Below are 69,331 nucleotides of genomic sequence, written 5' to 3' on the forward strand. Positions count from 1 at the left end.
TAAGAAGCAGCAGCACAAGAGATAAGAACAGACAGCCCTTGGTTTGCATTCTAGCTCTGCCATTCTCTGGCTATGTAACATCTCTTTGAACCTCAGTTTTCTCTTCTGCAAATTGGGAATACACATACCTTACTAGGGTTAGTGCAAGGATTATAAATACCCAAGTGGGCCGGGCACGGTGGCTCATGCCTGTAATCCCAGCACTTTGAGAGGCCAAGGTGGGCAGATCACCTGAGGTCAGGAGTTCGAAACCAGCCTGGCCAACAAGATGAAACCCCGTCTCTACTAAAAATACAAAAATTAGCCAGGCACGGTGGTGGGCGCCTGTAATCCCAGCTACTTGGGAGGCTGAGGCAGGAGAATGGCTTGAACCCAGGAGGCGGAGGTTGCAGTGAGCCGAGATAGCGCCATTGCACTCCAGCCTGGGTGACAGAGTGAGATTGCGTCTCAAAAAAAGAAATACCCAAGTGGCCTACCCTAAAATCACATAAGCCAATTCTTGGCAATAAATCACTTAATATAGATCTCCTACTGGCTCTGTATCTTTGGTGGAACCCTGATTAATAGTGCAGGGTTAGACCCACAAATAGTTATTTATTGATACCAAATTATCATCATTATTAATTAAATGCATAATATATGTACTCAGCTGAGCTTTTGTGCCTGGCTTTGTGCTCGCTTCCAGGGAAACAGTGAGGAACAAGACAGGCAGATTCCTTCCCTAGTGCGTTGATAGCCTGACTGAGACGTTAGGACTTGGCCTGCAGGAAGGACACGGGGTGATAATGGCCAGAGGGACTGAGGTGGTGACTGCTGCTGCAGCAGCAGCGGAGGCTGACGCTGGTTCTCTCTGGGCTGGTGGCTGGGTTTCTGAGGCTCTCCCCGAGGGCTGAGTGTGACTGGAAGCTGAGACACTGTGACCGGGATAGAGACTGGCTGACAAAGACAGTGACCGAGCGCCTGACTGGCTACTACTGAATAGTAGCCACTGGTACAAGCCTTGGCTGTGCTTTAGTGACCATGACTGCTTGAGCCCAAAGTAAGGTGGCTGGTGGCTGTGTTTCTGGACGGGGATATAAAATGCATAGGTTAATGAAAGTTGTTCACAATTCAGAAGCTAAAACGAGAAACTAAGAATAACAAAAGGCAACCTTGCATCCGGCGGAACCTGCAGGCACGGGCCATTCTTCCCGCGACCCAGGGCTCTGCCGGACCGCTTCCCCAGTCGCTCCAGTCAGACGCCAAAGCTGGAGAACTTCCGGTGCGTTTCCGCTGTACCGGAACGTGGGGCGAGGCGGTGAGTGTGGCCTCCTGGCCTCTTTTTCCTTTCCTGATTCCTTGTGTATGTGTGGCTGGGCCGCCCCTCTTCTCGGCTCAGAGTCACGGAGTGCCTTGAACTAGGCCCACCTCGCCGGGGCGGCTGGTTCTCTGTTTGTGGGACGCTGGTGTCTCTGGAGGCCCTTCCTGAGAAGCCGTCGCCAGAGTTACGTCGCGGTTTTCTTAACTTTAGAGCCTGGGGGCCGGAGACCCTGATTGCACTCGACCTGGCTCTGCCCTACTCTCTGCGTGACTTCCAGTAAGGTCTTTCCCCGAACTGAGGCTTTGTTTCTCGTTTACAAAATGGATATCATACTTGTGTTAAATAAATGTTTACTAAGCGTTGAATCTGTGCTAGGGATACAGCAGGACTTAAGTCTCGTGGCGATGACAGCCCTCAATCAAACATCCAAAACTGCAGTTGTGATCATTGAAACGGAAAGGTACAAGGCACCCCAGATTATATCACAGGAGACCTGACCTAGCCCCAGGTCAAGGAACCTTTACTGAGGAGGTGAATATTGAGCTGAGATCAGAAAAAAGGATTTGACAAAGTGGGGAGGGAAGAGTTTTCTATATGGAGACAGCCTCCAACTTCAGGTTCTGAAAGAGGCCGTTGTGGCTGGAACAGAGAGCTTGTGGGGGACCATTGTGTGACACAAGCTAAAGGGGTTGCCAGGAGTCAGACCGTGCAGGCTTTGTAGGTAATAGGAAGAATTTTGGTTTTTCAAGAACCATATGGGAAACCACTCAGAACATGGGTGGTGTTGTGATTAGATTGGCATTTTGAAAAGGTTACTGCTGTTGAATGGAGAATGGGTTGAGGAGCAAGCACTCTGAGTGAGGGACGATGGTAGCTTGGATTAGGGAGGTGGTGGAGAGAAGTGGATGGATGTGACTTTAGGTGTTCCAGGACTGTGAGGAACTCACAGAGCTGTCAGTGACAGGGGCTGGTAGACTGCAGAGTTCTATGCATATTTAATAAACGTTTTCCTAGCATCTCCTCTGTGCTAGGCCCTGTGCCAGCTGCTGGAGATATAGTGAATAGAATTACAGACTGGTGGAATTAGCATGAAAGAAATGTCATTATCAAGGAGGAGCACACAGATGTCACAAGGGAAAATGGCTAATTGATGAGCTGTTATTCTAAATGGAATATCTGTTCATTCAGCAAATATTAAATACTTTCTGAATTCAGGATTACAAATAGGAAGATGATACGTATTATTATTATTATTATTATTATTATTATTATTTTGAGACGGAATTCGCTCAGACCCCCAGGCTGGAGTGCAGTGGTGTGATCTCAGCTCACTGCAACCTCTGCCTCCCAGGTTCAAGCAATTCTTCTGCCTCAGCTTCTCAAGTAGCTGGGACTACCGGCGCACACCACCATGCGCGGCTAATTTTTTTTGTATTTTTAGTAGAGATGGGGTTTCACAGTATTGGCCAGGCTGGTCTCAAACTCCTGACCTCGTTATCCATCCGCCTCGGCCTCCCAAAGTGCTGGGATTACAGGCATGAGCCACCACGCCCGGCCTATTGATACGAATTATTTAGAGCAGAGTCTTTCAAACTTTTATGACTGTGACCTACAGTAACGAATACATTTTATGGCACAACCAAGTATACACACAAACACACAAAGCTCCAGAAAACAGTACTTAGCTTTACTACTCATGATGTATTGTGATATTTCAAAAATTCTGTTATTTTCGTTTAAAAAATAATGCTGGTTGAGACCTTCACATTGATTTCCTAATCCACTAACGGATTGTGACTTGCAGTTTGGTGAAACACAAAGTGCTGATTCAGGGTAAGAGTCATTTGTGGTGGTTTTGAGGTAACAATGATAAAATGTGCTCTTATTTTTGGAAAAGGATTGGTCTTCCTTTCTGCACTGCTTTATTTAAAGTAAAAAGGGTAAACAGGGCCAGGCATGGTGGCTCACACCTGTTATCTCAGCACTTTGGGAGGCCGAGGCGGGCAGATCACTGAGGTCAGGAGTTCCAGACTAGCCTAGGCCACATGGTGAAACCCTCTCTGTACTAAAAATTCAAAACTTAGCCAGGTGTGGTGGCACACACCGGTAGTCTCAGCTGCTTGGGAGGCTGAGGCACAAGAATTGCTTGAACCCGGGAGGTGGACGATGTAGTGAGCCAAGATCACGCCACTGCACTCCAGCTGGGGTGACAGAGCGAGACCCTGTCTCAAAAAAAAAAAAAAAAAAAAAAAGTAAACAATTAAACAGGCAGCTCGTTTTTCTGTGTGTGAAATTTTGACGTCTTGGCTAGATTGGAATTGCCTAGAGGGCAGTGACTGTCTTAATCTGTGATATTTTTTGGGGGCCTGGCAAAGATCCTGGCACAATGCAGGCACTCAGTGAGTATTTGTTAAATTAGTCAGGTAGGTATCTTAGGACTAGAAGGTTGCATAATGGTTTGTTTACATTTGTTCATGTTGGTACCATTCTTGCCTATATCCCAGAGGCAATGTCTGGGATATTCAGAAGTAGGTAAAATAAGTGTACTAAGCTCTTTCTCTTCTGGCCAGCTTTCTCTTCCTAGGCTAGCTTTACCACCTGAATTCATTCTGGATGAATGGTCCAGAGCCACCACTGATTGTGGGCTCTTTGGGAAGTTGTTTCACTCCCTGGAGTTTAGGTTTTTTATGAGTGAAAGAAGAGGGGAGATTTGTGGTAGGAAAGCTCTCTAGACCCTGAACAAACTTTAGATGCTGAGCCTCCACTTGCTACCGTCTGTCCATTTCTGGGCCTTCCCTGAGGCTTATGGGAAACTGGATATGTACTTGATTTAATCTTTCCAAATCTTTTGGGATAGTTTTTTTGGCAGAATTGTAGTTTTAAATGATGTAGGCATATAGTTTAGAGTGACCTGTCCAGGCATTTTCCACCCTCACCCTCTGTTGTGAGAAAGAGATCTGAGAAGATATTAAGAATGGACGGTGGACAGAACACTGGCCTGCAGGCAGGGTATCCAGATTCTAATTTGGGTCCTGGTATGACCATGAGCATGTCACTTTTCTTTCACTGGTATCTTATAGCTGTGAAGTGAGTGTCCTTGCATGTTAAGCCAAAACACAAAAATCCTTTCCTTTAATCCTCATTTTTCTCATCTGTAAACTCAATGCAGGGTTGTCATGAGGATTAAGGGAAATAATTATGTCAGGGGTCTAACTCAATATCTGGCACATACAGAATGCTTAGCAAATGAAGCATCTTTCCCCCACGTTCTGATTAACTCTGGTTTCTTTCTTTCTCAGCTGTTCATCAAAGAAAAAGGGTTCTTTTGGTCACCCACCACTGGCCCCATGGCTGCCGTGCAGATGGATCCTGAGCTAGCCAAGCGCCTCTTCTTTGAAGGGGCCACTGTGGTCATCCTGAACATGCCCAAGGGAACAGAGTTTGGGATTGACTATAACTCCTGGGAGGTCGGGCCCAAGTTCCGGGGCGTGAAGATGATCCCTCCAGGCATCCACTTCCTCCACTACAGCTCTGTGGACAAGGCTAATCCGAAGGAAGTAGGCCCTCGTATGGGTTTCTTCCTTAGCCTGCACCAGCGGGGGTTGACAGTGCTGCGCTGGAGCACACTCAGGGAAGAGGTAGACCTGTCCCCAGCCCCAGAGTCTGAGGTGGAGGCCATGAGGGCCAACCTCCAGGAGCTGGACCAGTTCCTGGGGCCTTACCCATATGCCACCCTGAAGAAGTGGATCTCACTCACCAACTTCATCAGCGAAGCCACAGTGGAGAAGCTACAGCCCGAGAATCGACAGATCTGTGCCTTTTCCGATGTGCTACCTGTGCTCTCCATGAAGCACACCAAGGACCGCGTGGGGCAGAATCTACCCCGCTGTGGCACTGAGTGCAAAAGCTACCAAGAGGGCCTGGCCCGGCTACCAGAGATGAAGCCCAGAGCCGGGACAGAGATCCGCTTCTCAGAGCTGCCCACACAGATGTTCCCAGAGGGTGCCACGCCAGCCGAGATAACCAAGCACAGCATGGACCTGAGCTATGCCCTGGAGACTGTGCTCAACAAGCAGTTCCCCAGCAGCCCCCAGGATGTGCTTGGTGAGAAGGAACAAGGCTCTTTGGGAGTGGGCCAAGGGGAGGATATTAGCAGAGGTGTTTTAGAATAGGGAGTACATCTTGTGTTAGTCCAGCAGCAACTAAACCTGGCTAGGAGGCTGAAGATACAGGTGTGTCTTTACCCTTAGCCCTGGAGATTTCGATTTGAGAGATCTGGAGTGGGGCTTCCGCAGTTTCTATCTGTCTAATAAACAAACATCCTAGGTGAACCTGGTGCAGATAATCTTCTGTTTGGGAACCACTGATAGAGCCCAGTCCTACAGAAGGAAAAGATTTGGCCCACTGAGTGGCTGAACTGAGACGAGAACCCAGGACTCTTGGTTTCTGGGCCAGACCTGTGTTCGTTGTAGCCTCTCACCTGCCTGCTCAGTTTGCTCCTGACCCTCAAGATGTTGGTCTCTCAACTGGCTTAGAACAGGACAGTGATTTTTTTTTTTAATCATTACAGTTTTTATTGTTACCTTCCCTTTTATTACAAAAATGATAGATAATAATCATAAAAGAAAAACAAAATTTACTTCAAATCTCACTACTTAGAAATAACCATTTAAACAGTTTGGTATATTTACTTTCCTTTTTTTCTGTGTATTTCTATGTATTTCATTTCAATGTCTTCTCTGTTTATTTCTATGTACTTCCTCTCAGTCTTAAAAATTCAGTATATGTGTCTATATATATGAGTTTTTATAAAAACAGGATTGAAGTATATTATTACTTTGTAATCTGCCTTAATATAAACGTTTTTTCATGTCACTAACAGTCACTTTTTTAGTGGCTGTTTCATGTTCCATAGTTATTGGACCAGTTCTCTGTTATGGACCATTGAGATGCTCCCTGTTTTCCCTATTGTATCATCAAGTGGCCGGGTGTGGTGACTCACACCTGTAATCCCAGCACTTTGGGAGGCTGAGGCCGGTGGGGATCACCTGAGGTTAGGAGTTCGAGACCAGCCTGGCCAACATGGTGAAACCCCATCTGTACTAAAAATACAAAATTAGCTGGGTGGTGTGCACCTGTAGTCCTAGCTACTCTGGAGGCTGAGGCAGGAGAATCACTTGAACCCAGGAGGCAGAGGTCGCAGTGAACCAAGACCTCGCCATTGCACTCCAGCCTGGGCAACAAGAGCCGTCTCAAAAATATATATACATATATCATCTAGTGAACATTCTCGTGTGTACTTACACATACATTTAGGGATAGAATTGCTGAGTCAGACTGTGCATGTTGCCAGGAGAAGGTTTTTGCATCTTTGCTGGCTGGTAGGAACCTATTGCCCATCACCTTTGACAGCATTGGGCATGGCAGTTTAACAAAGGCCTCTTCCAATTGGATAGCTGAAAAATGGCACCTTGTTTATATTTCTTTATTTCTTCAATACTAGTGACAGCAAATATGTGTCACATTTTGAACAGCTATTTTTATATATATTTACAAATTTTCCAGGTAATTTGCATATTTTCTTGTTGGAAGTTCAGTGAGAAATTTGAATGTAGGACTTCTTTTTTTTTTTTTTTTTTTTTTTTGAGACAGGGTTTTGCTGTGTCGCCCAGGGTGGAGTACAGTCAGTCACACAGTCATGTCTTACTGCCACCTCAACCTCTCGGGCCCAAGTGATCCTTCTGCCTCGGCTTCCCAAAGTGCTGGGATTACTGTGCCTAGACAGGACTTTTTATATCATTGGCTCAGCTAATGATATAACCTATATTTTAACAGGTACATCTTTTGTTGTTGTTGTTGTTGAGACGGAGTCTTGCTCTGTCGCCCAGGCTGGAGTGCAGTGGTGTGAGTTCGGCTCACTGCAAGCTCCGCCTCCCGGGTTCACGCCATTCTCCTGCGTCAGCCTCCTGAGTAGCTGGGACTACAGGCGCCCGCCACCACGCCCGGCTAATTTTGTTTTGTATTTTTAGTAGAGACGGGGTTTCACCATGTTGGCCAGGATGGTCTCGATCTCCTGACCTCATGATCCACCTGCCTCAGCCTCCCAAAGTGCTGGGATTACAGGCGTGAGCCACCGCACCCAGCCTTTAACAGGTACATCTTAATGCATTAGTATTTTCATGTAATAAGTAACTTTTAAAAGTCTGGCTTAAAAATGAATAGAAATCCTGTCTTTCTACCTCTTAAACATTTCAATTCTTCAAAATATATCTTGCGAAAAGGTCTGTTACAGGAATAACTTTGTTGGTTTTTTTTTTTTTTTTTTTTTGAGACAAGGTCTCACTCTGTGACATGGGCTGGAGTACAGTGGCATGATCACAACTCACTGCAGCCTCAACCTCCTGGGCTCAAGTGAGCCTCCCACCTCAGCCTCCCAAGTAGGTGGGACTACAGGTGTGTGCCACCACGCCCAGCTAATTATTTTTGGTTGAGATAGGGTCTCCCTGTGTTGCCCAAGCTTGTCTCAAACTCCTGAACTCAAGCGATCCTCCTCCATTGACCTCTCAAAGGGCTAGGACTATCCCTGCCACCGCACCTGTCCAGGGATAATTTTGAATCTACATCACAGCTCTTTGAAAAATATAATTTAATTTTAGATAAAGTCAGAAATGCACAAATTTAATAAATGTCCTAAACGCAAATAATAGGCTAATATTTAGTTTCACAAACCAAGTAAAGCCAGCTGAAGAAGCAAATCATTAACCTATATTATACAAAGAAAATTTGACTATATTTGAAAATATTGGTCAGAAATCCAAAATATCTAAACCAGGTAGCTATTCACACAAATCAAACTTAGTTCCGTATGCTTAGGAACAGGGAGCTAGTTTTTCCAGGTCTCTGGAGGTGGCACAGATCAGACACCATGCATTTAAAGAGGTATTTGGTGTTGAGTACATCTCTTCTTTTTATGGCCCACATGTATGTATACCTCATTAAATTTCCAGCCACCTTTGAAGTAGAGAGAATGCCTGTGATGAGGAGCAGTATTCTGTGGTAACCAGAGACCCAGTTACTTGCCCAGAGACAGTGGTGTCTGGATCATCAGGTCTCTGTTTGAGATGGGCATCTGATAGAAATTGGGAACATAATATTTTTTGAGTGCTACTTTGTGCCAGGTCTTATTCTAAATGCTATACGTGTACTATATCCATTCATGTAATCTTTGCTGCAACCCTCAAATAAGGAAATTGAGGCCTTAATAGATTGAGTAACTTGCCCAAGGTCACACAGCTGCTAAGTGGCAGAGCTAAGATTTGAATCTAGGCAGTTTGGCTCCAGAGCCCATGCTGTTAGCCACCAAGCTGCTCATAGAGATTAAATCACAGAGCCCTGTGGTTAAGCAAACAAAAATAATCTGCCTGGCAGGCTGACCCTGGAATAAGTACTCATGAATTTTTCTTTTGTGGGAGGTTCCAGAACTGTTCCCACCCAGTGGAGAATCTGTTTTATCTTTCCGTCGCCCACATTGTGAAGCATTAGATGTGTGGCCTTGGGCAAGCCCTTGACCTTATCTATGAAATGAGGCAAATACCATCTTCCTGATCGCCTTGTGGAGTTGGGCTGAGGGTTACATGGTATAGTGCAGTATTTCCTGACCCTGGAGCAGACCATCCACATCAGAATCACCTGGGGAGCTTGTTAGAGCTACAGATACGAAGGCCCCATCATCTCTCCTCCACCAGAACCTCTGAGGGTGAAGCTTGGGTAGCTTTACTTTTAACAGACTCTCAGTGATTCTGATGGGCAGCCAGGTTTGAAATCCACTTGGCATAATATCCATGAACACATTTTGTAAACTTAAAATGCCAGGCAAATACTGGGAATACCTCTTCTCTAGCAGTCTGATTTTATAGAAATCCAAAGCCACAGGTTGGTTTCCCATGGCTTGAATTCATAGCGGTTCAGCAGACATTTATTGAGTACCTGTTAGGTGCAAAATCTCCTGCCAGGCTCTGCAGGAGTGACAAGGATAAAAGGTCATCTGTTGCTGAGGTCCAGTGGAATTCATGGCCTTGTGAATAGTGATGGAGAGTGTCAGCTGGTCCTCCTCTCCCTCAGAATCACTTCTCCTCTCTGCACCTTTCAGGTGAACTCCAGTTTGCTTTTGTGTGCTTCCTGCTGGGGAATGTGTACGAGGCATTTGAGCATTGGAAGCGGCTCCTGAACCTCCTGTGCCGGTCAGAAGCAGCCATGATGAAGCACCACACCCTCTACATCAACCTCATCTCCATCCTGTACCACCAGCTTGGTGAGATCCCCGCTGACTTCTTCGTAGACATTGTCTCCCAAGACAACTTCCTCACCAGCACCTTACAGGTGAGCAGTCTTTCTGACTGAGGTGATGCACATGTGGGTCAGAATTGAGGCAACAGTATGTGTTTTGTTTCTCGCTATTCTTCCATGACCCCAAAATTTTTAAATTTCAGTTTCCTAGTCTTGGGATATTTCCTGCTTTTCTCTCTCTTACTCAATTGTAAGTGCCTCTATGCCAGAAATTTTCTCTCTGTACCACCCTCTCCCTACACCTCGTCCCCAGAGTGCCTAACACTGGGGTACTTGGATTTGAATTCCTTCCACTGCTGTGGTTTACTCAGCTTAAAACAGCTTTTCTTTCTCCCTGTAGCCATGAATTGCTACAACCCAGTAAAGCAGAATTTTGAAGTTTTTTATTCCCAGTGAAACATCTGCAGCTCCTTAGATCTCATTTAAGCATTAAAATAACTTTGATTTCCTGTTCAAACAAAATGTGCCAGTTTCTGCAGAGATTCTATGACAGAAAAAGTGAAATTTGCTTTTAACTTGGCAATTAAATTTTCATTATGAGTGGTAATTAGGAAAGAAGCTTCAAACAACTTACAATCTTCATCCTATGCTATTTCCTCCCTTTGCAAACAGATTAGTCCTTTATGTACTTGGGACAGCCTCTGTCACTCACATTGTGTAACTTTCTCAAGAATAGAAGAGGCAGAAGCTGCCAACTGTCAGTTTCCATACTTTCCCTCCCATGAGCTTCTTTCTTCTCCCTGTGTTGTAATACCCCCATGAGGCCTGCTCCATATAAGGCAGCCTTTCACCAACCTTCCAATCCCACTCGGGGTAACAGAAGGGACGAGCATTCATTAAATATTGGGGCTGGGCGTGGTGGTTCATGACTGTAATCCCAACACTTTGGGAGGTGAAGGCAGGAGGATCACTTGAGCCCAGGAATTAAAGACCAGCTTGGGCAATATAGTGAGACCCCGTCTCTCCAAAAATTAAAAAATTGGCCAGATATGGTCATGTGCATCTGTAGTCCTAGCCACTTGGGAGGCTGAGACAGGAGGATCACTTAGCCCAGGAGTTTGAGGCTATAGTGAGCAATGATTATGATCGTGCCACTGCGCTCCAGCCTGGGCAACAGAGTGAGACCCTGTTCACTCATTGAATCCCTTTGGAGCCTTGTAAGATGGGGGTATTATTCCCATTTTACAAATGGGAGCACTTGAGAATGGTTAAATCACTTACTTGAAGTCATACAGCTGGCAGGTGGAGGTCAGGATTTGTACCCAGGCCTGAGTCTTGGTTTCCTGCCTGTGCTTATGCCCTTGTGTAGTGAACACAGTGTGAATCCCCCAGAAAGGATTCTTGATTGACATCAGTGAAGACTTCATCGAGGTCCTGTTTCTCAGAGGTACAGAACGCTTTTGTAAAGCCAATCTACTGTTGGATGAGTCCCTGTGAGCAGGCATCTGACTTAAAGCTGGCAGTTGAAGGACCTGTGTAAACCATGGCAATGAGTCAGTCAAGCGCATGGTTTGAGCCTGGTCTGTTCCACTCAGAAGAGCTATAAAACTGTCCTTTTACTGGTTCTTCATATAACAGAGAAATTAAACCCCTTTGTCCTTCCTCTGTGGGGAAAATTTTCCCCAAAGGTACTGGTTATGGGTTGTGAGGCAGTGTGAGGAGGCATTAGCCTGCTAACTTGCCTCTGGCAGTGGCTGCTTCCCTCCTGATGCACGTTGATGCATCGCACAGACACAGGAGGGCCACGGTGTTGCTGGCTGTCCAGACCATTGTTAGCACAACCAGCAGCTGAGCTCTATAATTGCCAGGCTTTGTTGCCAGCAATGATTTACAAAGCAGAAAGTGCCCAGCTGGATTGCTAGATGCCCAGGTGGGTTGTGCAAAGCTGATGGTTGGAAACATTCAGTCTTTGAACTTTTCACCAAGAAAATTCGATGTCATTATTTGGAAAAATCCAGGGCATGTGCCAAAACAAAACAAAACAAAACAAAAAACACATGTCTTTGAGCATTCTTCGTATATAACATTCTACTGAAAGTGTTGAGGAATATATATACATGTGAGTTAGCCAGGGTTCCTGCCCTCAAGGGATTTGTTCATTGATTTAGCAGGTAATTGCTGAGCATCTGCTGTATAGAAGACTCTGTTCTAGAACTGGGAATATAGCTGTGAGCAAGACAGAGTCACTGTCTTGACTCTTGTAATTTGAGAAAGTTAACAGAAAGTTAACTAGCCAAGTAACTCCAGATAGCAGACTCTTGTATTTTGAGAAAGTTAACAGAAAGTTAACTAACCAAATAGCAGTAAGCAGGTAGCAGTAAGTGTTTTAGAAGGCAGTCCTGCCCTAGTACCATTTCCCTAGCCCCGGCCTTTTGGTCTCACCTAGACTGCATCGGAGTTTACCAGCCTCCATGCTTACCAGTTACCCCATCTCTCTCCCACGCTGCCACCTGAGGTGCTGCTCCGTAATGCAGCTGTGATCCTGCTTCTCTGTGGCTCCTCATTGCGTGGAAAATTAAAAGCCTAAACATTGGTTGCAAAGGCCATTCTGATCTGGCTTCTTATCCTGTTCTCCAGCTTCTCTTTCCTCTCCGTTTTCCCCCAGCAACAGTGGTCTCTTTGCAGGTTCCCGGACAGGTTATGCTGTTTCATGCTTTTTAAAAAAAAAATTGTTGTAAAAAACAGCTGGTCCATGGTGGCTCACGCCTGTAATCTCAGCACTTTGGGAGGCCGAGGCTGGAGGATCACTTGAGGTCAGGAGTTAGAGACCAGCCTGGCCAACATGGTGAAACCCCCATCTCTACTAAAAATACAAAAATTAGCCAGGCATGGTGGTGGGCGCCTCTAGTCCCAGCTACTCAGGAGGCTGAGGCAGGAGAATCTCTTGAACTGGGGAAGCAGAGGTTGCAGTGATTCGAGATTGCACCACTACACTCCAGCCTGGGCAAAAACAGTGAGACTTTGTCTCAAAAAAAAATAATAAAAATAAAATTGTGGTAAAAAAAAACACAATTTAACATATATGCCCTCTTAACAGATTTTCAGTGTTCAGTACAGTATTAACCATAAGCATCATGCCATCCAGCAGATCTCTAGAACTTCTTCATCCTGCATAATTGAAACTTTATACCCATGTTTCATACCTTCTTGCCGGAACCTGATTTTCCCTCTCCCTGGTACATATTTGCTCATTCTACAACATGCCCTCAAGGCATCCCTCTCTGTCAAGCCATCCCTCCTCTCTCTGTCTCAATCTCTGTCTTTCTTTCACTCTCCCCTTTCCCTACTCTTAGCTTACTTTGAACTTGTCACTATTATATTGCATTAGATGTGCTTGCTGAAACTAATATATTGTCTGCCTGACTCCCGCACTGAGTCATGGGCTCCTTTTACATGAGGCCTATTTTTTGTTCATCTGGTTATCTTTTTCTTCTTCTTTTTTTTTTTTTTTCGAGACATAGTCTTGGTCTGTCACCCAGGCTGGAGTACAATGGCGCGATCTCGGCTCACTGCAACCTCTGCCTCCCGGGTTCAAGTGATTCTCTGGCCTCAGCCTCCCAAGTAGCTGGGATTACAGGTGCGCACCACCACGCCCACCTAATTTTTTTGTATTTTTAGTAGAGATGAGGTTTCGCCATGTTGGCCAGGCTGGTCTCGAACTCCTGACTTCAGGTGATCCACCCAACTCACATCTGGTTATCATCAATATGTTGTCAAGGCCTAACATTTATGTCATTTGGTGTTATTGGGTGTTTTTAGATGGATAGAGTTCATAATTCTTGTGACAATGTAAATATCATAGGTATAAACAGTGGAGTCTGATCAAAGGGCATTAGGAGCACCAAAGAGGGAGTGGTTAATTCTGACTGGGGTTGAGATTTGAGGCTTTATGCAAGGGTGGAAGGTGGGGGCATTTGACCATGCACTTGAGGGATGACTGAGATTTCAAAAGGCACAATGTGGAGAAAGGATATTGTAAAACTTTTTTTTTTTTTTTTAATGGAGAGTCACGTTGATGCCATGTTGGCAGTGAGAGTCCAGTTCTCCACACAGAGGCATTCACTCAGGGCATTTGTGACTGAATGAATCAGCCCATAAAAGCCTTCCTCAGCCAGCCGCCTGCCCTCCCAGGTAGTCAAGTAAGTGGAACTGGCTGTCTTACTTAGGAGCTTAAATGGCTACTACCCATGGAGAGGGACTGGTGTTTGTGTGTGTGAGCACTTAAAGACAGCCACATTAGCATGGATAAAATCAGCCACGTAATGGAATTCTCTTAGCCATTAATTTTTTTTCAACTTTCCCATGTGAGGCCCTTTTGAATAGAAGCCACTGGTTTTTACAAATCCCTTGGATTTCACTTGAATAAAAGGGATTTGTTTTACAAAAATAGATACAGTTTTTTCTTTTATTTAAAGCAACGTAAGTCACCATAATTCATTTAAAACCAATGAAAGGATAATCTGAATTTAATGATATGTTAGAAAGTGAGTTATGTACAAAATAAGGATTTTTATTGTTGATTACGTAGTACTTAGGCATATAGTCATCTAACCTGTTTTTAAAAATACTTCTAGTTACAATAGGCCGTATATGCTTTCCAACTTCCTTTGTTGCTAGTATTCTAAATGTGTGTTCATCTTTAACTCTTGAGGGAAAACACCAACTCTGACGATGAGGTCTATGGTATTTTTATCACGATGCCCACTATGATAAATTTGCCTGCCTACTCCTACACCTCTTGCCGTTAGCTATCTCTTTTGCATGCTTAGTCTCATTGAGCCCTCACAACAGTGCTAGAAGCTAGGTCTCTAATCCCATTATATAGATGAGGAAGCAGGCTCAGGAAGGTCACATAATTTGCTCAAAATCAACAGAGCTAGTGAAAGGCAAGGCTGAGCTTTACATTCTAAAGCCTATGGTGGGCTCCTGTATATGATTAGAGCCCCAGATGAAACATCCCAGATTTTTCAAACTGACCTCAGGTGATCTCATTTATGCTGCTTTTTACCTTCCTGGTCATCATTGTGAAACAATAATCTTGCTTTTAACACCACTTTCTTCTGCTGCAAGTGGAAACAAAATCTTCTACCTATTGCTAGTTTCATTCTAAGTTGAATAATTATTTGGGAATTGAAAAAATTAGGAAATGTCATCTTTTTGGTCTAGCTAAAAAAATAGGATAAGATAGTGACATAGCTACCTACCTTGATATTTTGAATTTCTCGAGGTGACTTAACTGAACTCAATTTATTTAACTTAGGTTTAAGAAAAGCTTTCACATGTGTGACTAAAGTAATTTAGAATTTCATAATACACAGATTAAATGATTAAAGTATTCATGCTTTATTTTGTGTTTGAAGAAAAACACCCAGTAGATGTGCTTTTTGTTTTAGATAAATGCATTTGTTTGCAAAATATTATCCTATTTCAAAAGTATTTTTTAAATATTCAGTATTGATATGCTGAGATTAAGGTGATTTATGTCCCAGTGACGTTAAAAAGTGTTGACTTGATTTTGTTTTAGTGAATAAAATAACTAGACCACTGTTAAGTTTCCTGAAGAAGGCGTAAAATTAATCTGAAAATAAAAGAATCAGAATAAGTTATTGCTTGGAAACTAAGTACTATTTAGACATCTTCATTTCTGAATTGTGAGGAGTTTTTACAAATACCAAGTTTGTGAAACTGTGGTCAAAAATAGACCAGGGAATGCCAGGGGGTAGGGGTGAGGGAAGGGTTTGACTGCTAAGGGGCAGCACAAGGGAGCTGTTTGGTGTGATGGGATGGTTCCATGTCCTGATTGGGGTGATGGTTACACAAATTTATATGCACCTTCAAACTCAGAACTGGATACCAAAAGCAAAGCAAACACTGTGAACATATATCATATGGTGGTTGCATGGGGGTATATATATATTTGTCCAGATTAACTAAGCATTTACAATTGATGAATTTACTAATCTGGGCAACATAGTGAGAACCTGACTCTACAAAAAATTAAGAAAAAAAAAAAATACCAGGCGTGGTGGCTCATGCCTCTAATCCCAGCACTTTGGGAAGACAAGGTGCGTGGATCACTTGAGCCCAGGTGTTCCAGACCAGCCTGGGCAACATGGCGAAACCCTGTCTCTACAAAAAATACAAAATTTAGCTAGGCATGGTGGCATGTACCTATAGTCTCAACTACTGAGGAGGCCTAGATGTGTGGATCACTTGAGCACAGAGGTTAAGGCTGCAGTAAGCTGTGATCACATCACTGTGCTCCAGCCTAGGTGACAGAGTGAGACCCTATCTCAAAAAAAAAAAATTATCTAGGTATTCGTGGCATGTACCTGTAGTCCTAGCTACTTGGGATGCCGAGGCAAGAGAATCCCTTGAGCCCAGGAGTTCAAGGCTGCAGTGAGATATGATCATGCCACTGCACTTCAGCATGGGCAACAGTGAGATCCCGTCTCTAAAAAATAAATAAAATAAAATGAATAAAATTAATTGTGTGTAAGTTATACCACAATAAGGTTGATTTTTTTTTTTTTAAGTCAACCCAGACTATGCCCTGTGTCCTGGAGGCTGCAGAAGGGACAGTTTCAGAAGCACCTTGGTTCCCTACAAGGCAGTGCTAAAAATAAATATCAGGGATGGATTAAGCCTCTGTCAAGACAAAAGGTCTGGGCAGGCAAAGGATGAAGCCGAGATGCCTCTGCTTTGACAGGACTCTGCTCAGCATTTGTCACTGCGTGTTGCCGCATGCCTAGTGTCTTACCTCTGCAGTGGGAATAGTAAGTTCCTGTCCTGCCTCCCAGGCTGTGGTAAAGATCAAGTTGGTGAGTTCTTTAAAAAGGACGAAGCACTTTTTAAATTAGAAACCGTATTTGTTAGACTGAAGGTGTCTGTTTTACCTGCCTCTAGTGGAATTTATTCCCAGGCAGTGTTTGAGAGGTGCTTCGGGAGGATGGGTGATGAGCGTGAGCCCAGTTTGTTCCAGCCTGTCACTCCTGGCCATTGCCAAGTGCAGGGCAGTCCCTGGGTCTCAATAGGTCATTCGGTGAGCACCCTTTGGGCCCTAACTCTATACCTGGCCCTGGGCGATATGCTTTGTGGCACACATTGATAATTAGGACACAATCCCCACTTTTAGAGGGTGCAAATCACTGTGATACAAGCACAGTGTGAGGAATGCCATGAGGGAGGCTCAGGCACAGTGCTGGGGAACAGGGGTCTGAGCAGTTCATGTCACAAGGAGGTGTCTTGAGAGCCATGGCATTCAGGGGCCTGGTAAAGAAGCTGCCTTCTCCTTAGGATGAGCCTTTCTTTCTCCCCAGCATCACCACATCACTATTGAACAGCTATTTGGTGCTAGGCACTGTACAAAAGTGAACCCCAAATTGAGTCTGTGGTTGTCTTCATTCTTCTGTTCATTAAACATCTAATGGGTCCTTTTTGTATGTCGGGCGCTGTGCCGAGAGTGGAGCACGGTGTGAAAGAGCCGCTGCTGTGAGGTTGCTCCGTGTCTGGTGGACAAGATCAACAGCAAATGGCCTGTTAGCTTACTGAGACTGATCAAGGTAGCCCTGGGGCTGAGGGAACGCAGAGGAGCACCTACTCCATCCTTGGTCTGGAAGAGATCCTCAAGGAGGTGATGTTTGAGCCGAGCCTGAGTCTTTAGGAGAAATTCATAGGTGAAGGAGGAGAAAGCAGGAGATGGAAAGGTGTTAAGAGCAGAGGGAAAAGCGTGTGTGCAGAGAGGCGCAGAGGAAGCAGTGGCACATGTTTGGGCGGCTGCTCAGTGGCTGGAGAGCAGGGACTGTGGAGAGTCATCCAATTCCCATGTAAGGAAGGGAAACAGGAAGAGACTTGCTAATTCAGCCCAGCAGTCTCCCCACAACCTCTGGGGATGGCCTCATGGGTGTGCAGGGCCTCCAGAGCTAAAATTGTTTGAGAGAAGGCTTCTGTGCTGTCCATACCAGGCCCCTCCCCAGAATTCAGCCTTGCTCCAGGCGGGCTCCACTGGCTGCCTACAGACAGGCCAACCCTTGGCTTCCCCATGGCCCTCGCCACCAAGATCACACAGCCCCGCTAATTAGTTATTGATCTGGCATTTTGTTGTGGCTGCGCTTCCCACTCCTGTGTTTAGTCGATTCCCAAGTTAATGAAGCTGGATTCTGTACCGCCCCCCTTCCCCCCCATCACCTCTCTGTGTTCCCACTGCTGCTACTCCAATGGAATGGCTCCAGACAAAGACCACTGAAAACGAGCTGCACTCCTGCTAACAGGAAGACGGCGGAGAAGCAGGTGGGAGGAATATTCCCCCTGGAATCAGCTGCAGAGGACGCCTGTTGCCTTTGTTGGGTCAGGTCTCCTGGGGCCCAGCATCTTTCCATGGTGGCCTGAAAGCCAACTGTGGCATGAGGGCGATGTGGATCAAAGAGCTTCTTCCACCGTCACAACCCTGTGTATCTGGGTGGGCCTGTAGGGTAGCAGATGGTAGTCTGGGAAAAACCACTTCTTCCTTTCTGGGTAATTTTTATTCAGTCATTTAACTCCTCTCAGCTTCCATTTCCTTAAAATAGGCATTCTGTTGTATCTTCCCAGGGTATTGGGAGGATCCAGTTGGATGCTCTGTGAAACTTCTTTGAAAACAGTAAAATAGTGTAAGAAGGAATCATGGGTTTGCTATTACTCTTAGGAAGGGACTGGGATCCAGGACAATCTGGAATGGAGTTTCAGATGTGGAAAAAATTACCATTCTGCTCCCCTGCCCATGTTTGTATTAAATGAAACTGTTCATGAGAGCATCAGAATAAGGGGTTGATATCCAGAATATATAAAGAACTCCCACAACTCAACAATGCAAAAACAACCCAATTTAAAAATGGGCAAGGAAGTTGAATGGACATTTCACCAAAGAAGATATACAAATGGCCAATGTACACATGAAAACATACTCAATATCCACTGATCATTAGGGAAATGCAAATCCAAACTGCAGTAAGATACTACCTCCTACCTATTAGAATGGCATGATTTAAACACACACAGAAAATAACAGGCGTTGGCCAGGATGTGGAGAAATGAGAACCTTTGTGCATTGCTGGTGGGAATATAAAATGGTACGGCCCCTGTGAAAAACTGTGGCAGTTCATCAGAATTTAAACAGGGAGTTCCCGTATGATCCAACAGCTCCACTCCTGGGTTTCTGCGCAAAAGAACTGAAAGCAGAGACCCTAAGAGATATGTGTACACCCATGTTCATAGCAGCATTATTCACAATAGCCAGAAGGTAAAAACAACACAAATAGACATTGACAGATGACTAGACAAACAAAATGTGGTATCTGCATACAACAGAATATTATTCAGCCTTCAAAAGAAAGGAAATTCTGACACATGCTGCATCATTAATGAACCTTGAAGGATATTATGCTAAGTGAAATAAGCCAGTTGCAAAAGGACAAATGCTGTATGATTCCACTTAGATGAGGTGCCTAGAGTAGTCAGATTCATAGAGACAGAAAGTAGAATGTGGGTTGCCAGGGCCTGGTGGGAGGAGGGAAGGGGGATAGGGTAGTCGAATTCATAGAGTTGGAAAGTAGAATGTGGGTTGCCAGGGCCTGGAGGGAAGAGGGAAGGGGGAGTTGCTGTTTAATGGCTGCGGAGTTTTGGCCGGGGATGATGGGGTCATTCTGAAGATGGATGGTGGTGATGTTTGTACAACAATGTCAGTGTACTTAATGCTACTCAACTGTACACTTAAAATGGCTAAAATAATATGTATATTTTGCCACAATTTAAAAAATAAAAATATTTTTAAATGGTTGAAATGGTAGATCTTATGTACAGATGCTCCTCAGCTTCCCATGGGGTTATGTCTTAATAAACTGTAAATCAGATATACCGTAAGTCAAAAATGCATTGATTACACCTAACATCCCTAACATTGTAGCTCAGCCTCACCCACCTCAAACGTGCTCAGAACACTAACACTAGCCTACAGTTGTGCAAAATCATTTAACACAAAGCCTATTTTATAAGGAAGTGTTGAATATCTCATGTAATTTCTTGAATACTGTACTGAAAGAAACAATTCAAAGTACAGCTTCTTCTTAATGTGTATCACTTTGCATCATCATAAAGTCGAAGTGTCATAAATTGAATGTAAGTCAGGGTCCATCTGTATATTTTACCACAATTAAAAAAAATCAAAGACAGCTTTTAAGGGGGATAGAAGCCTCAAACTGGCAGCCTGTGGCCCATTTAGAAGATTAGAGCAGCAATTCAGTCTTGTTGGCTTGGGGCCTGGGACTTTATGGGATCCAGGGGCTTATAAGCACCCCCAAGCCTTTTTTAGGACCTTAGTACCGACTGGTGTAGCTACTACCTGTTCCTCTGGGTTACTGCCCAGGTGTCCAGTAGAACCCCCCAGGGGGTGGAGCCAGGGTAATGGCCCCCAGCCTCTGCCCAGATAGTAATTTTCCATTCTAGTCCTGCCCTAGCATCTCAGCTGGGTTTGGACCTTCTTTCTTGGTTTGGGGGGAGCATAGCAGGTGTCCTGGGCCTATGCCAGCAGCAGCTGATCTACCCGCCCCAGAAGAGCCGAACACCATGAGGAAATTTCCACAGCTTTCTCGCCCCCCGCCCTCTGTCTTCTCAGGAGTGACTTATCCTCTGTTCTCTGTAGGTTTTCTTTTCCTCTGCCTGCAGCATTGCCGTGGATGCCACCCTGAGAAAGAAAGCTGAAAAGTTCCAAGCTCACCTGACCAAGAAGTTCCGGTGGGACTTTGCTGCGGAACCTGAGGACTGTGCCCCGGTGGTGGTGGAGCTCCCTGAGGGCATCGAGATGGGCTAACTCGGGGAGTGCTCTCAGCTGCGAGGGGCCCCTTCCCACAGGGCTGCAGTCCTGGCCTCTCCATTTACTTCTTCCCATCCTGGGACCTGCCAGGGCAGCAATCTCTCCAGGTCCTGCAAAGATGGAGCCAGAATTCCCTTTTTCACTGATAAATATATTTCTTCATTGCCAAAGAGGCTGTACCCATCCTGAAGGCACATTTGTGGGTTCCCCATCAGCCGGGCCGTGGTGCTAACCTGGCTGAATTTCACACAGGCTCTTACACACGCTCCTAGGAGAGATCTGCCTACACGGCAACCATATTTCCTCTGAATGAGAAGGAATTGAACCAAAAGTCCAAGAAAGAACTGATTGCTTGTTCCATAGGAGCTTAGGAAACAAGAAACCCTGGATTGCCCAGGGGGTCTGAGAAGTTGGTTGGTGACTTTTTTTGCGGTTAAATGGAGGGTGATGGGGAGATCAGCCCGAATTGCCGCCTGCCTCTTGCTAAATAGGAGCAGAGGACTTGGCCTGCAGCTCCTTGGGAGCCCTTGACTGGGAAGAGAGTTTCAAGGGAGGCAGATGGATTCAATCTAGCAGGTGGTCAGCTTCAGCTTTCTCCATCGAAATCCCATTCTCCTGTCCAGAGGCCCAGTGGGTCATCTCCCAAGGTGGGTGTGGACCCTGGCCTCAGGGGCCTTGCTGGTGCTGTCACCTCCCACCTGTTCCATTCTGAGGCCTCACCCAGAAGTGGGACCCTCCCCTTCCTCACCAGAGCCACCGTGACTGTTTCTGATGACCTGGAGAGTCAACAACAACCAGAAAGGTTTCTGCCCAGAGCAGGCTTCTTAAGGCCTTTACGAAGTTTTGTGCCTTCCAAGTGCTGAAGAAGACCTGGTCAGCCTAAATCTTCCCAGTCCCGCTGTGGAGCTGTCAGTCACCGGAGTAATGAGCTCCTGGTTCCTTGGGAGTCCTTCGTGCTGTGTGGCAGGGTTCCTCTCTAGACAAGTACACAGGCCCTGCCACCCTGACATCAAACTGTTGTACAATGATCACAGTCCCTGTGCCATCCTTTTCCAAGACTGGGGCTCACACCATGTTTTTGAATGAGAATCCCTGCTGGTTGAGACTTTTGCTTCCACTTGTTTCCTTGGAGATGTTTTTCCAAGAGCGTAATGTACATTAAAGTCTTCGAGTTGAGACAATCCCCTTGTGTGTGTGTGTCTCTTGCAGTTAATCCGCCTGATCTCCAGAGCAGCCAGGCTACTGTCCATAGACACACACCTCCCTCCAGTGTCTGGGAGACTTGCCCAACCTCTGGAGTCTGGAAGAGGCAGGCAGCCAGTGTTCCTCCTGTTCCTCTTGAGGCCCCTGAGACAGGCACACAAGGAAGAAGGGATGAGGCCCCATGTCTCAATAATAACCCAAGAATCACCTGATATGAATTGGCTCCTCTTTTTCTCCCAAAGCCCACTCATCAGAACTAGCTGGGGAGCTTGTGAAAACTGTATCTTTAAAGGAGTAAAGTCCTGATACATGCTACAACACGGATGAACCTTGAGAATGTGCTAAGTCAAAGACACAAGGACCACCTATTATGTGATTCCATTCACGTGGCATGTCCACTATAAGCAAATCCACAGAGAGGGAGAGTCAATTAGCGGTTACCAGAGAATAAAACAGTATGGAATGGCAGTGACTGCTGATGAGTCTGGGATTTCTTTTTGGGGTGATGAAAATATTCTGGAATTAGATGGTGGTGATAGTTGTACAACCTTAAGAATTTACTAAAAACCACTGAAAGTAAGCACTTGAAAATGATTAATTTTGGCCGGGCGCGGTGGCTCATGCCTGTAATCCCAGCACTTTGGGAGGCCGAGGTGGGTGGATCATGAGGTCCGGAGATCAAGACCATCCTGGCTAACATGGTGAAACCCCGTCTCTACTAAAAATACAAAAAAAATTAGCCGGGCATGGTGGCGGGCCCCTGTAGTCCCAGCTACAGGCTGTGGCAGGAGAATGGCGTGAACCTGGGAGGCGGAGCTTGCAGTGAGCCGAGATCGCGCCACTGCACTCCAGCCCGGGCGGCTGAGCAAGACTCTGTCTCAAAAAAAAGAAAAAAAATGATTTTTATGGTATGTAAATTATATCTCAATAATTTCTGAAAATGCAGATTCCCAAGTCCCATCCTGCAGAAATTCTGAAGCAGCGAATCCAGATGGGGCCTGAGTTCTGAGGCACACTCAGTTTTAAGTAACATTACCTGTAAGTGACAGCATTGCGATTAGTACCTGGAGCTCCCCTGGGACAGAATTTGTCTCCCATCAGGGCAGTACCTGAAAGTTGGATCATGTAACCTTGTTCTCCAAGCATGTCAGTCAGTATTCCTGTGTTTACACAGATGCACGCCCCCTACACACACACACACACACACACACAGTTAACAGGTTAAACAAAACTAGCTACTGTTTGCCAAGGGCTCTGTTCTGTTACTTCACTGAAATCCTCAGCAATATGTGGTAAGTACTCCAACTATCCCCATTTTGCTGATGGGAAAATGGGCTCAGCTGAAATCACTCTGCCAGGGTCACAGCCAGTGAATACTGAGAACAAGAGTCAGGCCCATGCCTCTGGTGTCCACAGCCCACTCTGCCGCTGCATTCACAGCTCCGATTTCCTTCCTTGCTGGCCCCACGTGTCCAGGGCAGCCTTCCCCTCTGCCCTGCTCCCAGCCTTGGCCCTGCTGCCAGCCAGCTGTGTGATCTTGAGCAAGCTGCTTATGTTCTCTGAGCCTCAGCTCCTCCCATGAAATAAGAGTTGGCTTGGGGCCGAGCGCGGTGGCTTACGCCTGTAATCCCAGCACTTTGGGAGGTTGAGGCAGGCGGATCACAAGGTCAAGAGATTGAGACAATCCTGACCAACATGGTGAAACCCCGTCTCTACTAAAAATACAAAAATTAGCTGGGTGTGGTGGCGCATGCCTGTAGTCCCAGCTAATCAGGAGGCTGAGGCATGAACCCGGGAGGTGGAGGTTGCAGTGAGCCGAGATTGCGCCACTGCACTCCAGCCTGGCCACAGAGTGAGACTCCATCTCCAAAAAAAAAAAAAAAAAAAAGGCTTGTATTTAGGTTTCTGATCTAGAATCTGCGGGCTCCCACAGGTATTTAAAAGTTGACCCTCGTGTTATTTTAAATGTTTTGAAAAGGGAAACTACATTTATACAGGATAATATGGCTGGGCTGCCAAAAAAAAAACAATAGGTCTCTTTTGTTTGGGGCTGCAGTGACATCCACTTTAGGTCTTCTCCTGCTCGTCCCAACGGGCAGTCCTCTGTATGTCTTTGATGAATAAGAAATGTGAAAACAGATTATTACTTAATACTTACAGTATTTTTGGAAGGCAGATGCTTTCGGAACAGAACCAGTGGCGTTGCTGATCTCACGCTCCCTTCCAGCTCTAACACATCTACGTGTGAAGCTATTGGCAGGACCTGGCCTGATTTAAAAACCCTCTCAAATGCAGGCCTCATGGGGTCTATCTCTTATTTGCAAGGCTGGCTCATCCTATTAGCAGAATCAGCAGAGGTAGCGACTTTCTAACCCCTTCCGCTGTCCCCATGACAAACCCTCCCTGCTGTGAGCCTCCCTCGTTCCCATCGAATTTCTCACCACTTGAGCAGTGGAAGAGTTCCCCACTGTTGACTGCCTCTTACCATTATCTCCCCACCATCATCCCCTTGTAAATATTACTTAATATTCCCAGGGCACTGGGACATGCTGGTCTCTCCAACTAATCAGACTTTGGCTTGACTGAGATGCTGTCCCCTGCTGACATGGGGGCTGAAAATGCAGAGTGAATGCCACGGTCAAGGCCAGCACTGAGTCACGTCCGCCAGATTGAAATCAGGACCATACTCCTTTCAGGGGAAGGCTCACCTGAGCTACCCAGTAATCCGGGAGCCCGTGTGGTCCTGCAGCTCTGCAGACGCTGCTTCTCTTTTCAGTCCCCCGCTGACTGTAGATGGCACTTCCCCACCTCAGATTCACTGGATCTGGCCTGGACAGGCTTTGTTTCTGTTAGAGCTTTCTAGACCCTTCCATCTTCAGAGCATCCAAGGTCTCCGGTACTGGCTAGTTCTCCCCCAACCCTGGGCTCCTGGACGGGCCTTCCTGCTGAGAGGTGGGCTGAGTGGTGGGATGAGAGCGGGAAATAATGTCAGCTGCTCACTACTGGGGGGCAGGGTGCACAGGCATTCATCTGGAACTCAGCTCCCCCTGTCCCCTGCCCCACCACCACCCCACCCACCCCCAGCCTGCCAGGCCTACTCTCATGTGTCCTGGATCTGTGTCGACTCCCTCGATTTCTCTGGAAAATAGGAATCCTGAGCCTTGTCAGGCTGACAGCTGCTTGGTGGGAGGAGGCAAAAAATAGGGGCGTCTCAGTTGCATTGTCCAGTGTCAGGTGGCCCTGCCCTAAAGAAACTCAACAGTTCCCTCTTCCTTGGGTCTTTGTCTTGCTGCTTCTCTCTCCTGATTTCTCCCTCTTCCCTCTGTCCACTTCCAAAAAGTGCACCTGGCTCAGGTCTGGCCTCTCACTTCTAAGGGATGACAGATGGAGTTACATCTTCAGGAGAGCCCGCCTGCAGTGAGGAGCGTTGGAGAAAAATGTAGGACCTTCATCCAAGAACAGAGGTGGGAGGGCTGGCCTAAGGAGGAGGTCTCCACATACTCGAGAGTGTAGAGTGGGGACCCGGGGAGAAGCCACAGGGTGGCTGAGGTCAGCTCCATGCCTGTGGCACTCAGGGACCACGGTAAGCTAACATCCTCGTGGGGGAGCCACACAGTAAGCATGCTAAGTAGACTGCAGAGTGGGCCCATCCTGAGAAATGCTCCTGGGAAACAAAATAGAGCAGGGTAAGGGGAACGGAGAGTCCTGGCAGGGTGAGGGGAGACGCTGCATTTTTTTTTTTTTTTTTTTTTTTTTTTTTGAGACAGAATCTTGCTCTGTTGCCCAGGCTAGAGTGCAGTGGCGTGATCTCGGCTCACTACAAGCTCCGCCTCCCGGGTTCGTGCCATTCTTCTGCCTCAGCCTCCCGAGTAGCTGGGACTACAGGCACCTGCCACCACGCCGGCTAATTTTTTGTATTTTTAGTAGAGATGGGGTTTCACCATGTTAGCCAGGATGGTCTCGATCTCCTGATCTCGTGATCTGCCCACCTCAGCCTCCCAAAGTGCTGGGATTACAGGCGTGAGCCACCACGCCCAGCCGAGATGCTGCAATTTAAAGGGGGTGGCATTTGGACAAAGATTTAAAGGTGAGCAAGTGAGCCATGTAGGGGTCTAGAGAGTGTTCCTGCAGAACAAACGGCGAAGGCAAAGGCCCTGGGGCAGGAGCCTGTCTTTTGTATTGGAGGAGCATCAGGGGGTCAGGGTCAGTAGGCAGGAGTGGGGTGACCAAAGACGAGAATACTAGGAGAGGAAACCAGGGACCAGGTTGTCCAGGGCCTATAGGCTGTTGTAAGACCTGTCCATTTTATCAGCGAAATGGGCACACAGTTGAGGGTTTCAAGCAGAAGAGTGTCATGACCTGACTTCCATGTTTTTGCTTTTTTTTTTTTCGAGATGGGGTCTCACTATGTTGCCCAGGCTGGGGTGCAGTGGCTATTCACAGGCGTTGTCACTGCGGCCTACAGCCTCAAACTCCCAGAGTCAAGTGACCCACCTCAGCCTCCTCAGTAGCTGGGACTACAGGCATGAGCTACACCCAGCAGCTGACTTCTGTTTGTAACAGGATCCCAAGCTGCTGTGTCGGACATAGACTGCAGGGGGTAAGGGTGGAAGCAGAAGGACTGCTAAGGAGCTAGTGTGACAATCCAGGTGAGAGGCAATAGTGACTCAGGTCACAGTGGTGTCGGGTGCAGGCTGTGCTGTACCATGATTCAGAAGATGGATCAAAAGGGATGTCTTTGAAGGTCCCTTCTAGCCTGATAGGCCCCACTTCCCCAGGGTCGCAGATCTGGGCAGAATGCCAACTTGTTGGGTCTGCACCCGCACAGGAGTTACCTCTTGACTGTCCCATCATGGGGTATGTTGAACCTTCCTATTCTCAGATGTCCATGGTACATTTGGGGAGGTGGGGCAATGACGAAGGATTGGGAGGGCTGTCACGGGTTTTCTGGGTGATGGGGTGGCTGTGGAGGACTTGAAGTGGCTCTGTTGAGAAGCAGTGGGTGAGTCAGGGCCCCCTGATAGACTGTGGTTGCACCATCAGCACCTGTGCGGATGTTCTTACTGCTGATGGGCAGGGAGGATGGTCCCACTTACTGTTCAGGTGTCCATACGACTAAAAGGGAATTGAGGGCCACCGCCGTGGCTCACACCTGTAATCTCAGCAGTTTGGGAGGTTAAGGCGGGCAGCTCGCTTGAGCTCAGGAGTTCGAGACCAGCCTGGGCAACGTGGCAAAACACCATCTCTACAAAAAATTTTAAAGTTAGCCAGGCATGGTGGCACACACCTGTAGTCCCAGCTACTCAGGAGGCTAAGGCAGGAGGATTGTTTTGAGCCCAGAAGGTTGAGGCTGTGTGAGCTATGATCATGCCACTGCTCTCCAGCCTAGGTGAAAAAGCAAGACCCTGTCTCAAAAGAAAACCCCAAAAAACAGGAGTTGAGGGCATGGGAATTCTCTATTGGTACTAATGGTTCTTGGTTGGAATCATTCATACACCCACTTCTGCCACAGAACTTCCTGGACGTAGAGGTGATTACTAAGAGCCGGTGTGTGTTGGGGGCTTCCCTCCTGGCTGCCGGGCACTATGTTAGGCCCTTTACTTGCCTTCGTCAGTCTGGAGCACCAGCTCTCCAGGGAAGGCCTCATCCTTCCTCCTTGTCCAGACAAGGAAGAAGGAAGCCAAGGCCCTGCAAGGTGAAGGGACTTCCCAGAAAGCAGAGGCTGCTGAGCCCGCCTGGAGTTGGAGCCCAAGCCTGTGAATCTCACCCCGCCCTTGCCACCATGCAGCGCTCCTCAACAAAGATGGTTACTTAATCCAAGGTCATCACCAGTGGATCCGAGGCTGCAGCCTGGCAACTGGCAGTATCAGTCACTTACAAGGGTGGCAGGCAGGACCCACTGGCCTCTGGGGTCATGACACTTTGCTGATATTTCCACCCAGACCCTTTGTGTCTGCGTCTGGGCCTCTGGAGACACCGGACTGACCTGGCCCAGAGCAAGGTGGTACCTGCGGGTGGGGTTGCTTCTGATCTGGAAGGAGCCTGCCTCTGCCCTCCTTGAGGACAATGAGGGCCAGTGAGGGGCCACTCAGGGTGGAATGCCCGAGCAAAGACCTCCCTCCTCTCACCCATCCCTGTCCTACCAGAACTGCTGTTGATTTTTGCAAAAGGCATTTGCTTTAGAAAGAGATGCTACATACGGGTATGGTGGCTTACACATGTAATCCCAGCACTTTGGGAGGCCAAGGTGGAAGGATCACTTGAGCCCAGGAGTTTGAGACCAGCCTGTGCAACATGGTGAGACCCCTTCTCTAGAAAAAAAAAATTTTTTTTAATTAAAAAAAAAAAGATGCTGCGAAAGCGAATCCCCTGAGGGGCTGACTCAACGACCAACCATCCTCTGGATAGGCCTCGCCTCAGCTGCCCGCCCTGTGGATCAATAAGCGAGACACTGTCACTCCAAATACAGCAGCCTGGAAGCAGGAGTGGGATAGGGCTAGTTAGAGGAGCTCTCTGTGGTCCGCTTGAATGAAGAAGACGACACCATTATTCATTTCCCTTTTGGATATTGTCTATTCATGTCCTTTGTCCCTTTTTCTCTTAGTGTCCTCATATGTTTTTGAAACTGTATTTATCATATCACAAATACATTAATATGATCAATATTTCCCCCAGTTTGCCATTTGCTTTTTAATGTTTTGATTTTGAAATGTATGCTTTATTTTTTATATTACGTATGTCGAGCTTTTTCCTTTTGATTTTTTCCCCATTGCTTTAATGCTTAAAAGTCCATTCTCATCTTTAGATGAAATGTAATTAATCTATATTTTGTTCCAGTTTTTCCTAGTGTTTTTTTTTTATTTTTTATTTTGCCATAGTCAAAATCATGTTTCCTCAGCCCCACCTGCTCCAGGACCACTGCCACCTTTCATGCCTCACATCTGTCCTCGATTTTTCCTCTCCTATTAAGTCCTAGCATGCTGCCTCACACCTCCATCCTCATCCCCTCCTTGGACATCAAGGGCTTCTCACAAACCTTCCTGACCCCTCCCGGCATTTGCAGTCAGAAGAACCACATACGTGGCTGGCTCTGGGTGTCAGAGTCTGGTGGAGCGGAGTGTTTTTCTTATTGCTTCTCAGGGACTAGAATCATCTGCTCAAGATTCTGCATGTCCATACTTGGAAGGTCATTGATTGGAAGATTCCCCCCTCCTCTTTGTCCTTGCACTAAAGGCCCCTACAATAGGGGTTGCTGTTATTTTAGATTTCATAGTCCATTTCTATTCACCTCTCTTCTGATGTCAGGCCTCCTTTGCTTTCAGGACAACTTTTTCTGCTCCCTGTCATCTTTGGTGGGACTGCCAATCACAGTACCTCACCCCATCCTTACACTCACTGGGACAGACACACAACTCTAGCTAGGCCACCTGGCATCTTCCCTGGGATGCTTCTTCAAGAAGGCGCAAAAGGACCCCACTTGCTTTTAGAGCTGTGGCTCTAGAGGACTCTCAGTTAGATCTACTAGGGGTCATCATCCCCGTCACAGAAAGCCTTCGTACCTGAAATGAGGATGAGCCCAACACAGAAGGAAGCTGAGCTGAGAGACGAGCAAGAGAAGCCAAGAAAAATATCTGAAGCACCTGGATCCAGCCTTGCCTGCATTCCGCAATCCCCAGGCTTCCTCCTACATAAGCCAATACAGTACCTTTTAATTTGAGCCCCATTATGACAGGTTTTTGCTAAAGAATCCTGATTCACCCCTGCATTGCAATGCTTTGGACTTCATCGTCTGCCCCCCTGTAAAACTCCTAAGATGTCAAAGCTGAAAGGGGCTTTAGACACCACAGTCTCATCCTGCAGTTGGTGAAACGAAGGGAAAGAACTTGTCCAAGGTCACGTGGTGCATCGTTTCCTGCTCAAAAAAGAAAAAGCTTGAACTCACTGCCCAGCAGCCCGGACGGCGCTGTGGCCTCTGCGATGGCATTGCAGTGCTTAGTGGCTATTGATCTGTTGTTTTGGATGTGTTACCCAGCCAGGATTGCCACCACCACACAAGCGCATGTGCAGCCCAGGGAGAGCTCTAGGGCTGGGCCAGAGCAGGGGTGGGGAGGGCATGTTGCTGCTGCTTCAGCCCCTGTCGGGAGAGAATGAGAAAATGGTGGTGAACAAGACCTTGCTGGCATTTGCTGACACTCACCGTGGGCCACGTGCCATGTTAAATGGGCGCAGTAGCTTTACATTTCTTCTCAGCCTTGCGGTGTCCCTATGAAGTAGGTGCTACGGGAATCCCTGTTCTATCAGCAGGAAAACAGGAACTTCCCAATGGTCACACTGCGATTGAGCCACACACTTGGACTAACCAGGGTCAGCCTGACTCCAGAGCCTGACTCTTGTACCAAGGAGGGGGCAAAATCAGGCAGGACACATGGATGAGTGGAGGCCCATGCGAGGACTATGGAAGAGTGTGCCTTGGCTCCCCAGCTCCGGCCCAGGGCAACCAATTCAAGGCAGACTTGTCAGAGCTTCCAGTTTTTCAAGAGAAGCCAGAAATCTGGACTTTTATGTGAAATGTCTCATTTTTAAATGTTGGCAAAGAAATTCAGATTAAAACACACACACACACACACACACACACACACACACACACACACTGTGCAAGGGAACCCAAACCACATTTGCAAGCCAGCGGATTGCAACTTTTTGACTTTACTATACTCTTTCTGTGGCTGGAGGAAGCTGTTCTAACCCACAGGACTCTGTCCATCACCTGGCAGGAGAGGGGACCTACTTCGATGTGGTTAGGATGCCACCCTGCCTTGCTCACACTCACTCATTTCTAAGTGTGTGTCAGAGGCCAGCGAATTCCAGAAGCAGGGATTGGGCAGGGCGGGCGGTGGGGCATGCGTGCTTGCCAGGGAGGGCCAGGAGCACAGAAGAAGCCTCCTTATCCAATGTTACAGGTGAGGAAATTGAGACCAAGTGAGGCCGTATAAACAGCTGGGTCCCCGGTGACTCATGGAAAGAGCTGCTGGGACCGGGTGCAAGGTCTTCCTGAGCCATAAGTATGGTCCTCTGAGGACACATTACCCTGCTGTTGGCTTTTTGGCTGGTAGAGGAGACACTTGGATTCTGGGATGTGGCAGATCCCAGCCTTGCCCATGATAAGGATAATAAGGAAGTCACTGATAGTCTATGAGCCCCAGTTTCTTCATCTGTAAAATGGGCATCTCCTCTGTAAAACAGAGGCATTGGCTCTGCCCCATGCCAATGTAAAACTATGGCACCCAGTCCCAGAGGGGTAGGGGTGACATTCCTCTCCTCCAGGAGCAGGGGACTGAGCCAAAGATACCTGCAGCCCACTCTGCGGTGCCTCTGGGGCTGGGACTGTTCTGGGCACGTGCTGAGTTATGACGACACATCCAGAGCTGAGTCTGTCTCTCCCACCTGCCCAATCCTCTGGGGCAGGAGTGGGGGTCGGGAAGGTGAGGAGGGGCTTCACTTCCAGGTCAGCATCCCTCAGCCCTGGGCCTGACACAGAGAAGAATGAGCGGGAGGATGGATGAACAGCATCATAACAGCAGTTCTCGTCCACACCCCCCAACCCGTGTGCCAAGCTCTTAGCTCACGCCATCCTTCAGCCCAGCGGAGTCTTGTGCTGGGGGTGGAGCCGCAGCCCTGCCCTCATCCATTCACCATGCATATGCACCCCTTCTTTTCAGGCGGTGGCTCCCAACTCTCCCCAGGGCTCAGAGTTGCCCCCGAGACCCTGACCCAGGCCCAGCCAGGGCAGCTATCCCCAAACTTCCATGGGACACTTGGTGTCAGCTGCCTCCCCCCATCCTTGGCCTGGTGGGACCTAGGGGCTCTCAGCTACCCAGCCAGGAGATCGGCCCCCAGCAGAATGGCCCTACCTCAGCCTGTCTGTGTCTTTGAGGGTTCTCAGCACTTCACCTGGCCTCAGAAACTACCTCTCGGCCTGAGGGTCCCTACGAGGCTTTGGACTGATGCCCCCTGCCTCAGCATAAATGGTCAAGGTTGAGCCTTATGGCCCCCAGAAGGCAGGGCTGAGATCCATAGGGTGAAGCCATGGGAGGCAGATGGAAAACCTTAGTGTGAGGCACAACTTACCATCAAAGCTGCCTACAATGGAATGGGCTTTTTTTAAGAGGTGAGTTTTCTGTTCCCAGAGATTTGGAAGTAAAACCTGCAGCCGATGGGGCTAACACACATCCATTAGGACAGTGGCCTCATGAAATGACTGTGAGGTTCCCTTCCAGTTCTTACACCACGAATCTCCTTTCTAGGGTTTTTCTTCCCAGTCCACCCCCTAAGACAGACACAGGCCTTCGCAGGCCTGATTCAGGGTGGAGGAAGGGGAGTCCCAGGCTGAAGGCGAGTTGTTTGCAACCCACAGCTGGGCTCAGGAGCAGGGATGCTGCAACCCAGCTGCCTTTCTGCAGGGCCTTCACCTGTCCTCCAAGGACCAAGGCCAAGGCTGATATGAGCCCCCCATCTGGCCCAAGAGGTTCCCACAATGGTCCTGGGTGGTGGGTCCTGCCACTGGGTAGGTGTGGGAGCTGGGGGTTGCAGGTTCAACTTGGCAAAATGTCAGGACACCCACGGGGGCAGGCAGCTTTTCAGGGGCCCAAGGCCATGGAGCTCCAAAGGAGGGCAGCAGGGAGCACGCAGAGAACTGTCCCCACCCAGCTCCCCTCCCACAGGCTCCACGGATCGCACTCTGTCTCTCTCGCACGCTCCAGGAGAGACACGGCAGCACACACACAGGCAGACACAACCAGCACCCACATCTGAGCGCTCACACACATCAGACGCGTGTGCGTCGTGCAGAGACGCCCACACGGAGACACAGATACACACCCTCCCGGAGCCACACAGATGACACCCACGTGCACGCGGGCACAAACACAGGCCCTACCTACTTGCAAACCAACTCCACCTCCAGCATGGCCACCCTGGCTGGGGAAGGAAGGCCGGCCGGGTGGGTGCCCTGGATCAGCCTCCTTGCCGTGGGAGTCCTGATCATCTGGAAGCCATGGCCTGCCCCGCCCATTGGAGGTCTGCAGGGCCAGGGGCTGCCCAGAGGCAACAGAGTAGTTCCACAGGGCCCTGGGGTCAGCTGATCTGGCTCTGGTCTCAGCTTTCCCACCTTCTGGCTCTGTGACCTGGGCAAGTCACTGGACCTCGCTGAGCTTCAGCATCCTCATCTGGAAAACAGGCATAACATAGTGCCAACCCCCTGAGTCCTATGATCTCTGTAGCCCCCAGGCCTGGAATATCCTAGACGTTCAGTAAACAGAGACTGTTGCTGTCACCCCAGGGCGGGGGCTCCATTGGCAAATGGCCACTCACCCATTGCAGCCTGGCATTTGGTGAGTGCACCATATTCGTGAGCTATTATTTTCATGTCTACTTCAAGGGGCTACCTGGGGTCTGAACTTTACTTGTGGGGACCCAGGATGTAAGCCTCCATGTCCAGACTGGCAAAGAGAACCCCATTCCCCTGGCAAAGGTAGGGCTCAGCTAGGTAGTCTTAAACAATAAGCAGCCACTCAGCTAGAACTTAGACTGGAATATTCGCAATTTAATACCATGGCATTCCAGACCACAGCTGCAAAAAACAGAGGCTCTTGCCAGTGTGTTTTAGACTCTCAAAGATCTTGAAGCCCAAGTCTCAGAATGTCGGAGCTGTACAGAGGCCTTGGAGACATCTAGTCCAGCTGTCTTGCTCCTAAGACGGAATCCCAGAAGCATGGAGCCTCAAAGAACTTTGAGTCCATTCCAGACCAGTTGGACAGAAATTGGGAACTGAGGCCCAGAGAGGGTGAGCCACTGAGCATGGTTGCACAGTGAGTTAGTGGAAGTGTTGAGACCAGACCCCTGGTCCTGGCTTTATAGCAAGTTTAGATTCAGCCCCTCTATGGAGGCCTGGAGGAAGGAAGGCAGAAGAAGAAACATTTGGGCCAAAGTGAGGATTTTCTGGAGAACTGTTTTCGAAAAATCAAACCAAAAAGAAAAATGGGAAAAAGGTGCTGGCTTCCCCTTATTTTCTGCCTGTCTTCCTCTGGGCACTCTCTCTCTGCAGCTCTCAGCCGGTTCCAGCTCTGCTCACAAGCTGCTTCCAGCCGCCCACGGGCTTCCTAAAATGGTCTCTGCAAGCTAATTCCAGAGGGTGAATGGCAGAGAGCAGGCCTGCAGGGAGCTGGGTGGGGGGGGGGGGAGCGGGGGGGGGGCTTCCTTAGCCGGCGCAGGTGCAGACAGACGCCACATTGGTGTTGGACCAGCTGCCCCCAACCCCAACCCCCTCCTCAGGTGCTTCCATGGCCCCCAGCTGCCAGGACCAGGGGGCCCAGCTTTCACCTCTCACTGCCTGACCTCTTGGAATAGGTTATTTTTCCTTCTTAAAGAATTAATTTTTAAAATTATGTAATAATACATATGTATCATCAAATAATCAGGAAAGTATAAAGAAGAAAATTAAGATCACCTGTAATCAGCTCCTCTAAATGAAACAACTATTAACAATTAAGCATATATCCTTTCAGTCTTAGGACTCAGCACATATTACAGACAGAGGGGCTGATTCAGTACATAATGTTCTAAGTCCTGTTCTTTTCTTCCAATCATATATTCACAAGCATCTTTCTAGTCAACATTTGCACTTCCACAGCATGATTTTTAGTGGCTGCATGGCACCTTGCATATGACTACACCACGCTTTGCTCAACCAATCCCCAATGCCCAGCATTTTAGCTTGTGTCCATTTCTCCCCTATGAGAAACAGTACATGGTTTATTCTTGTAGTTACCTCTTTGTAATCAACCTAGTTATTTCCTTAGGACAACTTCCTGGAATTGGAATTACTGGCCAAAGGGTTTATACTTTTTTAAAAAGATAAAATGCAAAATTATAATACTATCCTCCCTTCCTATAATGAATGTGTAATAATTAGGTAATACATAACAATTAGAAAATATAGATAAAGAAAAATAAGAGAAAAAAATCATAACTTTCCCCAAATCTTACTACCAAGATATGGTTAAGAATTTTGCTGGAAAGCATCTAGACTTTTTTGTACGTGTGTGCACGCATATAATGGGATTATACTATACAGGCTGTTTTGTAAAACTGATTATTTGTTTCTTTCTTTCTTTTTTTTTTTTTTTTGAGACAGAGTCTCGCTCTGTCGCCCAGGCCAGAGTGCAGTGGCGCAATCTCGGCTCACTGCAACCTCCGCCTCATGGGTTCATGCCATTCTCCTGCCTCAGCCTCCTGAGTAGCTGGGACTACAGGGACCCGCCATCACGCTCCGCTAATTTTTTGTATTTTTAGTAGAGATGGGGTTTCACCGTGCCAGCCAGGATGGTCTCGATCTCCTGACCTTGTGATCCACCCACCTCGGCCTCCCAAAGTGCTGGGATTACAGGCGTGAGGCACCGCGCCTGGCCAAAACTGATCATTTGTTCATGTCAATACATAAATTTACATTCACAGTGTCACTTTCTTTTTTTTTTTTTTTTTTTTAGAGACAGGGTCTCACTGTGTCTGCCAGACTGAAGTGCAGTGACTTAATCATAGCTCGCTGCAGCCTTGAACTCCTGGGCTCATACGATCCACCCACCTCAGCCTCCAGAGTAGCTGGGACTACAGGAACATATCATCACACCTGGCTAATTAACAACAACAAAAAAAATTGTAGGGATAAAGTCTTTCTATGTTGCCCAGGCTGGTCTTGAACTCCTAGCCTCAAGCAATCCTCCCACTTTGGCCTCTCAAAATGTTGGGATTACAGGCGTGAGTCGCCACACCCGGCCCACGGCATCACTTTTATCTGCCACAGCATATTTCATTCTGTGTTTATACCTTGGTATAACCACTCTCCTGTTTTGGGGAACTAGGTTTCTGGTTTTGCTCCAGTATAAATAGCTCTGTAATGAACATGCTTGGAAAAGCAGCTTTGCTTCTTGTCCATATGCGTTCGTAGGCTCTGTGGTAGTAGAATTGCTGGGTCAAGGGTTTTTGTTGTTGTTTGTTGGTTGGTTTTTGTTTTTTGTTTGTTTTTGCTGTTGATATCACATCGTTTCTGACTGGAAGTCTAAACAGCAAACCAGCACACAGGCTCCACCGAGTTCCACAGACGTCTACGGGAAGGGCCCAGAATCTGTAGAACCAGGCAGGAGCTTGTGCTGCATTTCCTGCTTTCCAGGCTGATTGCTTAGAGAAAGGCCTTGGCCTCGAATGGGGCCTTTGCCCAGGAAGCCTCCTCTGTGCCCAGGAAGCCGGGATCAAAATTAGCCCCCCCAGAAGCCAGGAGCACACAAGCTGGTTCCTGCTGGCTCTCTCCAGCCTACTTCCTGCATACCCGATACCTCACGTGCCTTCTTCCTGTCTCCAGATCCCACTCACCTGAGACCATGCACAGAGGGAGAATGAATGTGACGTGTTACAAAGTCCTCATTGTTCTGAGGAGGGGAGAGATGCAGCCAGGGCAGGCAGCCTTGAGACTGGGCAGGTGTGAGCCCGGGCGGTGGGTCTCAGAGGTGCATGGAGGGTCAGCCTGGAGAGGACAGAATGCGGGGCCAACCCACAGGACGAGGCCCAGAGCAGGAAGGGCCTGGAGCCTGCAGAGGGCAACAAGGAGAACAAGCCCGCAGAAGGACAGGGAGGGCCTGCCCAGAGCTTCCGAGGGTGCTGACGGCCAGGCCGGCCTGGACACCGTCTCGTCTCTCTCCATCCTTCACTGCGCTGCTTTGCTCTCTGCGATCTCACTCCATTCAGAGTTGGGAAAGGAAAGATCCATCTGAGGAAAAGGTGAGCTGAGAACTAACCAGAAAGAGAGGGAGGGAACGGGCAAGGGAGGGAGAGAGAAAGGAAGAAACAGAGAAGGGAGGAGAGGCCACCACCCAAAAGAGGAAGCCACGCCATCCAGGTCTCCTGATTGACCAGCACAGGTTTAAGTGAAGACCTTCCCTGTGGTCAGCTCAGCAGTGGCTGCAAGCCAGGCTAGGTGGCTCAGGTGTGTAATCCCAGCACTTTGGGAGGCCAAGGCAGGCGGATTGCCTGAGGCCAGGAGTTTGAGACCAGTTTAGGCAACACAGTGAGACCCTGTCTCTACAAAAAAAATTTTAAAAATTAGCTGGGTGGGGTGGTGCATGCCTGTAGTTCCAGCTACTCGGGAGACTGAAGTGGGAGGATCACTTGAGCCTGGAGTTAAAGTTTGCAATGAGCCGTGATCGCGCCACTGCACTCCAGCCTGGGTGACAGAGACCAAGTCTCAAAAATTAAAATAACAATAATAGTAAGAGGCTGCAACAGACCTTCAAGCTGGAAGAGCAGGTTTTCAGGCAGCTCAGGACCACAATCCCGGTTCTAAAAAGTGCGTGGAGGCACGTCTGACAACAAGGCAGCCATGCAGGTCTGGGCGCCAGCTAAGAGAGGAGGGTCCCGCATTAAGTTCAGCCATTTCAGCTTCTTTCCACTCTTGCCCGGCATTGAATTCCCGTATTTATTAATCCCCTCTAGAGCACAAGTGAGCCCATCCTTGTGAGATGAGGGAAAGCATCAGGGCTGTCCTGTGCAAACCCAGTGCAGCACAGTGCCCAGGCCATGTGCTTCGACACTATGGGCAGCTGCCGAGGAGACATCTCTTTGAGCAAAGTCTCTCTGTTCATCACCCTCCCCCTCCCCAGTTCCCTTTTTGTCACTTGATTCAGGTGGGATTGACCTCTCCGTGGCCTCTCCTCTCTTTCCTTCCCCACCTCTGCACTCTGGGCCTGCTGGGAACGGAGGAGAGATGGGTGGGCCATGGTGTGCTTCGCTCACAAACACCCACCCAGCGCCCAGATGTGACTGGGGGAGGCTGGGTGGGCAATGACCTGTGAGCCTGTAGGCCACCCCCTTTCACCCAGGGGACAGCTTCTGGGAGCCTAAGGTCGGGGGTCTTGGAGAAAGAATAGAAGCACACCCTTGGCTCCTTCAGGTGGGGGTTGGGTGGAGTGGAGAGCAGGGCTCTTGCCTGAACAATAATATCATAAAACTGTGAAGAGCTGGCCGGGCATGGTGGCTCACGCCTGTAATCCCAGCACTGTGGGAGGCTGAGATGGGCGGATCACTGAGGTCAGGAGTTCGAGACCAGCTTGGCCAACATGGCAAAACTCCGTCTCTATAAAAAATACGAAAATTAGCCAGGCATGGTGGCGCACTCCTGTAATCCCAGCTCCACAGGAGACTGAGGTAGGAGAATCACTTGAACCCGGGAGGCAGAGGTTGCAGTGAGCTGAGATCGTGCCACTGCCCTCCAGCCTGGGAGACAGAACGAGATTCCATCTCAAACAAACAAGCAAACAAACAAAAAAAAACCACAAAATACTGTGATGAGTTGACATTTAAGTGCGATCAGTATGCGCCTGGAACTGTCGAGCTGGTACCTTACTTATGGTCATAGGAGGTGGGTGCCGTCATCATCCCCATTTTATAGATGGAGGAAACAAGGTGCAGAGGTTGAGTAACTGGCCCAAGATCTCACAACCAGCAGGTGGCAGAGCTGGATTTGGAGCCTGTGATTGTCCCACCCAGCTAAAGTCTAATCAGGCTTTCTGTCCTCCAAGCTCTGAGAAGCCATCCTTGGCTTCCCAGAACCTTTCTTTCCTTGGTCTGAGCTCCCGACCCACCCCCTGTCTGGACTGGAGAGAGGAAGTCTGGAAGCCACCCAGTCTCCATCCAGTAAGAACACGCTCCTGCCCACTGTGGCCCCCGTGCCTATACAAGTGCCTGCAATATAGTAGCTGCTCAATAAAGATTTGCTGAACAAGGGCCAGGCTTGGTGGCATATGCCTGTAATCCCAGCTACACAGGAGGCTGAGGCAGGAGGATCACTTGAGCCCAGAAGTTTGAGACCACACATTGAGACCCCATCTCAAAAATAAAAAAGTTTGCTGAACAAGCTCTGCCCTGTGTAGCTGGTGCTGGGACTCACAGCGGGCCTGCAGCAGTCAAGAGAGAGGTCTGGAGCCAGGCTGCCCTGTCCGGTCCCAGCTGTGTGTTGCTGGGCGAGTCACCGCATACCTCTGGGCTGCACTTCTCTGCCTGTAGAAAGAGAGATTCCCCAGTGCCTGCCTCCCTTTGTGGGGCCCTGAACAAACGCTCCATGGAGACGTAGCTGCTGTTATTATTGCTGCCATTACCCAGGGACACCATCTGTATTCGACCCTGGGGCTGGCAGAACATGGTTCTCTCCCCCACTGCCCCTCTCCTGATGCTGCTGGAAGCCTGCGGGGGTGTGGGGAGCCTGGCCTGGCCCAGGTCCTCTCCTCACCCGTGTCAGGAAAGAGACCCTGTCTGCACCTGTCCCCAGCCCCAGCCCCAGCCCAGCTGCTATTCTTAGTCCCTCCCCATTTCCCTCATCTCTAGGCATTTTCCCTCCTAAACTTGCTCTGTGTTTCCATAGGAACCAGGGGAGGGTGGAGATGGGGAGAGGGTCCTCCCCCACGGAAGGGAACTTCATTTGGGGCTGTTTGGGAGCGGCTGGCAGTGCCTGGTGGAACTTCCCCCACTGCGCCTCTCCCCTCCTCCCCAGACCCCTCCTTGAACAGCCTGTTCCTCCGACCGTTATTTTTAATGCATTTATCCTGCCGCTTAATTTATCCCGCATTGTGATCAGATTTAGCTGAGAGCGCTCCGCAGCCCGGCCTGCCTGCATATTCATGAGTCGGTTCATTCATGCCGCCCCCAGAATGCCGGGCAGTAGTGGGCAGTGCGCTGCCTGGTCCCCGGGTCCCACCTGCTGCAAGGGCAACCGGGGGTCAGAGGTCAAGGGCCCAGGCTGCAGCCAGAGAGCGGTTGTAGGGTACAGCACCTGTGGGTAGGGGGTGGGGGGTGTCCCTAGGTGGAGGCTGTGGAGCCAAACTGTGCTAACATCTTTCTCTGCCATTGCTGATAAAATCACTTCACTTCTCAGTTTACTCATCTGCAAAAGGGGAAAATAATGTCCCCTGCCCTGGGTCACTGGAAGATCGAGTAAGAGAATACGCATAAATGATCACAGTGGGTATTCAGTGTAGCTCCCTGTTGTCATTGTCGTTCCTGCTGAGCAGTGGTTCATCGTGGCTCTGGTTCCTGGAGAAACGGGGTGGTGGGCTGGGGCATGAGTCTGCTCTGGCGATGAGGCTGTGGGCTATTTCTGTCCAGCCTTTGCTGACTGTGATACGAGCTCCTCCCCTCAAGTGAGGGTCAGGAGGGCAGTTCCCAAAAGGCAGGAGGGACCAGAGGATGCAGTCTGGTCTCTCAGGAAGGGCCCCTGGGATCGTCCAGAGTGTGCAGCCCCCACCAGGGGCCAGCAGGGAGGCTGGGGCTCTGGAAGGAGGCAGGGCTCTAGACTCCAGGTTCTTCTGGCCCTTGGGAATTTCTAGGTTATTCACTCCCTTCAATTATTCATTCTGTTATTTTACTGTTGCCAAGCCCATGCTGGGCTCTGGGGACATCGCCCTGTCCTCAGGGGGACTACATCCCATCAGAGAGGTGAGTCCAGGCTACGGAGTAGTCAGGGCCTTCAGATGAGGCCAGATCAATTGCCTGGGGGTTCAGAAGGGGAGGAAATCATCGCAGCTGGGCATCAGGGAAGGTTTCCTGTAGGAGGCAGCATTTAGGCCGAACCTTGAAAATGTGGCTGTAACAAGATTGGATGGAGTAAGATGGATATTTGGGGTCTAAGGGACAGCAAAGGCAAAGGCTGGTGATGGGAACGCAGCTTGGGAGAGGTCAGCCAGGTGGAGGCTGGGAGATTCCTGAGCCCCAGGTGAGGGGGTCCCAACTTACATCAGCCATCCCCCAAGGTGGGAGCCAGAAGGGCCTTACCTCTGTCCCTCACATGCGTGTGTGCACACAGGGGTCACATTCCAGCTTGCTGGGGAAAAGAGAAGAGCTCCTGCCTGGGTCTCCTGATTAATCTATAATTAAATCAGCACAGACGCCACGGAACCATGTTGTCATTAGAGAGCTGGTGAGGGCAGACCGGGATTTCCCTGGGAACCGGGAGGCCTGCCGGGTGGCTGCAGCCCATGCCATGAACAGACAGCCTTCAGGGGTGAGGAGCAGGCACCAAAGGCCAGAGCCTCAGCCAGGAGTGAGAAAAACAGCAGCTTACTCTTGGCCATTTACAGTGTTTCTGTCACTGTCTTGGTTAATCCTCATGACATGCCATGGGCGGGACCAGGCGGGGTATTATTATTTACTCGCATTTTACAGATGGAGAAACTGAGGTGTAGCGAGCCAAGGGATGAGCCAGCCTGGATGCATGGGTTTTGGAATCAGAGAATCGTGGGTACGAAATTCTCTTGCCAGCTGTGTGCTCTCAGGCAGATTGCTTACCTTCTCTGTGCCTCAGTTTCTCCATTTGTATATTGGGGACAAGACCCTATCACTTCAAAGCATTGCTTAAGGATTGAATAAGGCAGTTCACATAAAGAACTTAGCACAGTGCTTGGTGCTTGGCAAATACTCATCAAATGCTGCTACTTACACTTCACTGTAACTGCTTCTCTCTTGTCCATCTTTCTTACCAGAATATGGGCTCCATGAGGATAGGGACTGTCTGTCTTGTTAATTTCATAGTGTTCAATAAATTACTAGTATGTGAGACAGCCTTTCGTAAGCTGCAAAATGCTAAAACATTAGATACTATTTTCTCTATGTTCTGCCTTGCTTTCTCTATGTTCTGCCTTGCTCTAAAAAGGATTCAGGGAGACAAGTATTAATATTATTATCTTTGTTATTATCACTGTTATGTACCAACTCTGTTACTCAGAGATGGTTCTTCCTTAAATTAATATAGAAAAAATCTAGGCCGGGCGTGGTGGCTCACGCTTGTAATCCCAGCCCTTTGGGAGGCAGAGGTGGGTGGATCATTTAAGGCCAGGAGTTGGAGACCAGCCTGGGCAACATGGTGAAGCCCAGTCTCTACTAAAAATACAAAAATTAGCCATGTGTGGTGATGAGAAGGAAAAGGAGAAGGAGAAGAAAGAAAAGAAAAGGAAAAGAAAGAAAGAGAAAAAGAAAGAAAAGAAAGAAAGAAAAAGAAAGAAAGAAAGAAAAGAAAAAAGTCTAGAAATAGTCAAGGAGCCTCAATTCATAGGTGGCCGCTAAGAGGTGAGGCAGAGACCTGGCTTCTGGAGGGAACATCTAGAGACAGCTGCAGAAACCTCTGGGCCAACCAAGGAGCTACAGCCTGGGAGGCCCTGGAAGAACTCCTTGCTCTTGTAATTTGGGAGGCTCTGGATTTTCAGCAAGACCAGAGGGGCTGGAACCTGCAGCCCACTGGCTGCAGATTAGATCTAAGGAATCTGTCTTTGAAGAGCGAGAGGGCATTTGGGGATCATCATTATCTCCGTGGCACAGTGGTTTCCACCCCCTCCACTGGGAACTGAGGTTTCTTACACAAATAACTGTTAAAGTCCCAGATTCTCCAAATGAGTTACTTTAAATACGATCAATTAGAGCGGATTCAAAGTTATCCCTGAGACAGTGTGGCCCCATGCACCTACATTCTTGAGTGGACAGTGAAGGACCAGAGCTGTCTATTGTTCACAGAGCCTCTCTCGCCTCGAGCCCCTGAGGAACGATGACTGTTGGCTGTCCCTCACCTGTGGACATCACATTGTAGCACAGGCTGCTGTGTCCTGCCCACATTCCCAGAGGTGCCTGCCAGGGCTCCCTGTGACTCTCAGCCCGAGACTCTGCACAGAGCCCACTTCTCTAGAAGTACCAAGACTCGATTCCCCCGGAGCTGCCCTCGAGCAAGGGGCCTGGGGGATGGCCAAGAAGGACTTCCTTGCACCTCAATGAGACAGTCACCCACAGCGGCAGCTCCTGTCTCCACTTCCCTCCCTTTCCTGGCTCGTTCCCCTTGTTCCAAGTAAACTGCTTGCACCCAACTCCTCATCCCAGGATCTGCACTTGGGGGAAACCAACCTAAGACACACTCCAAAATTATAGGTGCTTTATTGTCCTGCAGGAATTTTTGAGAGGTGTCCAAACCTGTGGATACTCCTGGGAGGGCATCCATCATATGAGCTCTGAGGGCACCTGGGGCTTGGTCGGGGCAGTGGTCAGCGGATGGTTCTGGTCAATAGAGGCTGACGATAAATCAAAAGCCTCCCCTCAATGCTTCGCGGGAGCAGGTGCAGATCCTGATCCTGAACTGAGGACTCTGTGCTGAAGCAGGGAGGCACCTGATTTGTTTGGTAGTCACCAATTAAGCACCTACTGTATGCTGAGGATAAAACAGGTGAATGAGATAGCAACCATCCTTGTCCCTGGGGAGGTCTGAGTCTATTGGGGAAGAGAGTCATATCAACACATGGATCAAGGTTAGAGATGAGTGAAGAACTTCAGAGGACTCTGGTAAATTCATCCATTCATTTAAGGCATTTATTGAGCACTTATGGCATATAAGGCACCGTGTTAGGCCTTGTGGATGAAAGAGATAGGCTATCATCACAGTACTCAGAAAGGAGACAAGGTAACATCTGACATTTATTAAGCTCCTACTACTGTGTGCAAGGCACTGAGTAGGGTGCTTTCCATAGTTTATCTCATTCCCTTTTGTTTGCTTGTTTTTGTTTTGTTTTGTTTTGTTTATTTATTTATTTTGAGATGGAGTCTCGCTCTGTCACCCAGGCTGGAGTGCAGTGGTGCGATCTCAGCTCACTGCAACCTCCACCTCCCAGGTTCAAGCGATTCTCATGCCTCAGTCTCCCAAGTAGCTGGGATTACAGATGTGTACCACCGTACCCGGCTAATTTTTGTATTTTTAGTAGAGGCGGGGTTTCACCATGTTGGCCAGGCTGGTCTTGAACTCCTGGCCTCAGGTGATCTGCCCGCCTCGGCCTCCCAAAGTGCTGGGATTATAGGTGTGAGCCATTGTGTCCAGCCTTGTTTTGTTTTTTTGAGACAGGGTCTTGCTCTGTTGCCCAGGCTGGAGTGCAGTGGTGCAATCATAGCTCACTGTAGCCTCAATCTCCTGGGCTCAAGCAGTCCTCCCACCTCAGCCTCCCAAGTAGCTGAGACTACAGGCACGCACCACCACATCCAGCTAATTTTTGTATTTTTTGTAGAGATGGGGTTTCACCATGTTGCCCAGGCTGGAATCTCATTTCTTATCACAACAAATCCGTTATGGGGGTAGCTATTCTTATCCCCACACAGAGAAGAGGCCCTGAAAGTTGATGCAACTCACAAGACCACATGGCTGGGAAGTGGCAGAGCTGGGCTTCAACCTAGATCTGTCGGATTCCCAACCCCCCATACTATTTTTTCCCTCGCATCAGACCATGGTCTGTGGCTTTTGTCTTAAATACCCACTGAGTGAACCAGTTTTTAAAAGAACAAAACCTGGAAGCAAACCAGGCCAGGCTCAGATGGAGCTAGAACAAGCGTTTGCTGGGGTCAAGCTCCCGCTCCGAGGCCCTGCCTCATCTACAGGGGGCCTAAGCCTGGTCTGTGACCCCCGTCTGTAGGGAATCCAGGACACCTGGAAGCTGACCTCATTTCACCCTGAAGAGTCAGGGAAGGGAGGCTCGGGAGAGGCCCTGCTCCCTGTGCCCAGTGGGCCTCCCATGTGGACTGATACATAGTTCAGCAAAGCCCAGACCCTCCCCACCACCTCCCCAAAGGTAGTCAAGGCAGAGCCTGGCTGCTAATGGGAGGATGTTCCTGTTATTATTACAGGAAAAAAAAAAAAAGTCAGTCTAAATCTTAGTGGCTTAAACTAACAATTTTGCTACGTTTACAGACTCTGTGGGTCAAGAATTTGGACAAGGCACAGTGGGGGTGTGAGCTCCATGATGCCTCGTGTCTCACCTAGGAAGATTCAGTAGCTGGCGGCACCATGACAGCTGGCAGCTGGAATCATCTGAGGATCATCACCCACGTGTCTGGTGATTGATGCTGGCTGTCAGGTAGGACCTCAGCTGGGCTGTCAGCCGAAACAGCTACCTGTGTGCTGTCTCTTCCTGTGGGCTAGTTTGGGCTTCCTCCCAGCATGGCAGCTGAGTTCTAAGGGCAAGCTGGGTTCTAAGGGCTCTCTTCCCAAAAGAGCCAAGTAGAAGTTGAATCGCTTTTATGACCTAACTTTGGAAATCACATAGCCTTGCATCACTTCTGCAAGAGTCACAAGTCCACCCAAATTACAGACAGGGGGACACAGACCTCACCTCTCAATGGGATAACATATGGAATTGGAGATACTGTTAAGGACATCTTTGGCCACATAATTAACTACTGAAAACAGTAGGGAGGAATTGGCTACCCAGGTGTGAGTTGTTGCCTCAAGGGTGGAGGGGCAGCCAGCATTGAATGAGAGCCAGTCTGAATGGATGCCAGGGAGAGCAGTTTGGATTGAGGTTGACTTCTGAGATCCAGGCAACAACGCCAGAGATACCAAGGCAGAGGTTCAGCTGGACGCAGAGGAACAAGCATTGTTTTATTTATTTACCTACTACCCCTCCATCAGTCTGGCCACCTGGTCTCCCATCTATCTATTCATCAATCCACACATCCATCCATCCATCCATCCATCCGTCCATCCATCTACCCATCCACCCACCTATCCATTCATCCTCCATCCACCCACCCACCTATCCATCCATTCATCCACCTATTCATCCATCACCCATCTATCCATTTATCCATCCATCTATCCTTTCATCCATCCATTTATTCTACCCACCCATGTGTCTTATTCACTTTCACTATGACTCAGTTTCCTCATCTGTAAAATGGGGATCGTAATATAAACCTCGTGGGATTGTTTGAGGATTCAATGAATTGATAAATGTAAAGTCCCCAGCACATATTAAGAGCTCGATAGGCTTGGCACGGTGGCTCACGCCTGTAATCCCAGCACTTTGGGAGGCCAAGGTGGGCAGATCACAAGGTCAGGAGATCGAGACCATCGTGGCTAACACAGTGAAACCCCGTCTCTACCAAAAATACAAAAAAATTAGCTGGGCATGGTGGCTGGCACCTGTAGTCCCAGCTACTCGGGAGGCTGAGGCAGGAGAATGGAGTGAACCCGGGAGGCGGAGCTTGCAGTGAGCCGAGATCATGCCACTGCACTCCAGTTTGGGCGACAGATCGAGACTCCGTCTCAAAAATAAATAAGTAAATAAATAAAAATAAATAAAAAAGAGCTCGATAAATATTATCAATTTTTATTAACATTAGTATGATTCTTACTGTTATTCAGGCATGTACCCACCTATAAATCTATCTTCCCATCCACTCTCCCATTCATCTGTTTTTTTTCATTTATTCAGTAGTACAGTTAACCATATGCACATTTAATTTACATGAGTTCAATTATATTCTTAGCAATAAAGAAAGACAGAAAATGAATTTTAAAAGCACAGTTGACTTTTCGTGCCATTTTTGCACAATGGGTGTGTGGCCCAGAAGGAGTATGAGGTGAGCCATGTTACTAATTGCGGGGTTGGGGTGAGAGCAAAACCATGTAGCTGCATTTCTGGGGCAGTTTATTGGATTTTACAGGGTAATTTTAACTGTTCATGGTTCATGCTGACTTTCCTACCTTTTAGATGGCATGGGACCCACCTCTCTGTGATGTGCTCTGGCTGGCTCCCAGCAGCACAGATACAGTAGGACCTGGTCCCTGCCCTCAATATACTCACAGTGCATGGCACGTTCAGTGGCACAGACACATAAACAGACCATGATGGTGTAGTATAAAAAATTCAAGCTGGAGAAGCACTGTGGGCAAATGACTGCTGTGAGGAGGGCAAAAAGAGCAGCAGGGAGGCCTTTGTGAGTGTGTGACATTTAAACAAAATCTTAAAGCTTATGAGCATAAATTCTCAAGACACTCAAGAAGGAGAAGGGCGCACCAGGTGGAGGGAACAGCACGTTATGCAGAGAGATGAAAGATCACAGGGTGTGGAGAGAATGGAGAGCAGGGTGGGAGGGCAGGAGTGGAGGGACATAAGTCTGGAGGTGTCATCGGGGCTGATCTGAAAGGGCCTATGGTACCAGCCAGGGGAGCTTGGGCTCTATTCTGCAGGTGGCGGGCAGCCGTGGAGAGGATTAGGCAGAGGAAAGTTAGGGTCAGAGTTGTGTTTTCAATAAATCGCTCCTGCTGCTGTGTGATGGATGAACAGGAAAAGAAAAGTCTGGAAGTACAGAGACCAGAGAGGGAGGCTGAGCCCCACCCGGCTTCTATTGAGTTCTGGGACGGTGGTGCTACCACAGAGGAGGCCTGAAGACAGTGAACCAAGGGCCCCGTTATTGGGCAAATTTACCACTTTGGGCTTGAGATTCCCAATATATGGCCTCACAAGTGTTTTAAGTTGAAGGAGCAGATGGCTCTCCTCAGGGTCAGCTAGAGGGCTTAGGTTCTGCACCCCATAAAGTCTGCCTGGGGCTGGAAAGGGCTCTTCACTGGATTTATAGTGTCGTTTTATTGTTTTTTGTTTTGTTTTGTTTTGTTTTTTTCTTTTTTGAGATGGAGTCTTGTTCTGTCGCCCAGGCTGGAGTGCAGTGGTGACCTCGGCTCACTGCAGCCTCTGCTTCTGAGGTTCAAGCGATTCTCCTGCCTCAGCTTCCTGAGTAGCTGGGTCTACAGGCACGTGCCACCATGCCTGGCTAATTTTTGTATTTTTAGTAGAGACGGGGTTTCACCATGTTGGCCAGGCTGGTTTCGAACTTCTGACCTCAAGTAAAATGCCTGCCTCTGCCTCCCAAAGTGCTGGGATTATAGATGTGAGCCACTGCGTCCGACCTGTTGTATGTTTTTTAAATTTATCTCCCTTAGGGTTCATTTTGACTCCTGAATCTGAGGGTTCATGTCTTTCATCAGTTCTGGAAAGTTCTTTGAATGCTACCTTTCGCCCATTCTCTCAATTATCTCTTCTTGGAACTCGAAGTAGAGGTTGTCAGACCTTTTTCATCTATCCTCTGTGTCTGTCTTAGTTTTCCCTCCATTTCTTTCTGCTGTATTCTGGACAATTTCTTCAGATTCCAAGTCACATTTTTTTTCTCTTCAGCTGAGGTTAACAACCTGTTGTTTAACACTTCTAAGAGTTAAAAATTCTAATTATTGTATATTTTTTATTTCTGGAAGTTTGGCTTGGTTCTTTTTCAAACCTGCCTGTTCTTTCTGTAGCATCCCTCACTGCATATTCATTGTTTCAAGCTCCTCTATTCTGTCTGTAAACACATGGAATATATTTACTGTATTTTACATTTTGAATCCTACAATACCAATATCTGAAGTCTTTGGGGATCTGACTTTGTTGTTTGCTGTTTCTTCTGTTTTGCTCAGGGTGGCATGTCTCTTGGATGCTTTGAATTTTATTTTTATTTTCAGTTGGATCTATGGGAATTTCACTGAGGACCAGGCTGAAGGTGTTTTCTTCCAGGGAGAGTGCAAAACATTTAAATTGAATTGTTATTGAGGGGAACATACAATAGAGTGCATTAATCTTAAATGTACATTTTAAATGGATATACATCCCCATAACCATCATCCAGATCAAGATATAGAACGTTCTCAGCACTGCAGAAAGTTTCCTCATCTCTCTTTCCAGTATACCTGCACCCCGAGAGGGAACCCCATTCTAACTTCTACCAAATCACTGATGAGTTGTGAAATGATATACAAATGAAACCATATAGTACATTTTCTTTTCTTGTTTTCGAGACAGGGTCTCACTCTGTCACCTAGGCTGGAGTGCAGTGGCACAATCACAGTTCATTGCAGCTTCAAACTCCTGGGCTCAAGCAATCCTCCCACCTCAGCCTCCCAAGTAGCTGGGACTACAGGTATGCGCCACCACACTGGCTAATTTTTAAAAATTTTTTGTAGAGATGGGGTTTCCCTATGTTGCCCAGGCTGGTCTCAAACTGCTGGCCTCAAGTGATCCTCTGGCCTCAGCTTCCAAGTGTGCTGGGATTACAGGCATGAGCCACCTTACCTGACTAGTATTCTTTAACTTGATGTATATCTGTGAGATGCATTCATGTTATCCCATGTGGTGATACTGTCTTTATTTTAATTTCTGTGTAGTATTCCATTGTATGAATATATCACAGTTGGGTTTTCCATTCTCCTGACGAGGTCTCCAAGTTACATTTGGGTAATTTCTGGTTAGGAACTATGATGAATAAAGTTTCCATGAGCATTCCTGTATATTTCTTTTGGTGAGCATTGCATTTATTTTTATAGGGTAAATACCCCAGAGTGAAATTACTGGGTGATGGAATATATGGATGTTTGGCTTTAGTAGACCCTGCCGAAGTTTTCCAGGGTGGTTGTGCCCATTTACTCTCCCACCAGCCACATATGAGGATTCTGATTACATCCTTCCCAGCACTTGGCATTGACAGTTTTTAACATTTGCCATTGTGGTGGGAGTGTAGTGGTATTTCACTGTGGTGTTAATTTTTATTTTCCTGATGATTAATGATGTAGAATACCTTTCCATGTTTATTGGCTATTTTGACCTATTTGATGTAGTGCAGTCTGTTGCCTCCTTTTTTCTGAACTCAATTAAGTGGAATTCACTGGAAAGGTAAAGTGGCTTATATTCCAAGTTATGTAACACCTCCAGCACAGTGTAGGGCAGTGATGTGCTGGCAAACTGGTTCTCAGATTTTTTTTTTTTTTTTTTTTTTTTTGAGACAAGGTCTTGCTCTGTCTTGCAGGCTGGAGTGCAGTGACAGAATCTCAGCTCACTGCAGCCTCAAGCTCCTAGGCTCAAGCAATCCTTCCACCTCAGCCTCCTGAGAGTTGAGACTACAGGGTGCGCTGCCACACCCGGCTAATTTTTGTATTTTTATAGATGGGGGGGTTCACCATGTTGCCCAGGCTGGTCTCAAACTCCTGGGCTCAAGTGATCTGCCCGCCTCAGCCACCCAAAGTGCTAGGATTATGGACATGAGCCACCGCGCCCAGCCAGATTGGCCAGATTTTTTTTAGTAGCCTGATTTGCAGTATTTTCTGATTTCTATGATATACATACTTCAACCATAGCCAATTTCAAGCTACTGAATGGCTTGCAAAACTCCTGAATATTTAACAAATGGCTCCCATGAGCCAGGATGGATTGGCTCCAGGATACCACTGCGTCTAGGGTAGCACCTCTAATAAAACTAATTGATATTTCTGCAGCAAACTGTGTAACTATTCACACTAATTGGTATAAAACATCTTCATATCCATTGAGGTCAGATTTTTGCGTGCAAAGAGTCAACCATGAATTAACTGTAAAAGAAGGACTTTCAGTTGAGAAAGATCTTTGGATTTTCACATTGCACATAAAAGATAGTGGGTCTGTTTCTGCATCGATTCCACTGTCTGCAGATTTGCTGATACTGTTGGGATCCTTCGGGAAATCCTGGTGACCTTTGTGAACAGCAGTGAACAATGATTTTGAGCTCAGTGATGTCCAAGATCCCTTTAGTTCTAGAAGTCTATGGCTAAAAATTTAAGAAATATTTCACTAACTGCCCATTTGGCTTTATTTCTATTTTAGTACTACTGTGGGCTGGAGTCTTTTAAAACATGGTTTCTGGAGCCATGGAGAGATGGTTTCTGGTAAACCCAGCGCTCGAATGGTCCTTCCCACAGAAGGTTCTGGAGTCAGGCTGCCTAGACTTAAATCTTGGCTCCACGACTGGCTTGCTCTTGGATTTGGGGCAAGTCATGTGAAATCCTTCTGTGCCTTTGTTTCCTCACTGATCATGAAAACTGAAGTGTGAAAAAAAGTGGAATTCCTGAGGCCCATCTCTGGGCTGCCCACTGGGGGCTTCCTCAGACACAGGACCCCAGATGGCATTGAGCATCTTGAGTCAGCCAGCGTTGGCCAGTGGAGGGGGGCAGTTTGCAGTGGCCATAGGAGAATCTTACTCCACACGACTTAGTGCTCCGGTGTTTCCCCATCTTCCCTGACGCAGCTTCTTTGTCAGTGGCGCTCAGGCCCAAGGCCCATCCCTTCCTCAAGAAATCCTGCTCCTACTTGAGGAAACTTGGCATCCAGGGCCTCCCCCAACCCTGGCAACAGTTCGGAATCCACCACTGTGAGATATCTCAGACCTGGTTTCTTGAGTCTTTTTCTTCCTGTGGGGCCTGTCCGGAGACCCTGATTTAGATCTCGCCTCTCTCCCCTCCCTCTAGGGGCAGTAGAAGCTGTGACCAAGCTCATGCTTTGTGTCCTGGACCATCTGGGCCAAGAGAAGGCCACCTGCCGGAGGCAGGGCCAGTGGCCACTCTTGTTGGGTTCTCATCATTAAACTGTTGTTCTGATGCCCATTTGTAAAATTGGGTTGTCTGTCTTGTTCCTGTAGGTTCCTGGGAGCTCTTCCGTCTGGCTATCAGCCATCAGTTGGATATCTATATTGAAAACATAATGTCTCCTAGTCTGAGGCTTGTCTTTTACCTCTCCTAAATGAAGAGTTCAATATTAATGAAGTCTAATTTATCATTATTTTCTTTTATCATTAGTGGTTCTTTGTTCGTTTTTGTGAGACAGGGTCTTGCTCTGTTGCTCAGGCTGAGTGCCGTGGCATGATAACGGCTCACTGCAGCCTCAACCTCCCAGACTCAAGTGATCCTCCCACCTCAGCCTCCCGAGTAGCTGGGACTACAGGTGCACATCACCATGCCCAGTTAATTTTCGTATTTTTTTGTAGAGATGGCGTTTCACCATATTGCCCAGGCTGGTCTTGAACTCCTGAGCTCAAGTGATCCTCCTTCCTCAGTCTCCCAAAGTGCTGAGATTACAAGTGTGAGCCACCATGCTCAGCCACTGTTTCTTATATCTTTTAGGAAATGAAGATATTTATTCATATTTTCTTCTAGAATTTGTATTGTTTTTGTTTCCACATACAGATCTATGAAATTGATCTATCTTGCAATTAATTATATCTTCAATTAATTTTTGTGTATGGTGCATGATAAGAGTCAAAATTCCTTTTTGTCATATGGATATCTAGTTTTGGTGGCATTATTTATTGAAAAGACCACCCTTTCACCCCACTGAATTTCAGGATACATCATGAGCCAGGTGACATGGCATGGGTCCAGTTTTGGACTGTCTTCAGTACTTCCGATCTATTTGTCTTTGCACTAATGCCCACTGTCTTGATTACTATAGTTCTATAGCTTATTTTTATTTAACCTTTTGGCTTCAGAGAATTGTAGATTTGCATACAATTGTAAGAAAGAATACAGAGAGATCCCACATTCCCTTTACCTGGTTTCTCCCAATGGTAACATCTTGCAAAACTCTAGTATAATATCACATCTAGAATGTTGATATTGATGCGGCCCTCTGGTCTAATTCAGATTTCCCCAGTTTTACCTGTATTCATTTGTGCATGAGTGTGTGTGTGTGTTTAGTTCTGTACAATTTTATCACCTGTGTAGGTCTGCGTATCCACACAGAGTGAAGCTTCAGAACACTTTCATCACCACCAGAATCTCGTGTTTCCCTTTTCTCAGCCACACCCGCCACCCTTCCACATTCTCTCTCCACCCTACTCCTAACCCCAATCCCTGACACTCACTAATCTGTTCTCCACTTCTGTGTTTTTATCCAGAAATGTTATATAAATGGAATCGCACAATAGCTTTTCGGGATTGGCTTCTTTCACTCAGTGTAAATTCCCTTGGGATGCACACGGTGGTTCCGTGTGTCAGTAGTTTGTTCCTTTTTATTGATGAGTGGTATTCCATGGTGTGGATGCACCAATTTGTTTGGCCATTCATCCGTTGAAGGATATCTGAGTTGTTTCCAGTTTGGGGTTACTATGAATAGAGCTGCTATAAACAATCATGTGAACATGATTTTTGTGTGAGCATAAGTTTCTATTTCTCTTGGATAAATGCCCAAGAGTGCAATTTCTGGGGTGTATGGTAATTGTATGTTTAGAGGTTTTTTTCCAATTGGCTTTATTTTGTAGAGCCATCTTAAATTCACAGAAAAAAATTGAATGGAAGGTACAGAGAGTTCTCATATACCCCCATCCCTACATACGCAGAGCCTCCCCTACCTCAAAATCCCACCACCAGAGTGGTACATTCGTTATCATCAATGAACCTAAATTGACACATCATTATCACACAGAGACCATGGTTTACATTAGGGTTCACTCTGATGTACATTCCATGGCTTTTGGCAAATGTAAAACGACATGTGTCCCTCATTACAGTGTTATTCAGATCATTTTCGCTGCCCTGAAAATCCTCTATGTTCCACCCACTCATCCCTCTCTACCCCCAACCCCTGGCAACCACCTGATGCTTTTACTGTCTCCATAATTTTGCCTTCTCCAGAATGTCATATACAGCTGACACTTAAACGATGCAGGAGGCAGGGGTACTGACCCTTTGTGCAGTTGAAAATCTGGGTATAACTTTTGACCCCCAAAACCTAACTACTAATAACCTACTGTTTACTAGAAAGAAGCCTTACTGATAATGAACAGTTGATTAACACCTATGTTGTATGTTATACGTATTATATACTGTATTCTTACAATCAAGTAAGGCAGAGAAAAGAAAACGTTATTAAGAAAAATCATAAGAAAGAGAAAATACATTTATTATTCATTCAGTGGAAGTGGATAATCATAAAGGTCTTTATCATCATCATCTTCACATTGTGTAGGCAGAGGAAGAGGAGCAAGAGGAGGGGTTGGTCTTGCTGTCTCAGGGGTGGTGGTTCATGTGTGAGTTTTTTCAAATTATTGCAAATTTCAAAGTTGTCCAATAGATATATATTTAAAATCCACACATAAGTGGACCTGTGTGATTAGAATCTGTGTTGTTCAAGGGTCAACTGTAGTTGAAATCATACAGTAGGTAGCCTTTTCAGATTGGCTTTTTTCTCTTAGTAATATGCATTTAATATTTCTCTATGTCTTTTCATGGCTAGATAGCTCATTTCTTTTTAGTGCTGAATAATATTTCATTGTCTGAATATAGCACAGTTTACTTGTCCACTAACCTACTGAAGGACGTCTTGGTTGCTTCTGTGTTTTGGCAATTATTAATAAAGCTGAAATAGACTTTCAAGTGCAAGTTTTTATGTGACATAAGTTTTCAATTCATTTGGGTAAATACTAAGGAGCATGATTGCTGGATCGGATGGTAAGAGTATTTTTAATTCTGTAAGAAACCACCAAACCGTCTTCCAAAGTGGCTGTACCATTTGCATTCCCACCAGCAGTGAATGAGAATTCCTGTTGCTCCACATCCTCACCAGCGTTTGGTGTTGTTAGTGTTTTGGATTTTTGCCATTCTAATAGGTCTGTGGAGTGGTATCTTACTGTTGTTTAAATTTGCAATTCTCCAATGACATATGATGTTGAACATTTTTCATATGCTTACTTGCTATCTGTATATCTTCTTTGGAGAGGTGTCTGTTAATGTCTTTTGCCCAGTTTTAAGTTGGTGTTTGTTTTCTTATTGTTGAGTTTTAGGAGTTCTTCATGTGTTTTAGATAACAGTCCTTCACCAGGTATATCTTTTACAAATACAGTCATGCACCACATAATAATGTTTCTATCAATGACAAACCACATATATGAAGGTGGTCCCATGAGATTATAATGGAGCTTAAAAAGTCCTATTGCCTAGTGACGTAGTAGATGTCTTAATGTTCTAGGCTGACACATTCTTCATGTGTTTGTAGTAATGCCGATGTAAACAAACCTACCGTGCCGCCAGTAGTATAAAAGTCTAACATATACAATTATGTACATTTGACCATGATGATAAACAACTGTTACTGGTTTTGTATTTACTATATCATGTTTTTATTGTTATTTTGGAGTGTACTTCTACTATTAAAAAAAAGTTTACTTAAAACAGTATGCCATGGTATGCTGGCAGCAGCTCATGCATCTCATGTTTATTTTTGTACAGCTGTACAATGTGTTTGTGTTTTAAGCTAATTGTTATTACACAAGAGTCAAAAGTTTTTTTTGTCATTGTTTTGTTTTGTTTTTAAGATGGAGTCTTGCTCTGTTGCCCAGGCTGGAGTGCAGTGGCACGGTCTCAGCTCACTGCATCCTCTGCCTCCTGGATTCAAAGAATTCTCCCTGCCGCTGCCTCCCAAGTAGCTGAGATTACAGGTGCCAGCCACCATGCCCGGCTAATTTTGTATTTTTAGAATAGACGGGGTTTTGCCATGTTGGCCAGGCTGGTCTTGAACTCCTGATCTCAGGTGATCCACCTGCCTCGGCCTCCCAAAGTGCTGGGATTACAGGTGTGAGCCACCGTGCCCAGCCAAAAAGTATTTTTTAAGTTCAAAGTTTATAAAGTAAAAAAGGTACAGTAATCTCAGTTGAGTTCTTGCTGCATTTTGAGAGTTCTTTGAGAGTTTTAAGGTTAATTTATTATTGAAGAAAGAAAAATATTTTTTACAAATTTAGTGTACCCTAAGTATACAGTATTCGTAAATTCTACAATAGTGTACAGTAATGTCCTCAGCCTTCACATTCATTCACACCTCACTAATTGACTTACCCAGAGCAACTCCCAGTCCTGCAAGCTCCACTCATGATAAATGCCCTATACAGGTGTACCATTTTTAAATCTTTTACACCATGTTTTTACTGTAGCTTTTCTGCTTAGATATGTTTAGATACACAAATATGTACCATTGTGTTACAATTACCTAGGGTATACAATACTGTACCATATTGTACAGGCTTGCAGTCTAGGAGCAATAGGCTATACCATCTGGCTTAGGTGTATAGGAGGCTATAGTGCCTGGGTTGGTGCCAGTATGCTCTATGATGTTCTTTGCACAAGGACAAATTCACCTAATGAAGCATTTCTCATAACATATCCCCATCATTAAGAAATGCATGACTGTATTTCCTTCTAGTCTGTGGCTCGTCTTCTCATTCTCTTGATATTGTCTTTTACAGAGCAGAAGTTTTTAATTTTAATGAAACCCTGCTGATAAATTATTTCTTTTATGTCTCATGCCTTTGGTGTTGTTTGTTTGTATCTAAAAAGTCATTACCATTCCCGAGGTCATGTAGGCTTTATCCTACGTTGTCATCTAGGACTTTAATAGTTTTGTGTTTTACATTTACGTCTATGAGCCATTTTGAGTTAATTTTTGTGAAAGGTATAAAGTCTGTGTTTAGACTCTTTTTTTTTTTTTTTTTTTTTTGGCATGAGGATCTCCAGTTTTTCCAGCACCATTTGTTGAAAAGACTCGCTTTGTTCCTCTGCATTGCCTTTGCTTCTTTGTCAAGTATCAGTTGACTATACTTATGTGGGTCTATTTCTGGGCTCTCTATTCTGTTCCATTGATCTGTTTGTCTTTTCTTTCACCAATGACCACATTGTCTTGACAATAATAGCTTTATAGTAAGTCTTGAAGCTGGGTAGTATCAGCCCTCCAACTTTATTCATCTTCAATGTTGAATTGGCTATTCTTGGTCTTTTGCCTCGCTGTATAACTTTTAGAATCAGTTTGTCAATACCCTCAAATAACTTGTTGGGATTTTGATTGGGATTGCATTGACTCTATAGATCAAGTTGGAAAGAACTGACATCTTGACAAGATTGAATCTTCTATCCATGAACATGGAATAACATTCCATTTATTCTGTTCTTTGATTTCTTTAATCAGAAGCTTGTAGTTTTTCTCATATAGATCTTGTACATATTTTTGTTAGATTTATACCTATTTCATTTTGGGGATACTAATGTAAATGGTATTGGGCTTTTAACTTCAAATTCCACTTGTTTATTGCTGGTGAAAGTAATTGATTTTTGTATATTAACTTTGTATCCTGCAACCTTGCTATAATTGCTTATTAATTCCCAGAGTTTATGTTTAATTTTATTTTTTAAAAACCTGTCATACTGTTTTCTAGAGGGGCTGTACCACTTTACATTCCCACTAGCAGCATATGAGTGATTCAGTTTTTCTGCGCTCTTGCAAAATCTGGTGTTGTCACTGTTTTTCACTTTAGCAATTCTGATAGGTATATAATGCTATCTCATTGTGCTTTTAATTTGCTTTTCCTGATGGCTAATGATGATGAACATCTTTTCATGGGCTTATTTGTCATCAGTACGTCTTCTTTGGTGAAATGTCCACTAATGTCTTTTGCTCGTTTTCTTATTGGATTGTTTGTTGTTGTTGTTGTTTTTTAAATTATTGAGTTTTGAGAGTTCTTTATACATCCTAGATACCAGCCCTTTGTTGTAAATATTTTCTCTCCACTATATGTTTTAATATACCCTGAAATCTAGTAATATTAGTCCTATAGCTTCATGCTACTTCTTCAGTATAGTCTCTGCAGTTGAAAGTCCGTTGGATTTTCATATAAATTTTAGAATGAGCTTATCAAGTTCCCAAGAGGATGTTAATTGGGATTGGGATCTATAGATCCATGTGAGAAGAACTGACATCTTTCAAATCGTGAAAAAGTGCTGGGATTACAGGAGTGAGCCATCGCACGTGGCCATATTTGTTGATTTTTTTTTTTTGAAACGGATTCTCGCTGCGAACATGATACATCTCCCCATTTATTAGGTTCTTTTTTTCATTTCTTTCTGCAGTGTTTTGTGATTTTCAGTGTAAAAGTCTTACACATCTTTCATTAGAGATATTTCTGGGTATTTTATGGGTTTTGGTGATATTGTGTTGTCTATTTAAATTTCTTTGTTTCGGCCAGGCACAGTGGCTCATGCCTATAATCCCCGCACTTTGGGAGGCCCAGGCGGGTGGATCACCTGAGTTCAGGAGTTCGAGACCAGTCTGGCCAACATGATGAAACCCCATCTCTACTAAAAATACAAAAAAATTAGCCAGATGTGGTGGTGGGCGCCTGTAATCCCAGCTACTCGGGAGGCTGAGGCAAGAGAATTGCTTGAACCTGGGAGGCGGAGTTTACAGTGAGCCAAGATCGTGCCACTGCACTCCAGCCTGGGCGACAGAGCAGGACTCTGTCTCAAAAAATAAATAAATAAATAATATTTTTGTTTGTTGCTCATATGTAAAAATACAAATACTTTTTGAATATTTGTTTGGGTACAGAGACTTTGCTAAACTCACTTCTTAACTCTAATAGTTTGTAGATTCTTTTGGATTTTCCACATTCACAAAATGTCATCTGTGAATAATGATATTTTTATTTCTTCAGTTCCAGTTTGTACACTTTTTCTCATCTTTTTGCACTGACTAGGATCTCTAATGCAACGTTAAATAAAAATAATGACAGTAGACAGTTAATCTAAAGGGAAAAGCATTCTAAATGTTTTTCACCAATAAGTGTGATGTTAGCTATAGGGTTTTATAGGTGCCCATTATAAGGTAAGAGAAGACCTTTTCAGTTTCTAGTATGGAGAATTTTTATTTTGAATGGGTATTGAATTTTACCAAATGTTTTCCACATTTTTTTATTTTTTTCCCAATTTTTTGAAATGATAGTTTTTTAGAACATTTTTGAAGTGGTGAATTATATTGATTTTTTGTGCAGTGGCGAGATCTCGGCTAACTACAACCTCCACCTCCCGGGTTCAAGCGATTCTCCATCTCAGCCTCCCAAGTACCTGGGACTACAGACATGCACCACCAAGCCCGGCTAATTTTTGTATTTTTAATAGAGACGGGGTTTTGCCATGTTGGCCAGGCTGGTCTCGAACTCCTGACCTCAAGTGATCCACCTGCCTCAGCCTCCCAAAGTGCTGGGATTATAGGAGTGAGCCATCACACCTGGCCATATTGGTTGATTTTTTTTTTTTTTTTTTTTTTTTTGAAACAGATTCTTGCTCTATCACCCAGGCTGGAGTGCAGTGGTGAGATTCTGGCCCACTGCAACCTCCACCTCCCAGGTTCAAGTGATTCTCCCACCTCAGTCTCCCCAGTAGCTGGAATTACAGGCGTGTGCCACCATGCCCAACTAATTTTTTGTATTTTTAGTAAAGATGGGGTTTTGCCATGTTGGCCAGGCTGGTCTCAAACTCCTGACCTCAAGTGATCTGCCCCCACTTTGCCTCCCACAGTGCTGGGATTACAGGTGTGAGTCACCACGCCCGGCCATATTGATTTATTTATTTTTTTTTTAATGGAGATGGAATCTCACTCTGTCACCTAGGCTGGAGTGCAGTGGCGCGATCTCGGCTCACTGCAATCTCTGCCTCCCGGGTTCAAACAATTCTTCCACCTCAGTCTCCCGAGTAGCTGGGACCACAGGTGCATGCCGCCACGCCCAGCTAACTTTTTGTATTTTACTAGATACGGGGTTTCACTGTGTTGCCCAGGCTGGTCTCGAACTCCTGAGCTCAGGCAATCCACCCTCCTCAGCCTCCCAAAGTACTAGGATTTTTTATTTTAAAAATCCGATTTTTGAATTTAAAAGCAACATTAAATTCATGAAATAAATCACATTTGGTCATGTTGTATTGTGCTTTTTATGTATCTCTAGATTTATTATGTTAATATTTGTTTAGTATTTTTGCATCTACATTTATGTAGATATTGGCTTATAATTTTTCTTTTTTGTAATGTAAAGTGAGTCAGGAAATATTCATAAATTGAGTCAGGAAATATTCCCTCCTTTACTATTCTCTAGAAGAATTTATAGGATTAATGTTCTTTATTCTCTAAATATTTGGGAAAATTCACCGGTGAAGCCATCTAGGCTTAGATAATTTTTTTGTGTGAGAAGGCTTTAAATTAGAGATTCAATATTTAAAAATAGGTATATGGCTGTTCAAAATTTTTATTTCTTCTTGTATCCTTTTGGTAAGTAATGCTTTTCAAAGAATTTGTCCATTTCAATTAAATTATCCAAGTTTTGGCATAAAGATGTTTACAATATTTTCTTATTGCCTTTTAAATGTCTATAGTATCTATGGGTGCAGTGCTTTGGGAGGCCGAGGCACGCAGATCACTTGAGGTCAGGAGTTCAAGACCAGCCTGGCCAATATGGTGAAACCCCATTTCTACTAAAAATAGAAAGATTAGCCGGGCATGGTGGTGCGCTCTTGTAGTCCCAGTTACTCGGGAGGCTGAAGCAGGAGAATTGGTTGAACCCAGGAGGTGGAGGTTGCAGTGAGCCGAGATTGCACCACTGAACTCCAGCCTGGTGGACAGATTGAGACTCTGCCTCAAAAATAAATAAATTAATTAATTAAAATGTCTATAGTATCTGTAGTGATGCCCTTTCTTCATTCTTGATGTTTATAACTTATGTTATCTCTCTCTCTCTCTTCATGATCCTTTTCAAAGAACCAACTTTTGGCTTTGTTAGTTTTCAGATCCATTTAAAATGGAATTCTGAGGCTGGGCGCAGTGGCTCACGCCTGCACTCCCAGCATTTTGAGAGGCCAAGATGGGTAGATCACCTGAGGTCAGGAGTTCGAGACCAGTCTGGCCAACATGGTGAAACTCTGTCTCTACTAAAAATACAAAAATTAGCCAGGGGTGGTGGTATGCATCTGTAATCCCAGCTACTCGGAGGCTGAGGCAGGAGAATCGCTTGAACCGGGCAGGCAGAGGTTGCAGTGAACCAAGATCACGTCACTGCACTCCAGCCTGGGTGACAGAGGGAGACTCTATCTCCAAAATAAATAAATAAATTCTGAGCTTGAATTTTTTGGTATCACATAAATATTTAGAATTCAGGCCTTGAATCCATGTGAGGGCCAGTCAGTATCCACAACTTCTCAGAGGTTACTCCTCTTTAATCCCACCCAGACCCAAAGCTGAGACAGATCATTTTCTTTGCTGTCTGTCTTCATGGGGCAGGATTAAAAAAAAAAAAAATCACGCCTTTCCTGAGTCCATAATTTATGTAGGGTGAGCTCTGACTCATTTGGCTGTCTGTCCTGTACAGGTTGCAGGCTTTGTATTACCTGAGTTAGAGATGTCTGCATGACATCCACAACGCCAATGTAGGCTGATCTCTCAGGACTCATATTCCTGCTTTGTTTCTGGCACAAGAGAATTTCTCTACTTTCTTGAAGACTTATTCATTTCTATATAATGTTTAAAATCTATAGCATTTGACAGTGGTGAGAACGTAGTATTTCTCACCTTAGGGTGTTTGTATTGCTGTTCCCTCCAGCTGGAATGCTTTTCACCGAGATATCTGCAGGGCTGCCTCCTTTGCTCTGTTCCTCACACCTTACCTTCTCAGTGAGTCCTACCGGACTTCCCTATTTAATCATCTTCATCAACTCTAGCACCCCCTATTCCCCTTACCTTCTCTGCTTTTCCTTTTTTTGTTTTTGTTTGCTTTTTTTACACAGGGTCTTACTGTGTTGCCCAGGCTGGAGTGCAATCATAGCTCACTACAGCCTCCATCTCCTGCTCTCAGATGATCCTTCTGCTTCAGCCTCCTGAATAGCTGGGGCTGCGGGCACACACCAGCACGCTTGGCTAATTTTTAATTTTTTTAGTAGAGATGAGATCCGGTTATGTTGCCCAGGCTGGTCTCAAACTCCTAGACTCAAGCGATGCTCTCACCTCAGCCTCCCAAAATGCTAGGATTACAGACGTGAGCCACCATGCCTGTCTCTTTCCTTTTTGTCATAGAACTTATAGCCATCTGTGTCATTTACTGATTTATCATGTTTTTTGTTTATTGACCAGTTCCTTTTGCTAGATGTAAGCTCCATGAAGGCAGGTTCTTTATGTTTTCTTTACTCCAAATTCCTAAAACAGTGTCTGGCACATAGCAGGCTCTCAGTAAATATTCTCTCAGTAAATATTCTTTTTTTTTTTTTTTTTTGAGACAGAGTCTTGCTCTGTTGCCCAGGCTGAAGTACAGTGGCGTGATCTTCGCTCACTGCAACCTCCACCTCCTGGGTTCAAGCGATTCTCCTGCCTTAGCCTCCCGAGTAGCTGAGACTACAGGCGCCCACCACTGTGCCCAGCTAATTTTTTGTATTTTTAGTAGAGACGGGGTTTCACCATGTTGGCCAGGCTGGTCTCGAACTCCTGATCTCAGGCGATCCACCTGCCTCAGCCTCCCAAAGTGCTAGGATTACTGGCGTGAGCCACCACGCTTGGCTCAGTAAATATTCTTTAAAAAAGTGTCCAGAAACTGAGTCCTTTTATTGGACAGAGGGGAAAACAGGAGTGCAGAGAGGGAAAGGGATTTGTCTAAGGTCACCTGGAGAGATGGTGGCAGAGCCAGGACCAGAACAGTTTCTCCTGGCCTGTTACAATGTGCCCTCTGTCCCCTCGGAGCCTCCCCGCAGGGCTCAGGTGTGAGTGGTGCAGAAGCAACCTGCATCTCATAGCACTGTGGGCCACTTTCTCCTTCGGGAAGCACAGTCTGCCCTGACTTCTGTCACATGCCGCTCCCTGTTTTCCTTCTCCTTACCTGCTTACATTCTTTTAGCCTCTTTTGCTTGACCCATGAAGTGGCTATGTCCTTAGGCTCTGTCTCTCTCAAGGCCCTCTTATTGAATGACCTTGCTCACTCCACACCTTCAGTCATTCCCTCTCCAGGCTCAGTCTCTCCCAAGTGCCCATTTTTCTGGACATCTCTTTTCAAGCCTCTGGATGCCTGGCAGGCTCCTTGTGTGCAAGAGAAAAGCCTTGGTCCTGAAGCAAAATACCTGGCTCCACACTCACTCAGTGAACCCGTGGGTCAGTCCTCACCACTCTCTGAGCCTCGAAGTTTCCTTCTGAGAAAAAGGACATCTTTTCATTCAACCCCCACAGGTTTGTTGGGAGGTTCTAGGAAGACTGTGGATTGACAGCTGTTTGCAAACTTAAAACATGGCGCCAAAGGAGGGACAGCACTCTGTGCCCCATAGACAGTGCACACAAGTCCCCAAGTGGGCCATCCTCTTCTGGCCTCCCCCTACCGTTTGCCCAGACCTCCCGTCTCCAGGGCAACCCTACCAGTCCCCCATACCAGATACTGGAGCCTCGTTTTGCCTCCTCCTCTCCCCCATCCCCACTTTGGGATCCACCAGCAACAATGTTGGTTCTGCCTACTCGGTATCTCTTTCCACTGTCCCCTCCTCCCCCTCCTACACTCCAGCCCAGTCCAGGTCCCATTAGCTCTCCCCCAGACAGTTTCAGTGGCCTCCTTTCTGGTGTCCCTGGCTTCCTTCTGTTTGGAAAAAGCCTCTACTCTCCTAGGCTTCAGATGTGACAGTTGCCTCTAAATCCAAGATTTGGATTAGTGGGGTCAACAAGATGAGCTGCTTGAGTGGGGTCACCAGAGGATGCACGGGTTGATGGTTGACCTGACGTTCACTGGTGAGGCCTGTTTATGAGATGCTTTGAGTGGGATCCACTAGATGCTGAAGCAGGCAGGGTTTGGTTGTCCCTCTACTTGGGTGAAGGTGTCAGATACCCAGGTGAGGTCAGGCCCAGAGCTGACTTGAGGGAGCTGAGGCCAGAAAGGGGCTAAGACGCATCTGTCCACATCCCTCCATTTCTCCCTCTCCACCCAAGGGTCCTTGAATTCCCAGCCACAGCCCCCTCCCTCACCCCACTTTGTATGGGTCTCTGGGGCAATTCCAGAAAGTCGTCTTCTGCCCACTTCAGCATAACCTGGGACTTTATCCCAGCTCCACCACTTACTCCCTTGGAAAAATGCATTTACTTACTTGGGCTTCAGTTTCCTCTCTGAAAAACGGGGCTTTTAAATCCTCCCAGCTGAGGTATTGGGAGAATCAGTTGAAAGTCCCTCCGAAGCCTTTGGTGCTATGCGCAGGAAATACATGGGCCAGGGGTCACTTTCTCTCTATCCTTCCACCCCTCCCACTTGCCCCACACTCTGAGCATTTGAAGGGAGAAGACCTTGTCTTGTTCCTGAGACACTCCTCCTACCCCATGCCTGGCCCAGGGGTGCCCAGAAATGTTTTCTGAATTGAATCAAGGAAGGGAGAGGGTGTTGGGAAACAAGCAGGGCCCTGGCCAGGACATTTAGACCTGGGGTAGGGACAGGACTGTCCCTCACAGTCCCAAACACACCTTTTCATCCTGTCAACGAATTTTGGCTTTCAAGTCCTACAGACCTGGGTTCGAATCCTGGCCCAGCTCCGAGGCCTGGCACAAATGATCTCAGGTCTGCAAGCCTCAGCTCCTCATCTGCAAAGGCTGTGGAGCGATCTCCAGCTCACAGGGGTGCTGACACACAGTAGGTGCTCAGGAAATGGCACCCAGCCCATATTCCTCCTTCCCTTCCTCCTTTTCGCCTTTCCTTTCTTCCATGTGAGAGATGTCTCCAAGGAAACAGGAGGAATTATTTTAAGAAAAGAGCCGAGGACTCGGGTGGGAGCGGATGGTGGCTCGGGCATCTGGAAGGCAGAGGCAGGCTGCACTGGCCCTTCAAGGAGACAATGGGACCCAGGTGCCTCCTCATCTCAGACAGCACTAGGCAGGGCCTATGGCAAATCTATGTTGAGGGGCAGTGGAAAAATGCTCCTGGCACCAAAGAGCAGGAACAGAGCAATGGACCCCGCTCTGCATTTGCCTTACTTGGTGGCCCTGAAAATGTCCCAGCCCTCCAGCCTTGTGGCCTGGGGGTGAGTGGGAGGTACTACTGCAAGGGAGGTGGGTAGGGAGAAGGTGGATTGGGGCTGGTGAGTTCCGGGCTTAGAAGAGTAAAAGTGAAGGTATCAGGGTGCTCCTGAGCTGGGCAGAAATTCATTCATTCATTCATTCATTCACTCATTTGTTCATTCGTTCAACTCATATCTACTGAACTGAACACCTTCCTCCTCTCTGCCAGGCAATGAGCACACCTCATTTCACGTTTTCCTCAGAATATCCTTGTTATGAGATTTTTGCCCCCATTGTGCAGATGAAGAAACTGAGGCTCTGAGAGGCGAAATGAATCACCCAAGTCCACAAAGTCAAAGATTCAAGCAGGGCATGGTAGTGTGCACCTGTAATCCCAGCTACTGGGGAGGCTGAGGTGGGAGGATCACTTGAGCCCAGGAGTTTGAGGCTGCATTGAGCCATGATCATGCCACTGCACTCTAGCCTGGGCTGCAGAGCCAGACCCCATCTCCAAAAAAAAAAAAAAAAAAAAAAAAAAAAAATCAGCAGTTCTTTCCCAGCCTTGTCCTCATTTTCTATAGATCACTATCACCTTCAATAAAAAGTCCTGATGCCTTGAGAGGACCTCACGGTCATGATGATCCAGCCCCTGCCAACCTTTCTGGCTTCACCTTTGAGCTCTCCAGGCTTCTGTCTCAGTGAGCTGCCAGTAGTGGCTCAGATGTGCCCCAGCCTGGCCTCCAGGTCTCTGAGCATGTCCTTACGCTGCAACGTCCCCTCTGTCTTCCCCTTGCTCTTCAGGCTAAGTCCTGCACAGCTTAGGGGTCACCTCTTCCTGGAACCCTTCTGACCCTCTCCCAAGGCTCAGTTGGTGCCCTCCAGGAGTGGTGGGTTTTCTTGTGTCTCCTCCGTGGGCAGCAAGCCCCTTGAAGCCAGTGACATTCCTCATGCAACTCTGCATCCCTGGTACCCAGGAGGGGCTGGACCTGGGTGGGTATCAGTGGGCACCAAGTGAGTGAATGAATGAATGAGATAAGGTACAGTGTGAAATTGCTACTCCTAGCCTCAATCATTTTGTTCTCTAAACATTTCCCAGGCACCTCCTCCATGCCAGGCCTGATGCCAGCCCCGGGGAAGATGATAACTCAGCCTTGCAATTCACTTTGTGGTTCACAACATGCTTCCATTATAACAGTCCCAGCCACCCTGCAAAGTAGATGTTTGTGTTGTTTTGGGCTGTGTCCATTTTTTGAATGTGGAAACTGAGACCCAGTGAGGTTGGGTAACTTGCCCAGTCACAGCCAGTGTGTGGCAGAGCCAAGATATGAATCTAGGCCTGTTCACTCCAGAGCCCACACTCCCCCCACACCAGGAAAACAAAGCAAAATAGAGCAAAGGAATACATGACACTTAGAAATTTATTTTGGAACAAATTTGGACAATATAGAAAATTTGGAAAATATAGGAGAGGAGAAAAAAGGAGGTAATTCTGCATAGCTTCCCTCCCCTGGGATACATGTCATTAAGTGTCATTAAAAGTTTGAGAATCTTCTGCTTGTTTTGGCTGAGCCTGGCCAAGTTCATATGATGCAAGCAGCACACGGTATGAACCCAGACTGTCAAATGCTGCCTTTTTTAATTTTTTTGAGGCAGGGTCTCCCTCAGTCACCCAGGCTAGAGTGCAGTGGTACAAACACGGCTCACTGCAGCCTTGACCTCCTAGGCTCAAGTGATTCTCCCACCTCAGCCTCCCAAGTAGCTGGGACTACAGGCATACTCCACCACACCCAGCTAACTTTTTAATTTTGTAGGGATGGGGTCTCACCATGTTGCCCAGGCTGGCCCTGGACTCCTGGCCTCAAGCAGTCCTCCTGCCTCAGCCTCCCAAAACACTGGGATTACAGGTATAACCGTGCAGGTCTCAAATACCACGATTTGATATTAATTTAATGTGGCCTGAACCCCAAGGAGCTACTTCCAGTCTTGTGGGAGAGGAGGAAGTAACAGGTGTGCCTAAGTGTGGGTTCCCCCTAAGTGGACCCTGAAACAGGCACTTGAGTGCAGGTAGTTTATCTGAGAGGTGATCCTGGTCTGCAGGAGGGAGGCAGAGGAGGAGGGAAAGTCAGTCAGACGGGCATTTGCCAGCAGGGCACCACTGTGGGCCACTGGAGCTTCATCTTGCTGGGAACCTTCTGAAGAACAGTGGAAAGCGTGCCTGAGACTGTCTCCCTGAAGGCTCGGAGGCTGCAGCATTTCCTCTGACTCTTTTCCCCAAGGGACTGAAGGTTCTGCTGGGGGCCTTACTCTCCTGCATTTCCAAGCCGTCCTGTGCTTGGATGGGACAAGCTCTTGCAACTTCAGAAAATGCCATCAGGCAGAAAAGTGGAGAGACATGGTGGGTGCTTGCAGCAGACCAGAGTTCAGGAGCTGTCCACCAAGGCTGCAGCAGAATTCAAGGTGGGCACCAACAGCATTTGCTTTGAGACGTGGTGTGTCTTTGTCATCATAAAGTATTTTGGGGGTATAAAACCAGGAACGAGACATAGAATGAGACATAGAAGTCAGGGGTGATTTCCCCAGAATAGGTGACATTCGAGTTGAATTTTGAAAGGTGACTACACAATGGGAGAAGAGGCATTTCAGGTAAAGGCTGAGGTGTGAAACAGCTTGTTGTCTTCAGGAGAAACTGCAGAGCTTGTACCTGAGTCATGGGGTTTGGCCAAGACTGGTTTGGTACAAGCTCAATGTCATCATTAGCTAGATATGGTCATTATCCGGATTTAATCATTACCAAATTACAGACCTGGTTTATATTCCACTCTCACTGCATCTCTGTGGACCTCTCCATCTCTTCTTCTGTCTTTGTCTCTACGAGTTTCTCTCTCTCTTTTTAAAAATACATACTTCAGATACACACAAGTGAGTTAAACTGAGTCCTTGGTTCATGACATGCCTTCAGCATTGGTGCATCAAGTCCTACAGTGTATATTATACAAGATAGTAGAAAGCATAATCTAACATATGCACCTTGAGCCACTGCTCACCCCAAGAACTAGAACAGAATCAGTATCTGACATCTGCCTCTGTGCTGCACCCCATCCCATCCCCCAGCTCTCTGCTGGAGGTCACTAAGATTCTGAATTTTGAGTTTATCCCCCACTAGTTTCCTTGTTTTTAGTGTTATGACATGCATGCATACCTAATTAATATGTAGTTTTTTACTTGTTTATTAACTTTATGTTAAAAAGTGCCATACTGTATATAGTCTTGTCTTTTCTTTTTAGCTCAATGCTGTTGATGAGCATGTGTCCATGTTGCTGTATGTAATCATGATTTATTTGTTCTGAAGGCTGTATGTGACTATACCATTATTTATTTCTTTTTTTATTCTCCCGTCGATGGACAGTCAGGCTGTCTTCTGGTCTTCTGCTATTGCAAACAGTGCTGTGTGGCTGTTCCTGCGCGTAAATCCTAAAGCTCTGCAAAATGCAGTCTGGGCATCCTCAGCCCGGGCATCACCTGGAAACTTGTTAGAAATGCAGAGTCTGGGGCCCTGCCCTAGCCCCGCCAGAACTGAATCTGCATTTTAACAAGACCCCTGGGGGATTCACTGGCTTATTCACGTTTGAGAAGCACTGGCCGAGTGTACCTCTGCATAGGTTTCTCTTGGGCATACACATCAGGAGTGGAAGTGCTGGGTCGCAGTGGGTGGCCCAGATCACCCTCCCGGCAGCAGCTTCGGAGCTGCCACTGAGCTAGAGCTTCCCCAGCTCTTGGTATTGTCCCACGTTCTCATTGTTGCCAGTCGACTGGGCGTGCAGTGGCATCTCATCATGGTCTTGACTTACATTTCCCCCATGACTAACGAGGTCAGGCACCTCCTCGTATGTTTACTGGCCGTATGTTTCCCCTTCTGTGAAACGCCTGTTCCTGTTTTTTGCTCTTTTTTCTTTTAGGCTCACTCTACTCAATCCTGCCTTTGCATATGCTGTTCTTTCCATCAGAAATGCCTTCCCCTTTCGCTGCCCTGTGTCAGTTCTTCCAGGAAGCCCTCTCTGATTGCTGCTTAGGTTGTGAGCCTCCTCAGCCTCACAGGCAGGAAAACTCGGTGTCATTGTCCCTTCATTCTTCTCCTGAAGTCTCTTCCTCACTGGAGAGACTGTGAACCTATATGGCTTGGTTTGCATAGAGTTAACAATTTTTTCACTCTAGTTGCCATTATTTTCAGGGATTTTCTGAAGTTTTACATTTCAGAAAATCTTAACTGCTAGCTTCTCTTGAAAAAATAAGATATGGCTCCACTGTCTCCTTCCCTAGATGGCAAAATCAGCTAGTGCTGAGTAGGGGCTGCCCCTGCTGGACCATGTGTCACAGTCCCCACAACTCCAGGCTCACAACTTGCTTAAACAACCTGTCCAAGCCCTGTGGGCATTTGGGTTTGTGACCCTTGCCTAAGCGTGCCCAATGCTTGTTCCTCTAAAACTTGCCCTTCCTTCCCCTCCTCCCCATAACCTCATCCTTGTTCCCACTCAGGGCTTTGCATCTCTCCCCTGTGCCATCACACTAGCCTCCTTGACATTCCTTTCTCTAGTCTTGCCTGTTCCAGTCCACTGCCATGTCACACTCCTGCTCAAGAACCAGCAATGGCTCCCCCTTGCCTTCCCAGGCACCACCTGACTTTCTACAAAACAAAAAAGTATTACAATAGGAATATTTTATGTCCACAGAAAAGTCTAGAGAACAACATGACAAACACCCATGTGCTCACCACCCCGGCTTAAGACATAAACCACTTCAAGTATATTTAAAGCCCTTACTACAACATTCCCTTCCCTCTCTCCCTCACGGTCACTACTCTCTTGAATTTGCTGTCTATCACTCCCATGCATGCTTTTACACTTGTATTACATATGTATGTGTCGCTAAACAATATATGGTATTGTGTTGTGTGTTTTCAAACTTTATGTATCTGGCATGAAATTATGTTTTCCATCTGCAACATGCTTTTTCCATCTAACAATATATATTTTTATTTTAAAAATTGTATTGAAGTATAGCATTCATACAAAGAGCACACAAATCATAAGTGTACAACCCTGGATT

General features: G+C 46.8%; 1 protein-coding gene across 2 annotated transcripts; it reads left to right on the forward strand.

Moving 5' to 3' along the window:
• The first annotated feature begins 748 nt into the window (after positions 1-748).
• On the forward strand, positions 749-21,673 carry AAR2 (AAR2 splicing factor). Of its 2 annotated transcripts, none has more exons than XM_003831879.4 (4): positions 749-1,297; positions 4,600-5,404; positions 9,450-9,679; positions 20,322-21,673. In XM_003831879.4, exons 2-4 carry the CDS (start codon positions 4,648-4,650, stop codon positions 20,487-20,489), a joined length of 1,155 nt encoding a protein of 384 aa, XP_003831927.3. In that variant the 5' UTR covers positions 749-1,297; positions 4,600-4,647; the 3' UTR covers positions 20,490-21,673. The 2 variants fall into 2 exon arrangements, with proteins under 2 accessions (XP_003831927.3, XP_003831928.3); XM_003831880.5 differs by having other exon boundaries at positions 1,254-1,576.
• The last annotated feature ends 47,658 nt before the right edge of the window (positions 21,674-69,331 follow it).

Source organism: Pan paniscus, chromosome 21 (assembly GCF_029289425.2).
Source record: "Pan paniscus chromosome 21, NHGRI_mPanPan1-v2.0_pri, whole genome shotgun sequence".
NCBI classification, from domain to species: Eukaryota; Metazoa; Chordata; class Mammalia; order Primates; family Hominidae; genus Pan; species Pan paniscus.

Coding starts and splice junctions, on each gene's coding strand:
- AAR2 (XM_003831879.4), top strand. CDS start 4,648: ATGGCTGCCGTGCAGATGGATCCTGAGCTAGCCAAGCGCCTCTTCTTT. Junction 5,405..9,449: donor CAGCCCCCAGGATGTGCTTG/GTGAGAAGGAAC, acceptor TGCACCTTTCAG/GTGAACTCCAGTTTGCTTTT. Junction 9,680..20,321: donor TCCTCACCAGCACCTTACAG/GTGAGCAGTCTT, acceptor TGTTCTCTGTAG/GTTTTCTTTTCCTCTGCCTG.